Source organism: Tamandua tetradactyla, chromosome 23 (assembly GCF_023851605.1).
Source record: "Tamandua tetradactyla isolate mTamTet1 chromosome 23, mTamTet1.pri, whole genome shotgun sequence".
Classification (NCBI taxonomy): Eukaryota; Metazoa; Chordata; class Mammalia; order Pilosa; family Myrmecophagidae; genus Tamandua; species Tamandua tetradactyla.
This window is the reverse complement of record NC_135349.1, coordinates 5,091,616-5,163,704: the sequence shown is the minus strand read 5'-3', so window position 1 is coordinate 5,163,704 and position 72,089 is coordinate 5,091,616. Positions and strand designations below refer to the sequence as shown.

At 39.8% G+C, this 72,089-nt stretch overlaps 2 protein-coding genes and 1 pseudogene across 7 annotated transcripts in view; 2 read left to right on the top strand and 1 right to left on the bottom strand.

Annotated features, from left to right (window-relative positions):
• Window positions 1-6,043, top strand: part of LOC143666940 (speedy protein E4-like) — a 16,189-nt gene extending 10,146 nt beyond the window's left edge. For all 3 annotated transcript variants that reach the window (XM_077140564.1, XM_077140566.1, XM_077140565.1), the window contains 3 exons: window positions 2,521-2,689; window positions 2,859-2,963; window positions 5,522-6,043. In XM_077140564.1, coding sequence (XP_076996679.1) covers window positions 2,521-2,689; window positions 2,859-2,918 — 229 coding nt within the window. In that variant the 3' untranslated portion in view covers window positions 2,919-2,963; window positions 5,522-6,043. The remainder of the gene's footprint in view (window positions 1-2,520; window positions 2,690-2,858; window positions 2,964-5,521) is intronic.
• Window positions 6,044-24,771: 18,728 nt separating this feature from the next.
• On the top strand, window positions 24,772-46,433 carry RBAK (RB associated KRAB zinc finger). Of its 4 annotated transcripts, XM_077140523.1 has the most exons (6): window positions 24,773-25,185; window positions 26,098-26,154; window positions 29,644-29,740; window positions 32,615-32,741; window positions 33,016-33,114; window positions 38,864-46,432. In XM_077140523.1, the coding sequence occupies exons 4-6, from the start codon at window positions 32,708-32,710 to the stop codon at window positions 40,780-40,782; spliced, it is 2,052 nt and encodes a 683-aa protein (XP_076996638.1). In that variant the 5' UTR covers window positions 24,773-25,185; window positions 26,098-26,154; window positions 29,644-29,740; window positions 32,615-32,707; the 3' UTR covers window positions 40,783-46,432. The 4 variants fall into 4 exon arrangements, with proteins under 4 accessions (XP_076996637.1, XP_076996638.1, XP_076996636.1 ...); XM_077140522.1 differs by lacking the exon at window positions 29,644-29,740 and having other exon boundaries at window positions 24,772-25,185; window positions 33,019-33,114; window positions 38,864-46,433; XM_077140521.1 differs by lacking the exon at window positions 29,644-29,740 and having other exon boundaries at window positions 24,773-25,102.
• A 12,788-nt stretch (window positions 46,434-59,221) lies between these two features.
• On the bottom strand, window positions 59,222-65,993 carry LOC143666651 (zinc finger MYM-type protein 6-like; annotated as a pseudogene).
• Window positions 65,994-72,089: the final 6,096 nt, after the last annotated feature.

Genomic DNA, 72,089 nt, shown 5'->3' with positions numbered 1-72,089 from the left:
TACAAAAATCAACCAGTCAGTTCCTGCCCTGAAGGCACTTAAAATATAGTGGGGCTGGGGGGACAGGTGAATGTATGTATAACAAGTTGAAGGAAAGGGAGGAGAGTATGAGGATGGGGAAAATGAGATGTAAATTGCATTGTTTAAGGACGGCAGTTTTGTCTCCATTGTCAAGGTGTGAGAGGGGCCCTCTGTTCAGCACCAGCTTCTTTTTCTTTTTCTTTTTCTTTTTCTTACATTTTTTCTTTTTTTTTTTTCGCATGGGCAGGCACCGGGAATCAAACCTGGGTCTCTGACATGGCAGGCGAGAACTCTGCCTGCTGAGCCCCCATGGCCCGCCCATTTAAAAAATATTTTTATTGACACATCTTTGCATGCAAAGAATCCATACATAGTGTACAATCAGTGGCTGACAATATCATCACATAGTTGTGTATTCATCACCATGATCATTTTTTAGAACATTTGCATCACTCCAGAAAAACACATACATCCCATACCCCATACCCCTGTCATTAACCACTAGTATTTCCATCTACCCAATTTATTTACCCCTTATCCCCCCTTTATTTATTTATTTTCATCCATTTTTTTTTTTACTCATCTGTCCATACCCTGGATAAAAGGAGCATCAGACACAAGGTTTTCACAATGACACAGTCACATTGTAAAAGTTATATGTTTATACAATTATCTTCAAGAATCAAGGCTACTGCTTTCACAATGTTACTCTGTGATTGTGAAAACCTTCTGTCTGATGCTCCTTTTATCTACCATATCAACAGAAGAGTAGAACATATGGAATAAAAATAAATAATAGGGGGAACAAATGTTAAAATAAATTTAGTTTGAAATGCTAGTGATAAATGAAAGCGAGGGGTAAGGGGTATGGTATGTATAATCTTTTTTTCTCTGTTATCGTTTTATTTCTTTTTCTGTTGTCTTTTTATTTCTTTTTCTAAATCGATGCAAATGTTCTAAGAAATGATGAATATGCGACTATGTGATGATATTAAGAATTACTGATTATATATGTAGAATGGAATGATATCTTAATGTTTTGTTTGTTGTTAATTTTTTTTAATTATTAAAGAAAAAAAAAGGTGGATTAAGAGTAAACTTTTGATCATCATATTGATATTTATTTTAGTCTCCAGTGTCTTGGAGCAGCTAGAAGGAAAAACCTGAAATTGTGGAACTGTAACCCATACCGAACTCTGAAATCTGTTCTATAACCACTTGGTATACTACACTTTGACATATTTGATTTTTGTATATATGTTATATTTTATAATAAAAAGTGTTAAAAAAAAAAAGAATCAAGGCTACTGGAACACAGCTCAACAGTTTCAAGGACTTCCCTCCAATACAGCATAAACTAAAAAGAGATGTCTATAAATGCATAATGATAACCTCCAGGGTAACCTCTCAACTCTGTTTGAAATTTCTCAGCTACTAAAATTTTATTTTGTCTCATTTCTCTCTTCCCCCTATTAATCAAGAAATTTTTCTCAATCCCATGATGCCAAGTCCCGGCACATCCTGGGAGTTTTGTCCCACGTTGCCAGGGAGGTTTACACCCCTGGGAGTCATGTCTCATGTAAGGGGAAGGGCAGTGAGTTCACCTGCCGAATTGGCTTAGAGAGAGGAGCCAAATCTGAGCAACAAAAGAGGTTTTCTGGGGGTGACTCTTAAGCATAATTTTAAGTAGGCTTAGCCTAGCCTTTGCACGGATAAGTTTCATAGGGGCAAACCCCAAGATTGAGGACTTAGCCTATTGATTTGGTTGTCTCCTCTGCTTGTGAGAATATCAGAAATTCTCCAAAAGGGGAGATTAAATATTTCCTCCTTTCTCCCCATTCCTTCAAGGGGACTTTGCAAATACTTTATTCACTGCCCAAATTATTCTGGGGTATATTGGGGCATCACTCTAACCTGGACAAACCAACAATTTCTCACACCCTGTTCAAAATACCATGTACCTATGGTGTTCAACTAAACTGACCATACAAGTTAAATTAGGAAATGCAGTACCCAAAATATAAATTTTGCACCAAATAACATGTCTTCCCTTGGTCTCACACAGAAGTTGAAGTTTTAAAATATGGATGATATCATCCTTTACCCTGTATTCTGCTCTATTTTAGCCCTATCTAGATCAGCTTCCTTCATATCTCTACTTGAAGTCTGGTCCCTTTTTCAACTTTTTAAACAGTTCCTGTATGGGTACTGCTGACTTTCATAGCTTCAGAGCTCTAACTCTGAGTCTCTCATAAATACCTAAAGTTTCTTGGAACAACCAGGTTATATACAAAAAGCTCAGTATCCCAGAATTTAGAAATAACAGTTACAATGCCTGCACTATCTTCCTGATGGAGGGCTGGTGCTCTGTGATATTGGCCAGGCCTGATGGAAGGTCCTGCCCTGAGGACAGTCAGCCTGTCATCCTTTCTGGAAAGCTAACCTTAGGCAAAGGTCCTTTCTGATTCTGCTCCTTACAAACCTGACTTTTCCCCCTAGATACCTGGCCAATGACATGGAGGAGGACAACCAGGCTCCTAAGCAAGCCATCTTTTCGTTTCTCTATGGGAAGAACCGCTCCCAGCGCCCCTTGTTTCACAAACTACGATTTCAATTCATCCGTTCCATGGGCTGGAAGACAAGAGTTACCCTGGAAGAGTGTGAGGAGGTAGGGCTGTGGGGATTTGGGGGAAGAAGAGGGTGAGTTTGGGAAGACAGGGGATTTGAGGGGCTGGAGCTGGGGTTTGGGGACTAGAAAGACTTGCAGGCTGGACTGCGGGAGAGAGGGGGCTCTCTTGACAATCAACATTCTTCCTGGGGGCTGTTTGTCTTTCCAGATCCAGGCCTATGACCCAGATCACTGGGTATGGGCACGAGATCGGTCCCTCATTCCCTAGAATCCCCGAAGTCCACAGTGGCCTGACGTCATCGGCCTGAGGAAGGTACGTCTGGGTCCACTGAGAGAATGATCTGTTGTTCCTTTAGGGAATCTGAGAAATCCAATTTTTTGACCCACTCTTCTAGACATCCCACCCTACGTTAATGTTATACATAGTGTGAAGCAGACCAGCCAGGCAGAGAGTCACACGCTCCCTGTCAGCTTTACGGCCACAAATTGATAACCAGGTAGGCACAGCCTCAGCAGGACAAGCCGAGGGAGAGGAAGACAAGTCAGCCAGACTGCAAGAAAACCAGTTTGTCACAGACACGGACTGGGTTGAAACCAATGAACCCAAAACAACTGCTTCCAAATGATAGCTTTCATGAATTGTTGATTTTTGTCAAAAATGAATATCCCTTAGCCATAGGTATTGGTTTTTTTTCTCCATATACTATGGTTCACTTTTGGCCTCTCATCCCTTCAGGATACCAACTATAGGGATTTAGCTATAACAAAGTAAATTTTTACCTACAGGATATTAGATGGAATAATCTACAAGTAGAAGATTAATTATACCTCACTGTTCTAGTTTGCTAGCTACCAGAGTGCAACACACCAGAGATGAACTGGCTTTTAATAAAAGGGGATTTATTTTGTTAGTTCTTCAGAGGAAAGGCAGCTAGCTTTCAACTGAGGTTCTTTCTTACACGAGAAGGCACAGCACGAAATCTGCTGGTCTTCTCTCCAGGCCTCTGGGTTCCAACAACTTTCCCCAGATAATTCCTTTCTGCATCTCTAAAGGCCCAGGCTGAGTTGCCAGTGCTGAGATGAGGTATGCTGAACTGCTTGGACTGTGCTACATTGAACTCACTCATTTAAGCACCAGCCAATTAAGTAAATATCATTTATTGCAGCAGGCATGCCTCCTAGCCGACTGCAGATGTAATGAGCAACAAATGAGGTTCACATGCCATTGGCTCATGTCCACAGCAACAGAACTAGGCACCTTTACCTGGCCAAGTTGACAACCGACTCTAACTACCACACTCACTATATGTTCATCCAACTTTGCTTTAAAAAAAATTGCTTATGGGCAGATCACTGGTGCCAGGTCAGGTGGAAAGACAGTTGGATGTAAACATCCATAGATAATAAACATGCAAAGTCAGACAATCACATAAGCAGAATCCAGCATTCATATAAACACATACATCTTGACTCAATCAATGATTTGAAACAAGACACAAAGAGAAAGTTAGGCCTACCTTTAGTTTTAAAAGATAAGTGTTGGGGTTCAAGTTAGGCTTAGAATGCATGGTTATGAGATGTCTGATATATAGATTAAAATGACAGATTTATATTTCAAGGTGACTATCAAAAGTGAGGATTAACAGTTAAGGAAAATAACTAAGCACTAGGCTTTAGAGGAAGGTGTAAGAGATAAAAGTTGGGATTAGAATGTGAGGCAGGAGTTGTTTACTTGAGCGTGAAATTTGGAGATATAATTTATGAATTAGGTTTAAAGCTTAGTTGGGGATTTGGCTAGGGGTTGGGGCATGTGGTGAAGACTTGGGATAAGTTTACTCAACTCCTTTCATTTTGTGATGAGCCTCTATATAAATTTCTCCCAACTGTGTGTGTGTGTGTGTTTATGTGTGTGCACATTCACACACTTGGGTATACCGCTTCCCATTGCTTGAAAGGGTGTTGTGTGCAGAAATACGGTGGCTGGAAGTCTTTAAATAAATATAAGAGAGTTGTGAAGTGAGAGAAAATAAGGAAAAGGTGTGAAATAGAAGAAGAGCTGAGAGACTAGAAGAGCAAAAAGTTCACAGAGAAACAATATATAGGAAGAGAAGAAAAGGACAGGGACAATTAGGAGAACAGAAAGTAGAAGAGGAAGAAAGAAAGGACTGGTGTGAGTTCTTGTTTCCCCCTGAGTCGCTGCTCCTGCACCAGTCCCTCCTCTTATACAATTATGCCTTTTACCCTCCACTCTATGTTAAGGAAGTTTGTCAGGATCATCAAAGGTTGAGAAATACTAGCCTCAGAGTGGGCTTGTGATGACTGACACGTTGGAGTTATAGACTTAGGTGGAGGATTAAACACAGATTTACTTTAAATATTGTACATTAGCCAAGTTTAGGAATAAGTATTGTGGTTAAACATTAGGATCCAGGATTAGCACGAGGGATTAGGCATTTGATGTCACAGTCATCGACACTGCATGGAGTGAGTGGGGTTTGTAGCGTGGTTCGAAGCATGGTCAGATTTAAAGTAACACCAGAGGACCAAAATGGGAATTACATTTAAAGCATCCATCTCCAAATATGCTCTCCCCCCTAAGCAGAATCACCTAGGGTCCTCACTATAAATTAGATCACTGGGCCTGACCTTCGGAGCATGATGCAATTTCTAGACTCAAGGTCACTAAAATCTGAGAATCACAATTCAAAACGATGTCTCAGGATTGAAGTTTAGAATGAAGGATTATAGATAAAACTGGATTTCTCAATTATTCGAAACTCTGGTTAGCATTGACCTTGAATGTTCATAGTCTTTATGTCCAGAGACTTGCCTCCAAAAGTTTGACATTGTCTCTCTTTCTCTTACTTCCAGATCATCGGACCCAGGGGAGATGTACTTTTCACCAGGAAGACAATTCAGATCTTAATTACAAGTTTTGAGGAAGGAGGAAAGAAGCATATGAACTAGAAGAACCCAGGCTTTCTTTGAAGGAGTTAGATAGAGTTATTATGCCAGATTTCTAGGAGAGGGGCACTTCTAGGAAACCATGGAGGGACAAAGAGAAACTAGGGTTTCTTTGGGTTCCATCCCTTCCTAAGGCACCACCTAAATTTTCTGAATCTCCCCTGAGGAGGAAGCTGGGGGTGCCATTTTTTCATGCACTTTGTTACCACAGTCATAGGACCATTTGACCAGTGGTTCAGACTGGAACAGAATTACTTTTTAAAAATATAATTTTTAATAATTTATAATTGTGATAAGGAGCTTAATATATCATATATTTTAGCTGTTTATTTTCAAAAGGTTGGCCATAGATTATATTTATTTTAAAGCATTTTTGTAATTTTAAAAATATGCTATTCCTATAAAGTTTTTGATAGATGTTATAACTGTTATATGTTCATAAATAAAGTTTTGCTCATATTTGCAAGAAAGGATTTTGTCTTTTATCTACTAAACTTATACATAGTGAGGTAGATAATTCCCCAAGTTCTTGTTAACATAAATCTTTTTATTTATGATTAGTTTTCATTACTGAATTGTGAGAATTCAATTGTAATTTTTAAACTTAACTTGACATGACTGTATGTCATTTTAGACTGTTAAAGATTAAAAAGGACAATGCTGATAGATCTATTGGGGAAAAACAATAAAGATGAAAAGTATTTTCACCTTGAAGATTGTTCTAGTTTGCTAGCTGCTGGAATGCAATATACCAGAAACGGAATGGCTTTTAAAAAGGGGAATTTAATGAGTTGCTAGTTTACAGTTCTAAGGCCGAGAAAATGTCCCAATTAAAACAAGCCTAAAGAAATGTCCAATCAAAGGCATCTAGGGAAAGATACCTTGGTTCAAGAAGGCCGATGAAGTTCAGGGTTTCTCTCTGAAGTGAGAAGGCACATGGCAAATACAGTCAGGGCTTCTCTCTCAGCTGGAAGGGCACATGGTGAACACAGCATCATCTGCTAGCTTTCTCTCCTGGCTTCCTATTTCATGAAGCTCCCCGGAAGGTGTCTTCCTTCTTTATCTCCAAAGGTCACTGGCTGGAGGACTCTCTGCTTTGTAGTGTTGCTCTCTCTGAATCTCGCTGAATCTCTCATTCTCCTCTTTTATAGGACTTCAATAAACCAATCAAGACCCACTCAAATGGGTGGAGACATGTCATTCCCTAATCCAGTTTAACAACCATTCTTAACTAAATCACATCAACCAGGGAGATGATCTCATTACAGTTTCAAACATACAGTATTGAATAGAGATTATTCTACCTTTATGAACTGGGATTTATATTAAAACATGGCTTTTCTTAGGGGGCATACTTCCTTTCAAACCAGCACAAAGATGTACGTGACAGTATCAGCATCGATGGCTTGTGTGCTCTCAGATGATATTGTTTAATGTGGTTGTGGTTATTTGATGAAGGTAGAAAAGAAAAAAAGAACAAAAGATCAGGCCTATCCTAGGCTAGACCCTCGAAGCAGGAAATGGGAAGATATTGAGGTAGAAAAGCAGGAAGAGGCAAGATAAGGAAGCAGCTCTATGGGTACCTGGATGACAATTCAAAATTCTACATTAAGAAAAGATGCTTTTCTGGAAATGATTCAAGGAAATGGAACACACAGGCAAGGGTAGTGCTCACTATTTTAAGCATAGTGAGAATTCTTCTCACAATCTCTGATTACAGTTTTATGTGGGAGAAGAAAACCCGGGAGCATGTGATGAAATAGGAACAATCAAAAAGAAATGAGGCTGTTGGAACAATTTCTGAGGAAAAAATGAATATAAGATAAGAAGAGCTACAAGATGTTAAATAAGGCAGGTATGGAGCAGAGAGACCTGATAACATGAATATTGAATTTATTGCAGAAAAGTAGCTTAGGACTTGGGAAGCAGGTAAGGAAATGAGCAGTTGGGTTATTTAAGTATCATTTAAAAACAAAACAAGATTGATTTCATTGGTCTCACTGCAAACAAAAGGGAAACAAACCTCTGAGGACAAAGAGTCAGTGGGGGAAATATGAAAAGGGTCAGAGAAATAAGCGGAAGCAATTTCAACAGCCTGTGATGGACTGAAGTCTAGAACGACCCCAAAGTTTGAAGGATGTAGAAGAGAAAGAGATCAGAGTTCCTGCGGAGGTGGAAAGAGCTAAAAGTAAGTACTGATGGAGGACAGGTTGCTCTGTAGAATTCAGGTAGTGCGGGACAGTAAACAGGTGTGGCTGCGGGAACATTTTAGGACAGGGGAAAAAGGAAAAGCTGAAGAAATGGGAAAGACCCACATCATGGGATGCATGTAAGCAATTGTAATAGCTTAGGAGGTATGAGAAATTTAGGAGATGGAAGCAGCAGCTCTATACATAGGAGCAGCTGGGGTGCAGTGTTGGTAAATGAGATCAGCTGAGAAGCATGGAGCAACTGCAGACGGAAACCACCACAGCCAGAAGAGCTGCAGGGGCAGCATCTGATAAAAATAATCCTAGAAAGTGCAAACATTTTCCACCATCATCCATAGCAGTGTTATTCACAATCGCCAAAAGGTGGAAACAGCCCAGGTGTCCATTAAAGGACGAATGGAGAAAGAAAACGTGGTCTATCTACATGATGGAATATGATTTCATTCAGAAGCAAGAGGTGGTTAATGGACTAAAGGCAGCAGAGAGACTAGATTCAGTAGACATAGAAGCAGAAAACAAAGTGGAAAATCAAGTCTTGTGTCAGCATCTTGGAAACGTATAGCTTTGAAACACCTTGGAATTCAGAAGAATTTAAGAAGCTCTAGGTCTCCACAGGATGGCAGGTGAGGGCAGATAAGGAGATAAGAGCAGCTAAAGTGAGGAGAAAGCTGAGTGGGAAAGAGCTGCACAGGAAACAGAGCAATGGATCCATAAAGGAAACAGGACTACAGAGGAAATAAGCAACAGACATAAATCAAGTAAGAGCAGATGGCCAGACCACAGAAGACAGGGGCACAGCTAAGGTGAGAAAGGAGGCAGAATAGTTGGGAGCATCTGGGAACACTAGAGCAGCAAGCTGTAGGATCAGCCCAGACACCAAAATAACCTTTTTGTGGCTATTTGGGATTAGGATTAGCCCAATTGAAGCGGGGGGGGAGTTGAGGTTGCTGAGAAGACAGTGATGTTCAAGAGACACTAAAGGAAAAAGAGGATGGATCAGCTGAGAAAGCGAGGGAGGCTGGAGGCCACTGCAGGCTGAGAAGAAAAATAGGCCAAGGCAGCTGCTTCAGAGATGTGAGCTGATGGCAAAAAGATATATGACTCCCATCTTGGGAGAAAAGTCAAGAACAACCAGGAAAATAGGAACATGGAAGAGTTGGTGCAGTCAGGTTTCTGGGACCCAAAGAACATAAAGGACTGTGAGTGAAGGCTGAACAGAGTGAAGGAGGCAGGAGCCACAGAGGCTGAAGCCACTGCACAGAGGAGAAGCCGGCTTCCCTGGAGAAACAGAAGCGATGGGAGAATTTAAAACTATGTCAAGAATTATTAAAATCTTGAAGATGGCGGCTTAGCAATGTGCGTGTTTTAGTTCGCCCTCCAAAACAACTAGTAAATAACCAGAAACAATACAGAACAGCTCCTGAGCCATGTCAGTGACCAAACACACAGCATACCCTAGTCTGGACCAGCTGGACTGGCTGTGAGCCCCCCCAGAACCATGAGTTCCCCAAGCAGTGGAGGCCTGTGCCCATCCCCCACAGGCTGCTCCCCAGAGGGGAAAAGAAAGAGACTTTACCAGCAGCAGGGGCTGAGCCCAGCCAAATGCCAATTGTGGAATTAATTAACAAATTCTGACTACTAAAAATAGGCCCCCAGCTCAGGTGAACCTGGTCAAAGCGGAGGTTGCTCATTTTTGCCCCAGAGCCAAGGGGGCAGGGCTGACGGAAAAGAAAAAAAAAAAGAAAGCAGAGGTTTTTGTGGCTGTGTTTCTACAAAGACTTGACTGCCTTTGGATATAGCGGCAGGGGTCCTCAGGCTGCAGCTGCCCCAGGCATAGGCAGAAACAAGGTGGTTTGAGGGCTTGACTGGAGCCTGTGCCTTCCCCAGGGGAGGGGTGAAGCCCAACTCAGGTGGAATCCTTCCCTCGAGGAATTCAGACCCCAGGGTTCGGAAATTTGAAGCCATTAAAACCAGCCTACAACCTCTCCTCTGTCTCCAACATGCCCCCAGCAGGGAGAAGCTGCCAAAGTTAAAGATACTGCATCATATTATAGTGGTGGGACCTGCAGGCAGACAAGTGCCACATTCTGGGCAGGAGAAGAAAAACAGAGCCCAGAGACTTCACAGGAAAGTCTGTCAACCTGCTGGGTCTCACCCTCAGGGAAAACCGACACAGGTGACTCTTTCCTCCTGATAGGAGGCCAGTTTGGTCTGGGGAAATCCAGACGGGGTCTATAATACCTAAGTAGACCCTCCTCAGGGTGGCGGGGAAAGGCACCATACAAGCAGGGCAAGAAACAAGAAAACAAGAACTGAAAAATTCTCCTCTGTTAAATAAAACCTAAGCTAGAGGTCCAGAAAAAGCGGAACTGAATGTCAAAGAACAGAGAGACAACAAATTCATCCAGCAAGAAAACTCGAGGTAAAAGAAGTGAAAGCAATCTCCAGAATAAACTAATTAAGGTAATTAAATGCCTAGACGCCAGCAAAAAATAACAAATCACACTAGGAAAATTGAAGATATGGCACAGTCAAAGGGACAAACCAACAATTCAAATGACATACAGGAGCTGAAACAATTAATTTAGAATATACGAACAGACATGGAAAAACCCTTCAAAAACCAAATGAATGAACTGAGGGAGGATATAAAGAAGGAAAGGAATGAACAAAAAGAAGAAATTGAAAGTCTGAAAAAACAAATCACAGAACTTATGGGAATGAAAGGCATGGTAGAAGAGATGAAAAAAAAACAATGGAAACCTACAATGGTAGATTTTTAAAGGCAGAATATAGGATTAGTGAACTGGAGGATGGAACATCTGAAATCCAACAAGAAAAAGAAAATATAGGGAAAAAATGGAAAAATATGAGCAGGGACTCAGGGAAATGAATGACAATATGAAGCGCATGAATATATATGTTGTGGGTGTCCCAGAAGGAGAAGAGAAGGGAAAAGGAGGAGAAAAACTAATGGAGGAAATTATCACTGAAAATTTCCCCACTCTTATGAAAGACTTAAAATTACAGATCCAAGAAGTGCAGCATACCCCAAAGAGAATAGATCCAAATAGATGTACTCCAAGACATTTACTAATCAGAATGTCGGAGGTCAATGAGAGAGAATCTTGAAAGCAGCAAGAGAAAAGCAATCCATCACATACAAGGGAAGCCCAATAAGACTATGTGTAGACTTAGCATCAGAAACCATGGAGGCAAGAAGACAGTGGGATGATATATTTAAATTATTAAAAGAGAAAAACTGCCAACCAAGAATTCTATATCCAGCAAAATTGTCTTTCAAACATGAGGGAGAAATTAAAACATTTTCAGACAAAAAATCACTGAGAGAATTTGTGACCAAGAGACCAGCTCTGCAAGAAATACTAAAGGAAGCACTAGAGACAGATACGAAGGCAGAAGAGAGAGGTGTGAAGAAGAGTGTAGAAAGGAAGACTATGAGTAAAGGTAAAAAGAAGGAAAATTAGAAGGACATATAAAAGCCAAAAGGCAAAATGGTTGAGGGGGGTACTGCCTGAGCAGTAATAACACTGAATGTTGATGGATTAAGCTTCCCAATCGGGGGACACGGACTGGCAGAATGGATTAGGGAACGGGACCCATCTAGATGCTGTCTCTACTCAAAGGACATGAGGGCAAGGACACAAACGGATATTTGCACACCAAAATTTATAGCAGCATTATTTACAATTACCAAGAGATGGAAACAGCCAAAATGTCCATCAAGAGAAGAGTGGCTAAACAAACTGTGGTATATACATATGATGGAATATTATGCAGCTGTAAGGCAGAATAAAGTTACGAAGTATGTAACAACATGGATGGACCGTAAGGACATTATGCTGAGTGAGGTTAACCAGAAACAAAAGGACAAATACTGTATGGTGTCACTGATATGAACCGACAATTAGTGAATAAACTTGGAATATTTCGCTGGTAACAGAGACCATCAGGAGATAGAAATAGGGTAAGATATTGGGTAATTGGAGCTGAAGGGATCCAGATTGTGCAACAGGACTGAATGTAAAAACTCAGAAATGGACAGCACAATACTACCTAACTGTAATACAATTATGTTAAAACATTGAATGAAGCTGAATGTGAGAATGATAGAGGAAGGAGGGCTGGGGGCACAAATAAAATAAGAAAGAAAAATAGATGATAAAGATTGAGATGGTATAATCTAGGATTGCCCAGAGTGTGTAATGACAGTGACTAAATGTACAAATTTTAAAAATGGTTTTGCATGAGGAAGAACAAAGGAATGTCATTACGGCAGGGTGCTGAAAATAGACAGTGATTAATATTTTAAAATCTCAACTTAGGTGTGAGACTAAAGCAAAAAATGTTTATTTGGTACAAAATTTAGATTTTGACTAGAGCATTTCCTAATATAACTCATGTAGATAGTTTGATTGAATGTCATAAGTACTTGGAATCTCAGGTAGCACATGAGATTTTGTTGGTTTGTCCAGAGTGATCTCCCGATGAATCCCAGAATGATTTGATCAGTGACTGGAAAAGTATTTGCAAGCCCCCTTTGGGGAATGGTGAGAGTGGGAGAAATTCAACTTCCCCAAGTTGAATTCTTGATATTCTCACAAGCAGTGTGGACAACCAAAGCTATAGGCTGAGCCCCCAGTCTTGGGGTTTGTTCACATGAAACTTAACCCCACAAAGGATAGGTCAAGTCTACTTAAAATTTAGGCCTAAGAGTCACCCCCAAGAGAGACTCTTTTGTTGCTCAGATGTGGCCTCTCTCTCCAGCCAATATCATGAGCAGTCTCAACACCCTCCCCCTCTCTGCATGGGACATGACTCCCAGGGATGTGGACCTTCCTGGCAATGTGGGACAAAGATCCTGGAATGAGCTGAGACTCAGCATCAAAGGACTGAGAAAACCCTAGAATGAGCTGAGAATTAACATCAAGGGATTGAGAGAAACTTCTCGACCAAAAGGGGGAAGAGTAAAATGAGACAGTGTCAATGGCTGAGAGATTCCAAACAGAGTCATCATTTTATTTTTTTCTGTTGTCTTTATTTCTTTTTCTAAATTGATGCAAATGTACTAAGAAATGATGAATATGCAACTATGTGATGATATTAAGAATTACTGATTGTATATGTAGAATGGAATGATATTTAAATGTTTTGTTTGTTAATTTTTTTTAATTAATAACCTGGAGGTTATTCTTATGCATTAAGTAGATATCACCTTGTTGTTCAAGATGTAGTGGAGAGGCTGGAGGGAACTGCCTGAAAATGTAGTGCTGTGTTCCAGTAGCCATGTTTCCTGATGATGATTCAACAATGATATAGCTTTCACAATGAGACTCTGTGAATGTGAAAACCTTATGTCTGATGCTCCTTTTAGCTACTATATCAACAGAAGAGTAGAACATATGGAATAAAAATAAATAATAGGGGGAACAAATGTTAAAATAAATTCAGTTTGAAATAGTGGTAAATGAAAGCAAGGGGTATGGGTTATGGTACATTTAGTTTTCTTTTTCTCTATTATCATTTTATTTCTTTTTCTGTTGTCTTTATTTCTTTTTCTAAATCGATGCAAATGTACTAAGAAATGATGAATATGCAACTATGTGATGATATTAAGAATTACTGATTGTATATGTAGAATGGAATGATATTTAAATGTTTTGTTTGTTAATTTTTTTTAATTAATAAAAAAAGTTTAAAAAAATAAACTTTTGTTTTGGTTGTATATAAAAAATATTTTTAAAAATTTTAAAAAAAGAATTATTAAAATCTTGAAAAGTAGGAGAGTAACAGGAATCAAGGGTTAGATGTGATAAGCTATAGAGGGTGGACTGAATGAAGAAACGGAAATAGCAGCACAGTATTGGGCATCCACAATAAAAAAGATGTGACAGGACTGTCACTGACAAGAGGGATGCTGGAGAGGATATAACTGGAGCAGGATTCTGGGAAGATTTAAGTGAGAGGAACAGCAAGGGGACGCAGCTTTACAGAAATGAAAGGAAAAACTAGAAAAAGTGATAGGAGCAACACAAGAGACTTCAAAAGGCAACTCAAGAGCATCCGTCTCTTCAGCTACTCCCATCCTCTCAGCTTCTCCCACAGTATGTTGCTGCACCCCTCCTGGGCAGTGCGCTTCTTCCTTGTGATCCAAGTTCCCCCATTCCTGAGTTTCTCTGGTTTCTCAGCTATCCTGACCTGAACTAATTTCATCTCTTGTTTATTTTCTTATTAAGTCTACCGCTCTGTGGCTATCTTGCCCAGAAGGCAATTTATTGCTATTCCTTGACTGTTATCTTTGGGGGGAGTGACTGCTCTCTCCTGCTCCATCATTTTGATTTCTTAACAATTCAAATCCTTTCCACCTCCTCTCATTTCTGTCTCTTCTCTTGTCACTTCTAATTCTTCTCTTGTTTGCTCCATATTTCCATCTCCTTTGCTAGTCCCATTTGATGACCTGTACCAGGCTCTGTCAATCCCCAGATCACAACCTCTTTCTCCTAATACGCTCCCTTCTCTTCAGTTGCTCCCCATGGCCTCAGATAATTCCGTATTTTCTGTTGCTTCATAGTTTCCTTTTGATACTCACCAGTTCTTTATTTTTTAATTTATCAAGATGAAATTTACATAACGTAAATGAACCATTTTAAAGTAAACAGTTTGGTGAGATTTAGTACATTTGTGATTTTGTGCAACCATAACCTCTATCTAGTTTCAGAACTTTGTCATCACTCCAAAGCAAAACCCCATACCCATTAAGCAGTTTCTTCCCGTCCCCCCCGTCCCCTGCCCCTGGAAACCATGGATATTCTTTCTATCGCTATAGGTTTATCTATTCTGAATAATTCATATAAATGGAATCAAACAATACGTAGACTTTTGTGTCTGGCTTCTCTCACTCAACAGGATATCTTCAAGGTTCAGCCACATTGTAGCATGGATCAGATTTTTTCCCCTTTTTATGGGCGAGTAATATTCCATTGTGAGTACAGACCACATTTTGTTGATACATTCATCTGTTTGGACTCTAGGCTGTTTCCATCCCTAGGCACTTGTAAACGATGCAGCTGTGAACATGCAGGCAGATGTACTTGTCTGAGTCCGTATTTCAATTCCTTGGAGATGCATACCTACCAGTCCCTCTTTATGACCCTCATCAGCACTCACTTTGTATTTGTGGATATATATTGAGCTAAACCTGTTTGTTGAATCAATCAAAGGTAAAAGCCTTAATTTACCTAAAGAAAAAGATATTCAGATCATCAAGCACAGCAAAATAAACCTCTCAGCAATTATACGAAACACTCATAATTAAATGATTGGAAAAGTTTGAAAACACACGGATGGGCACAAGATATGAGAACATCTAAATAGAAAGAGAGCAGAGATTGTTATTGTATACCAAGAAAAAAATAGAATTAAAACTGAAAACGCTCTTTACAAGGCTAAAGACTCCAATTCCAACAAATTATACAGGGGCTTTCAAATGCAGAAGCTACAAATGTTGCAAGAAGTATTCAGAAACTGTTAATAGGAAACTAATACATCACTCCCAATCTTAAGCAGTCAAACAGGATAAAATACAGGTAAGAACACAAAAAGACCTAAAGAACAGACTCAATTATCAATAATATAACCTACAGATCAAAATCTTACCCTGATTTTGAATGAATAAAGCTGCATTTCAAGCAAAAAGGACATTTGAACATATTAAGATGAAACACTAAACCATTTAAAAAATAAATATATTAGATACAGCATTCTCTGGCCACAATAAAATATAATTAGAAATTGTTAATAACAAAGTTCCCTTTACTTTAAACAATTTTGGCTCCAAGGAGAAATATGAAGTTAAATTGGGGTATTTATAGAAAATGACCCTAAAGACACATCAGAACCTATGGGACATGGCAAAAGAAGTGCTCCAAGGAAAATTCATAGCTTTAAATATGAATATCAATAAAAATAAAAGTAAATTAATTATCTGTCCAACTCAAACACAAGATAGAACATACCAAAACAAACTGTTAGAAAGCATAAGGAAGAAACTAAAGACAAAAGCTAAAATGACTTCAAACAGAGAAAACAACAGAAGTAACTAAAAGATTGGTTGTTTGAAAATGATCAACAAAATAGCCAAACCACTAACCAACCTCATTTAAGTAAATAATAATAAAAAAATTAATAGAAAAGGTAAAGTAACTATTGAGACAGGAACTTTAAAAAGATTAGCAGAATACTTTGCATAAACTCTGGGAAATAAGGTTGAAAACCTAGATGGAACAGATAAAATTTTAGGAATTATAATTGGCCCAAAATGACCATAGCAAAACAGATCTTTTTTTCCTCCAAGTAATAAAGAATGTAATTAAAGAGTTTTTTCCCAGAAAAACACCAGGTCCCAATTTGTTTCCAGGGAAACTACAAAAAGTTAATGATCAGATTAAATGTTGTTTAAACTATTTCTGAGCATAGGAAAAAGAAAAACTTTTTGTAAAATGAATATAGCATTGATAAGTGAACATACTGGCCAGAAGTTAGTCACATAGCCTCATCTAGACGCAAAGGACACCAGAAAACATAGTTCCTATACTGGGCAGCCAAGTGCCCAGCTTAAAAAAAAAAAAAAATCAAATCAGAGATTGCATAATGAGGGAAAGAAAAAATGAACAGAAAAACAAGGAAAATGACTGCCACACACACTGACGAACTGGCTGTAACCTGGCAGGTATGAGTTCAGGCTACTGGACTCTAACCTTTCTAAACTCAGTATCTGAGTAGCTCTGCTAGGTGAGTCTGCAGGGGTCCTACTATGGAAAATGGAGGAGAATTGCAATTCACTCAAGGGCAAGACATGACTTGCTAGGGACATAAAGTCTCTATTGGAGTAGCTCTTCCACCCCAGTTCAACTAGAATGAGCATCCAGGGAAACCTGCAAATGCTTCATTCTTCAAATCTGCTTTAGTTTCCTGGCTGCCAGAGCAGATGCATGCATTGGATTGACTTACACTGTGGGAATTTGTTGGCTCACCGTTTTGAGTCAAGAAGTCCAAATCGGGCCTCCTCAAGGCAATGCCTTCTTCTAGGTGCTCTGGGACTGGCTGCAGGTGATCCTTGGCCCTGGACACCTCTGTCACATGGCAAAGCACATGGCGTCCTCTCCCAGCCTCTCCATTCTCTTCTGGGTTCTGCTGACCCTCAGCTTCTGGCTGCTTCCTCTGTGGCCTTCTCTCTATCAGACCAAATTTTATTCTACTTAAAGACTCCAAGAATACAATTAAGACCCATCCTGATTGAGTTGGGCCACACTTTAACTGATGTAACCTCATCAAAACGCCCAAATTACAATGGGCTCACACCCACAGGAATGGATTAAATTTAAGAACATAAACTGGGGTACCCAGTTCCAAACCACCACACCATCTCATCTGGTTCCTAGTTCTTGTACAAAGGAGACTATCTCCTTAGGAGATATCAGGACTATCTGGCTTGCCTCCCTTTGCTGGAGTCGTTGTATTGGGATAAAGTGGGGAAATTATAGGGGCTGGGTTCAGAGTCATCTGATTTTGGCCCAAGTTCTGTTCCTTGTCGTGTAGCCTTGGTGAGTGCAGCGAACTGAATAATGTCCCCCAAAGTACATGTCCACCTGGAACCTCAGCACATGACCTTATTTATAAAGAAGGTCTTTGAAGATGTAATTAATTAAAGATCTTGGCATGAAATCATCCTGGATTTGGGGTGCAACCTAAATGAAATGAGTGGGGTCTTCTATAAGAGAAAGGAGAGTCATCTTTGGACACTGAGAGAGAGAAAGACACATGCAAAGAGAAGGTGGCCATATGAAGATGGAGGCAGAGATTTGCGTGACACCATCTACAAAGAATGCCAAGGATTGCCAAGACCCACCAGAAGTTGGAAGAGGCAGGAAGGATCCTCCCCTGGAGACTTCGAGGGGACCCTGGCCCTGGCGACACCTTAATTTTGGACTTCTATCCTCCAGAACAGGGAGAGAATGGATTTCTGCTGTTTTCCACTGCCCAGTTTGTGGTATTTGCTACAGCAGACATAGAAAACTGATACAGAGAGTTACTTCTTCTCCATAGGCCTCTATCTCCTGGTTAATGAGTAGGAAGATAACTACATCTTCCCAAGTCTGCTTCGTCGTCCAATGAGGGGACTTGTGTTAACGTGCTTTCCATAATGAGGACTTCCACCTGTTTAAGTGTCGGCATCCCAGGTAAGACCAGGTACTCGATGCAAATGGCCTGTACCCTATGCCGGAATGCCTAGGCCCCAGCCACAGAGATTATGCCCTGAAGTGCCTGCAGTGACAAAGAACAGATGCCATTTCTCATTCTTGAAATAAACACTTTTGTTTTTTGGCTTGGGTTAAAAAGACGTTATCCAGCTACAGTGTAAAGAGCCTTGAAAACATCAGGCAAAGTGAAATAAGCCAGACACAAATGGGACAAATATTGTAAGATTCCACTTATATGAAATATCTAGAATAAGAAAATTCATAGAGACAGAAAGTAGATCAGAGGTTCCCAGGGGCTGGGGGGAGAGAAAAGTGGAGAGTCCATGCTTAATGGGGCAGAGTTTCTGTTCGGGGTAATGAAAACTTTTGGTAAAGGATGATGGTGATGGCGGCATGACATCGAGAATGTTTTTAAGACCACTGAATGGTACACTTAAGGTGGACAATTTTATGTTATAAAAACGTTTCCACAGTAGTTTCTTTAAAAGAGCATGTATAGAAAAAATCTCAACCGTAAACTGGGTCTACTCTTGAGCAGAGAGCTTGTGGAAACTCAAAAAGCTTCTCTGGAGGGTGAAAACGGTTGACTTGAAATTTCTTCTGCACAATATTTCTATATTGTTTGAATTTCTCTTCAAGGTACATGTATTATTGATACAATCACAAAACCAGTGGGGAAAAGCTCTGTACATTAAGGAAAAATACAGTATCCAAATGCCCAAACAGTTAGGGGGAAGCGCCAGGGAATACAAGATCATTAGAACAGGTTTTTCTTTTTTTTTTTTTATTAATTAAAAAAATTAACTAACACAACATTAGAAATCAACCTAGAACAGGTTTTTCTTGGCGTAGTTTTTGGAAACGGTATCAGGATACATTTGACAACAACAGAAAAGCTGACTTCACGGAGACTTAGAGAAAAAAAAATTTTTTTTTCCTTATATAACGAGAAATCTAGATGGTTAATGACTGTGAGGCTAACTCAGAGGCTGAGGCAGAGTCCCCAAGAACCAGGCTCTTTCCGTCCTTCTGATCTGTCACCCCTGGTGTGTTGACTTTATTCCTTAGACATCTCACCTCATGGTGTCTCAGGCAGCACTGCCACCCTCACCAGGAGGCAAGTCAGAGCCCAGGGAGCATTTTATCAGGGTTCATTAAGCTTTTCCAGAAGGCCCCAGCAGGACTTACCCTTAGCCTCAAATGCCCACTCCTGATCAGGACCAGCTCATCTTCCTGGAGGCGAGTGGCTCTCTAGATTCAGCTGGCCAGGAAGCCGAAAGTGGAGGCACATGTGGTTTATTTGTAGGGAAGCCATCTTCGTCATCGCGCCGGTGTGAATCTGTGGTGGATGCGAGAAAACCCATGTCCTTTAATCCTCCTTCAATATCGCTGGCTGGGAGCTTTTTGATTGTTTTCACGGAGATGTGACCCACCCAATTGGGGGTGGTAATTTTTCATTAGATGGCTTCCATGGAGTTGTGACTCCCCCTGTTCCAGGTAGGCCTTGATTAGTTTTCTGGAATACTTTAAAAGAGGAAATATTTTGGAGAGAGTTCCTTTTAGAGCCATGAGAACCATGAAGAGCCCACGCAGCCAGAGACCTTTGGAAGATGTTCCCAGGGGAGCGTCATGAACCAAGAAGCCTGGAGAGGGAGCTAGCAGACGTCACCATGTTTGCCAAGTGCCCTTCCTGTTGAGAGAGAAACCCTGAACTTCATCGGCCTTCCTTGAGTAAAGGTAACCTTTTGTTGATGCCTTAATTTGGACATTTTTACAGATTTCCTTTAATTGGGACATTTTCACGGCCTTAGAACTGTAAACTTGCAACTGAATAAATTCCCCCTTTTAAAAGCAGTCTCATTTCTAGTATATTGCATTCTGGCAGCTAGCAAACTAGAACAATCACCATCAGTCCCTGCCAGGTTGGCACAATGATACAACAGAGAAGTGGTGGTGATTCCCATTCAAGAGGCACCTGGAGTTTCCTCTCAACCTCTATTATGCATCTGACTCTCTGTTACAACGACTTCAACTTTACTACTAGGTACAAAAGTAGCTATAGACAATGCCAAAACAAGAGCATGGCTGTGCTCCAATGACACATACTTATGAACACTGACATTTGAATTGCATTCAATTCCACGCATTATAAATTCTTTCTTTCTTTAAATGGTTCCCAACCATTTAAAAATGTCAAAATTATTCTGTGGAGTAAAGCATAAAATTAATACTTAAGTGCTGCCTTGACGTCTGTAAAGTCAGGAGGCCTCGAGTGAGCTGGCCGCAAGCCCCCTACCCACTCTGTTTCCGTGAACAAGGTCCCCTTGCCCAACAACTCTCTGTACCATAGGGAACGGGCACAGTGCCTGTTTATCCCTAGGTCGCAGGCTTCAGCTCCCTGCCAGCCCACAGAATTATTCAAATAAGCTAATCACATCCTCCTTCCAGAGCAAGGGGGCATGGGATCCTTGTGATATTACAAAGCCTGCCCCCTGCAACCCATGCTTGTTTGCTCTCCCCCGAGTGCAAATCCCACGTCGCTCTGTGTGGCAGGCAGTGTGCTCCTCTCCCAGGAGTACATGTGACTAATAAACTGCTGCCCAGTGTCAGAATTTGTGCGTTCGGCCTTCCCCAAAACCCCAGGGCAGGAACCCCCCCCTCACCAGTGGAGTGAAGAGGAGGCAAATATAAAACTTTCATAGGGGGTGCTAGGGTAGCTCAGTGGTAGAATTCTCACCTTCCATGCATGAGACCTGAGTTCAATTCCCAGCCCATGCACTTCCCAAGACAAACAAACCAACAAAAAAAATTCAACAAACGGTGCTGCAATAACAGGATACTCACATGGAAAAGGAATGAATGTGACCCCATAATACAGCATACAAAAAAACATACGCAAACTTTTGTAGCCTATAGGCCTTACGAAAGTCAGCAGTGAATTGAATTGACCCAGGGGTCATAGTTTGCCAACCCTTGCACTAGAGCCAGACGCTATTTCCTCTATTCCCATATGGTTGCCATGACTACTTGCCATGGAAGGGGCCCATCAGAGCACAGCCTGCCATCTTTCCCTGGGACCCACAAATCAACCCTGCACTTGAGACCAGATGTATTGGCCTGGCACATTGGATGGATGATGAGAGTGATCTGAGTCCCTCCTTGGGGTGCCTTGTCACAAAAACACTTCCCCTGGCAGACAGTGGTCTGTGGGCACATCCCTTTGCCTTTTGTCTGAGCATATGTATGCGTTCACAGGGACTGCTTGGCTAAGTGCGTGTTTTAAGGCACCTGTCCAACTCTGCTACTGTATCTGCTCCCAGTGGGGAGGAAGCAGGGTCTTTCACTTGTGGCACGATAGGGGTATACACACACTGTGTCCCTGCATTGGCTGCTGTGGATTGAGACCCACTGGTCAGGGGGATCAATGACCTATGAACTCACCTTGCTCTGGCTCTTCTCTATGTGAGTAAAGTGTTGGTCCATCCGCTACCTGTGTGAGCTGTGCTTTTGTTGGTGACCCTGACACCTGTAAACCATGGAGAGGGCCGATATCCTAAGACTCCTCCCTGGGAGGTAATAACAGTTCTAGAGGTATTGGCTAATGCAATTAAGATACAACAATTAGAAGAATCTCCCTAAACTACCCTTTTATAGCCATAACCACTCTCCTTCCCTCCTCTCAACCCTAACTCCTGTCAACCACTAATCTATTCTCCTCTATAGTTATGGCAACTCAAGGATCCTGAACCCCTCCCTTAGGGGAAGAGAAAAAAAAAAAAAAAAGACAGAGCTTTAAGCTCACAATAGCCTGCATGGTCGGAGCATAGGAGAGAAAGAAAACCACCTCTCTGGAGGGGGAAACAATGGTCAAGTTTCTTAAATAGACCTTCTGAAACTTTGAATGATGATCTACCCTGTTTTCCCTATAATGTATCAATGCTGAATTTATATCCTGTATATTACAGGGAAACTTTGAAATGTTACTTTTATATAAGTAAATAGTTAACTCCGTTAGCAACACATGCATGCATTCTCTTGGCCTTGTGTCTCCTTTATGCCTACTATAGAACCTTGCCTTCCCCTCTGATGAGCATGGAGCACTGACTTCCATTTGAAACAGTGCTGACTTCCAATTCTCAACCAGTCACCATTAGGAAGAAACTTTTCCTGTTATTAAGTCCCTAATTAAAACTCATGGGTAACTCTCTGCCTAGCATGTTGTTAGATCTTGGGGCTACACTGGGTTGTAACATTTCACAGAGCCAGCCAAAAGAACAAAGAGCTGTCAGTTGTAGAAAGCATGAGTACTTGGGAGGGAGACTCCCCAGGGAGAATCCCAGGATGGCCTGCAACATTGATGTGGGGAGGGGTGGCTACCCTTCTAGATGAAAGGGGACCACTGAGCAAGTACGGAGATAGATGCTTATAACTCCATGACTGAACTAAAAGCCCCACTGTAGCAGACTGCAGGATACTTAAGATTGGCGGGGCTAATCCTAGAGTGGCCTGCTTCCTTGATGTGAGGAAGGGTTGCCCACTTGCTTGACTGCACTGCAGTCAGTTGGCTATTGTTCTGTGCCAGCTACAGTAAACTGTCTCAGAAAAGACAGAGAAATCCTCAGGTTGAAGGGAGAAGAAAATTTGAGACAGAACCTGAATATAGAAAGTTGCAGAAGGTTCACCAAAAAAGGAAACTTATTTCTTGTGGCCAAAGTTGGGTAGGATTTACTGCATCTATCAATAAAATTGAAAAAAAAACACGAACTTTAGGATTAAATAATACACTAATACAGGGATAAAATTTTATTTTCTCTCTATTAGAGTAACAAAGTTTTCTTGGATTGTTGATCTATCCTTTTTCTTTCTTTTCTTTTTTTAACATGGGCAGACACCAGGAATCAAACCCAGGTCTCTAGCATGGGAGGCGAGAACTCTGCCACTGAGCCACTGTGGCCCACCTTGGTCTGTTTTTTTAGTAAGAGGTTATAAAAGATGCTATAAAAAAGGAAAACTCCCTAATGAACATAGATACAAAAATTCTGAACAAAAGATTAGCAAATCAAATCCAACAACACATTAAAATAATTATACACCATGACAAAGTGGGTTTTATACCAGGAATGCAAAGATGGTTCAACACAAGACACTCAATTAACGTAATAAAAAACATTAACAAATCAAAAGGGAAAAATCACGTGATCATCTCAATCGATGCTGGAAAAGCATTCAACATCCTTTACTGATAAAAACATTTCAAAAGATGGGACTCAAATGTAAGTACCTCAATATGATAAAGAGAATATATGAAAAAGTAATAGCCAGCATCATATTCAATGGAGAGAGATTGAAAGCTTTCCCCCCTAAAAGCTTTCCCCCTGAGATCAGGAATGAGACAAGGATGCCCTCTGTTACCACTATTATTCAACATTGTGCTAGAAGTTCTAGCTAGAGCAATCAGGCAGGACAATGAAATAAAAGGCATCCAAATTAGAAAGGAAGAAATAAAACTTTCACTATTTACAGATGACATGATAGTATATTTGGAAGATCCTGAGAATCTACAGCAAATTACTTGAGCAATTATTTGAGTTACTTGAGCAATTACAAAGTTACTTAAACAAATTCAGCAAAGTGGTGGGATATAAAATTAATGTGCAAAAATCCGTAATTTTCCTGTACACAATAATGACCTAACTATGGAGTCAAATCTCTAGAAATTAATCCCTTTTCAGAGATCACTCAAAGGTTAGATTATAAACCCAACTTCCTAGTCATTGCTGCTACCAATGGGGGAATATCTTAGCTCTACAAAAGCACCAAAAACAAACAAGCCAAAATTAGTAGAAGAGGAAAGTAGTGAAGAAACAAAGTCAAGTTATATTTCCTCTTAGATTAACTACTTGGCTAAGTGAATACATTTGGCATCTCTTTGAAGATGTCCAAAACTGTTAAAAAGATAAAATCATGACTCTCATATAGACATAATGGACATCTTTATGGCCTTAGAACTGTAAACTTGTAACTTTAAAAATTCCCTTTTTAAAAGCCATTCCATTTCTGGTAACGCATTCCAGGCAGCTCTAGCAAACCTAAGCACCAAAATACCCCTAAAGATTGGGAGAAAGATCAGAGGAGAAGGAAGAGTTATAATAGAGAAGACAGTATCTAACAAACGTATATAACTGCTGAATCCTCATACTGACATTACTTTTAGTGCCCAGTGTCTTGGAGCAGCTAGAAGGAAAAACCTAAAATTGTGGAACTGTAACCCATACCAAAGTCTGAAATCTATTCTTTAACTACTTGTTACACTGTACTTTAAAATTTATTGCTGTTTTGTATATATGTTATATTTCACAATATAATTTTCTTTTCTTTTTTTATAAAGAATCTATTTGGAAATTCAAAGCCAAGGGGGAAAAAAGAAAAAGGACGAGGGCGTCAAGACAAATCACACGACACGCTACCGGAAGCAGAAAGTTAGAGACATTACTTTAAAGGGAGTGAAGAAATTAAGTCCTGGTTTCTGGGCAGCCAACCATCATAACACAGAGACTGTTAATCGCTAGGCAGAGAGTTTTGAGCCGATCCCTAAACCTGGTGGCGCGTTGACTGATGGGAAACAGTCAAGACATTCGTCCTATTACGGTTGACAGCCCCTTGGGAGGCGGGCTTCCGACGTCTTCCAGCGCAGGCGCGCTTTGCCCCAATGCGCGTTTGCGCATGTGCAGTGCAGCCCAGCCGCCTTGGCTTTCTGTCCCTCTGCAGGTCACCGACCCTCCGGTTGCCCAGCTTTGGCCTCCGGTGGCAAGAATTCCGCAGGCTGCGGGGCTGTGCGTGCACGGGATCGCGTGGAAGCCTGAGTCGGGACCCCGGAGCTGTGGCCCTGAGCCTGCGGCATTGCAGCCGGAGGGACCGCACCGAGAAGGCAGGCGGCCCTCCCTCGGCCCCGGCCGAGCCCGGGGCTTCGCGGACGCTCCTGGGCAGGCCGTTTTGAGGTGAAAAGGAGGAGCCCTCGGGAGCGCGCACCGCGCCTGAGAGGACACCCTCGACCCCGACCTCTCCCGCGGGCCCCTAGGGGGTAGGTCGTGGATTTGCGGGCTCGAGGCAGTTCTCTTGGGTGAAGCCACCCCAAGCCGAGGACATTGCAGAGTCGTGGCAGCAGAGGGCTGGGACCGCTCCCAGAGGAGACTAGTAGTGATCTGGGTTGAGGCCTGGGGTAGGCTGCTCCGGAAAGGGTCCTCCGTTGGTAGATGTGTGGGGACAGGGTTGGCTGTCCCCTCCTCCCCACCCCGAGGGCATCTGTCTCCGCGCCCCCCAGCACCCCTTCTCCATCTTTTCTAGATCCAAAAGCGTCTCTAAACGTCCATCAGCACCTCAGTTCTCTGGTTCCTTCTGATTCCCTCGCAGTTCTGGTCTGGTGCAATCACACCGTAGTGGTGCAGGAAAAGGCTGCAAAGTTTATCTGTTGCTGCCTCCTTTGCCTTGTCCAATGTCACAGGGTTTGTAGATGGGATTGCTAATAGTAAAATTTAGATCTTTCCTCACTTGTCCGCTTTATCTCAGCTTTCTTTATAACAGATTCTTATGTTCAGTGGCAACCAAGTTGAGTCTGATAATTTAAGAACAAAACCGTTCCTTTATGCATTTTTGAAAGCTCAAATTCTTTTTCCTGAGAATCCTCTGATTTTAAACAGTTCAAGGGGTAAGAAAAACGTGAACAGTACAGCAGGAGAGCTTTTATTGCACCTTTTATTTAACGATGCCGGCTATTTTATATATAGGAGTCAGTGTTTATATTCACCATGGAGAATCTAACCCATCTAATTACAACATGGTCATGTTGGAGTTACAGATGTACAGGTTGTTTCCTTCCAATCATCCTTTTAGCTCCTTCTTAGTGTTCACAAAGAGCCTTCTGCCCAGTTTTTATACAGGAGGTTCTTGCCTAGGCAGGCCACGTTACTCATGACTTTAATTACTTTACTTCTAGATCTACAAGAACAGTTGTCTACACTTTTCCAAGCGCAACAAAATGGACAAATCCAAGGTGAGTTTTCTTGTTCATCTACATATTTTAAAAATTGTTTTATCAATGCATTTTACGAGGTTTATAAAGTTCCATACTTTAAATTGGAAAAGTTGGAAAATGACGTGATTTTATAAAATACGACTAGAGAGCTGGACCAGCACAAAGAATTTTTATCAATTGCATATGTGTAGGTAGTATGGTACTTTAGAGCTGATGAGTTTGAGCTGCATATATGACTGATGTTCTTCATAGTAATAGAAAAGAAGAATACCATTCCAGCAAGATTTGCACTGGTTGTGAGAAAAAAACATTTTTGTTCCTTATAGGTTTTAAAAATTTCCTAGGACTTGGAAAATGTTGTTAAAGTTGATATAATTTTGACTAGCCTACCTAATAACAACTGTTAATTAAATCTTTGCAATACGTGGCTTATTCTTATTCGTTATGTAAGCAGAGGGCTTGCTGTCCAAGAAGAACTCAATGCATATAATTTTTCCAGGGACCAAGTAGTCATATTTCTGTTTTTACTGTTTAATCCAAGGATAAAAGTTAGGGGAATGGCCTGCTCATCTTTCAAACGTTTCTACATCACTGTTCCTGTTGGTCTATTTATTTGGGTTGCAAAGCAGACAGCACAAAATATATTCTATAAAGAATTCCTCACTTTTCACCCACATTTCAGCTCTCAATATCTGAGTGCTGGCCTTACCACTTCCCTGAATCTACTGGTAAAGATGACCAGGGATCTAATTATGGTCAAATCCTGTAGACATTTTCCAGTCTTTACCACACATGACAATTCTTCTGCCGTGGGTATCAGTTACATTTTTGTGACACCACACATTTGGTCTACCTCCAAACTGTTACTCATCATGAAGTCTTTTCTTGGCTTTTTAAAAAATTAACCCATAAATATTTCTGCATGTAACTCTAAATAATAAGAAATTTTTTAAATTGGTGGGAATAACCCACAATACCATTCTCTCTTAAACAGAACTATTCAGTCTTCAAAGTCGCCTAATTTCCTAAATTTTTGTGTTGTTGTTCTTTGTGATTGGGATACATAGAGTACATACGTTGCAGTTGCTTCCTAATCCTGTGAGGTCTTTCAATATTAGTTTTCCCTCCGTATCTCTTGTATTTTTGCTTTGCAATTTATTTACTTACTTGTTCGTTGCAGTCCCCCGCCGTCTGGATTATGTTGATTGCATTGCCGTTGTTTTACCTTTAACTCATTTCTTTATTCCCTATACACCTTGTAAAATTGGCAGTTAGATCTGCTAGCTTAGTCAGATTTACCCTGGTTTCTTCTGGCAAGACTCTGTTGTTCATGGCATTTGTATAATTTCTCCCTGAGGTATATATCATCTTCCCGTCTCTGTTTTGGTGATTTGAGCATCTATTGATGTTCATTGCCTTGATCCATCAGTTCATTAGTGGAGGTGAAAATGGTGCTATTCTAATTCTACCATTTCTTCTTCATTTACTAGCCAGAATTATTTTCTAAATATAAATGTCTCCTCTTGTCCTCTCTTCAGTGATACAGTTCATGCAGGAAAGATAATTTTCAAAATATTTAGTAGACCCTGAGCAGCATGTTTTCTTTTTCCATTTTTTTTTGTCTTTATGAATTCATGAATTTAAATGTATTTCAGATGATGTTCTTTTTTAAAAACCTTTTTAAAAATTGTGGGTATATATATATAACATAAAAGTTGTCATTTAACCATTGCGAAGTACACAGTTCAGTAGCATTAATACACCCACAATGTGCAGTCATCACCACTATTTATATCCATATTTTTTCATCATCCCAAACTCTCCATTCTCCCCTCCACCCAGCCCCTGGTAGCCTCTCATCTGCTGAAGCTGCACCAGTTCCCGCTTCTCTCTGAAGCTCATTCTCATCTATCACTCTCAGCCTTTCCAGGCCCACAAACCTAGTCTGCAGAGACATCCTGACCTTAGGCCTCTGGGACTAGCATGACAGTCAGTTAATAAGCCCAGGAACAGAGATGGCACCCATACCTTTAATTGTTTCCCATGTGTATTTATACAGTTTTCCTCTTACCAACAGGAAATTGTCATTATCTTTAATTGCACCTGAAAATGAAAAGATGTTTTGCTTGGATTTCCTTTCACCATTCTCCATACCACACTCCTACATCCGAATTTTATTGAAATAATCTGAACTCTTGTTTTATTAACAATACAGATGTAATCCTTTCTTAACAATTACATAAAGTTTCACAGCTATATTATCAGTACAAACAAATATTAAGTTTCCTGGTTATTTTGCTGTCCAAATTTGTAAGGCAATTAAAGTGACACAATATATAGTGTTTGGTCAATAGTAACAATAGATGTTATAGCCCAGTATATATTATGTCCCAGTAAGTGCTTTACATAGATTTGCTCATTTAACAAACACTATTATGAGATACATCGTACATATTTTAGAAGTACTATGAGCATTTGTGAATGAACATGTTAGTTATCTATTGCCATGTAATAAATTATCCCAAAACTTAGCAGTTTAAAACCACAAACATTTATTATTTCACATGTTGGGGAGGGTAAGGAACGTGGAACCAGTTTAGTTGAGTCATCTGGCTTAGGGCCTCTCACGAGGCTGCAGTCATCAGCACGGGCTGGAGCCCCTGCTTCTGGCTCTCTCATGGAGTCATGACAGGAGGAAACAGCTCCTCGCCTCGTGACCTCTCCATAGGGCTCTTCAGGCCATAGGCCCACAGGCTTCCCCCAGAGCCCATACTGACAGCAAGTAAGAATTGGAAGCTGCTATCCCTTTGAGAACTGAATCTCAAAAGTGACTTACCATCACTCTGTGCTCTGTGGGTGACAGAGACCAGCCCTGCTACCACGTGGAAGGGGCTGTGTGACTGTGAGTCCTTGGGGACCGTCCTGAAGACTGGCTGCCACAGAACAGTTGGCCAGGGAATGTATGTTTAAAAGGATGGGGAATTTCAGACAGCTCTGTGCTGCTGCAAGTTCTTTTCTCCTTTTCAGACTGTCTCTATTCATTGTGCCTTGCCCACATGCCATGCTATCCTAGAATATGTGAACTGTTTCGTAGAAAGAGAATTTAGGGTTCCTTCAACTGGAATTTAGGACACACTAACCTAGCTGTTACAGATACTACATGTGGTAGGCTGTGGCCAGGCTCTGAGCTTTTGTAAGAAATGGGACACAAATATATATACCTCAAGTGCAGCAAAGAGTTTCTTTATAGCAGTGTGTAAACCCTTAAGTGTTAATGCAGCTTCTTCAGCCTAAGTGGCTTAAAATGCAGTAATCTTGAAACTCTCTCCTTACACAACAGGGGCAATATTGATTTACAGTATTTTTGTGAGTACATATTTAAAGGAAGTACGTAGTAGGTATCACAATGTATCACTCACTTACATCTTCATCTTGGTTTTGTTTTATGCTTCGTAATATAGAAAATTGGCTCTAACCCCCTTTATTATGTGCCTTTCTCTACTGCAGAGGCTGGAGAGCTAAACACCATACTTCATAGACACTCTTGCAACTAGGGGTCCAGATGTGATTGAAGTTCCTCGTACCTTAAAGGAGATTTGATGCAGTGAGTCAGGGATTGTGCTTCTGTTTCTGTTGTAAGATTGTCAAGGGCGTTGGTTTCTTTCTTTTTTCCAGCTATCGTGCTATGTTTTAAACTCTAGCTCTATGAGGTATCAGGAGTCAAGGCTTAGAACATCTTTTGCTGGTGTTGATGATAGTGTTTGCACAGTACTTAGTGTGACCTGTCCATCAGTGTGGTCACTGGGAGCTTCCTGAATCCACAGGTACTGCCGAATGGTTTGTCCGAGAGTTTGCAGTTAGAATGGTGGCTTTTTCATTCTCCAGGTTTCTTTCCTTTTTTTTTTTTAATAACCAAATGGCTTATCAATCTCTCTTTCCTCCATACTCTAGCTGTGTTAGTCAGGGTTCTCTAGAGAAACAGAATCAGCAGGAAATATCCGTAGATACAAAATTTATGTAAGTGTCTCATGTAACTGTGGGAACATAACGTCCAAAATCCGTAGAGCTTCCTCCATTGGAAGCTGACGACTCCAATGGAGGGTCTGAACTCTACAGGAGAGGCTTGCTGGCTGAAGCAGGAAGAGAGCCTATTTCTTCTAAATCCTCCTGAAAAGGCTTCCAGTGATTAGATTAGCATCACTCATTTCAGAAGGCACTCCCCTTGGCTGATTACAAATGGAATCAGCTATGGATGCAGCTCACGTGATCATGATTTAATTCTATCAAATGTCCTCATAGCAACAGACAGGCCAGCACTTGCCCAACCAGACAAGCATGTACCACCACCTGGCCAAGTTGACACATGAACCTGACCATGACAACATCTTTTGTCATAATATAGTAAACGAGAATATTACTACTTATCAAAGCACATGCTTAATGAAAAATGAATAGCAATATAATATGACATAATGGTCCAAGATGCTGTAATCTGGCTAGGATAAGATATTTATGTATTTCTCCCAACTGGTCATTATCTTTTGTTTCAAATACCCAGGAGGAGGGCATATTTAGAAAATGAGATCCTCAGGTTTCTTGATAGGCCAGTTCTGTGGTGGTATTCTGGAAAGTATACCTGGACTTTCTGCTTAGACCCTGTTCTTCCTGTCTTTAGAAACATGAAATTTCCTCTATTGAATTCTTGTCGCCTTAAACTAACTAGACAATCTATCTATCCCAATACAGTGTTAAAATAAAGTGAAAATAACTGAAGCCAAGCACTCTTCATTGTTGTCAATCTTCTAAACCTCAACATCTCTGCCTTCTGGACTAACTTAACCCAGAATATTAATTTCTGTACTTGACTTGATTAACTCATTTGGCTTGCCTGTGGATAAATGTGGATGTCCTGCTTTTAATTTCTCATCCAATCTAGGTAGCAGCTCTACTTCTAGATCTCAGGGAATCTTAGCTTTGGGACCTATACTGTTGTAGCTGTATCAGTGAATATAAACCCTTTGTGGATCTGTCCTTTATAAATCATAGGATAATATAACATGTCTACTGAGCACATCTCTTTTCTGAATGATAAGTTAAAGGTTTGTGATCCCCAGAGCAGCTCCTTATAACAGCACCAAAGGCTTTTTTTCTGCTGGCCTTTCACTGAAATTTTTTAATATTCACATGTACCTCCTCTTGAATTCTCTTGGGTTTCAATGGAGTGTATGAATGGATGTTTTAAAGAAATGATTTTCTTAGTAAATATACTTGCTTTTGTGAAAACAGCTTTATAGTTACCTTACGCTTAACAGTTTGGCTTGGCATACAATTCTAGGTTCAGTTATTTTCTATCAAATGAGGAGTAGAATGTTGGTTATCAGAGTAACTGCTATATGTTTTTTTTCTTGTCAATTTTAGATATTTTATCAAGAATTTTCTAGATCTCTGATTTTTTTCCCAATATTGTTGTTTACAAATTAGATGGGGCCTTTTGATGTGAAAGCATACTGATTTTTTTTAGACCAGGGATCATTTTCAAGTCGACTATTGATGTATTTTTTTTCATCCTCCATGTTATCTTTTTCTGAAAATGTTGACTCTTGTTGGATCTGGCTTTCATATAAAATTTTCTTTCATTGTTTCCATTTCATATTTTCAGAGAGATTTCCTAAATTTTATTTTCTATATGCCAATTTACTTTTAAGGATATAAGAGTAACAATCTGTAGACTCTAACCCGATAATACAATAATGTAATATTGAAAGAATTTGATTCTGTTTTGTTAAATTACTCCCCACCTTGTATATGCTAATAATATCTTAGGGCATTCATTTAATCAACAAATATTTATTGCTGCATGAGATATTTGAAGATATTTGAGATAATGTATTGTCTCAAGTATATTTTATTTGAGATAAAATTTGAAGAAAGTAAAAATATTATATATACAGATAGCTAGAGATAGTTGACTATCGGAATAAAAGAATAAAAGGATCAAAGACCTGAAATTGGATCAGAACACCAAAGCAGAATGTGGGAAGGGAAGAAAAAAGACCAGGGACTGAGTCCTGGGGTCCTTGAATATTAGGATGGCTACGAGAAGAGGAGGAACCATCCAGCAAAGGTGACTGGGCCGAAAGTAACAAGGAATAAAATGCATGTGTATATTTATGTTTGTATCTTTCTACTAGGCTATAAGCTTTTTGAAGGGGTGGTGTTTTACTTATATCCCCTCAAAACTCAGTTCAGGGAGTAGGAATTCAGTTATTTTGTTTGTTTGTTTGTTTGTTTGGGTACATTTAAAGAACCCAAAGCCAATGTGCTTCAAGTAGTGTTTATTTTCCTCCCATAATCTGTGGTATAAAATAAGGTATTCATTGTTCATCATAACTTTACTGGTAAGATCTTCTCCACATTTATCTTTTCCACATCACCCATCTCTGATCATGATTTCTCTGATCACGGTTTCATTACACAGGGATCAGTATCCTTCACAGATGTGGCTGTGGACTTCACCCAGGAGGAGTGGCAGCAATTGGACCCTGATGAAAAGATAACATACAAGGATGTGATGCTGGAGAACTATAGCAACTTAATTTCAGTGGGTGAGGATAGCTTCCTTTCTGAGTTGATGCTATGTGATGGCTTCCAATTTAATGATTTTATCCTTGAATTGAAGAAATAAAGTGGTAAGACCATTTAATCCCTTTTGGGCATTCAGTAGGGTATTTATTTTTATCTTTTCTTTCCCATTTAAGGTTCTAATTTGATAAGGTAAAAACGGGGGTACTTTTATCATGTAGCCTGTGAGGCAGCGTCTTTTACTTCAGAGAGCCTAAGCCAAGCATCTGGTCTAAGTCCTTCTCTATTTCTCATCAGCAGGGTGTGATATCATCAAACCAGATGTGATCATCAAGTTGGAGCAAGGAGAAGAGCCATGGAGAGTGGAACATGAATTCCCATGTCAGAGTTGTCCAGGTAAGTTAGTAAAGTGTCAGAGTTTTAAAATTCGTCATCTCAGACCTTTGGAGTGACTAAAAATAATTAGTTATGTATATATATGCCTCAGAGATCCTAAATCACACCACTTTTTTTTTTGAACCTTAAAAGAGTTCATCTAGTCTCAGAATTTTGAGGCTTTTATTTGTTTGTATACTGCAAGCATCCAAAATGATAGCTCTAACACATTTATCCAGTATTGTAACTGGTTATTTTACCTGAAAAATGACATCACCAGAGGGAAAGCCTACTTCGTTTTTCTCAGAATATCAGATGATAAACTTTGATCTTTCCCACATCATGAATTCTATGCATCTTCCCCCTCACTTTATTTATCAGATTAGAATATTCTTTCTCCATGGTTTTCTGGTTTTAGTCTCCTGTGATATGCCTTAAAATTTCTCTGCATATTCTCAGTTTCTTCTGACATTAAAGTGAACAGTATTTCTTCGTGCTTGAATTACAGTGACTCCTATTTGAAAATTTCAAAATCTATTCATATGAAGTATCCAGTTGATCTTCTTACTAGGCAGATAAGATAAACCTATAGCGATTCTTCTCTTCTTAAACTGAATTTAAATTCTTTTCCCCTTAAGTCTCACATAGTATGGTCCTATATTGGCCATCAAAAGTAATTTCCTTCTGTTTCTTCAAACTCTTGTTAAACTCCAATTTGTATAAGTTTTTAAATGGCTTCTATCCGAATGATGATTCATTTCTTCCATGTGTACTTTTCTTTCCCAGTAATGTACATTTTAAGTCTAAGCTTAAAAGTTCCAACTCCTCCATGAAGTTTCTTTCATTACTTTTTCATCAATCCAATCATCTTTCCCTTTTCTTAATATCCATTCCACTTAATGCTGTTATTACGAAAGATTATACACTGTAATATGTAGTAGCACATATCTTTTGTTTAAGCTTCTTTCCCTACCTGAATTATAATCCTGCAAAGAAGAAGGACCTTATATTCTTTGCTTTGAGCTATAATACATAGTAGGTATTTAGTAAATTTTTCATTGACTAACAGGAGTGAGGTAAATGAAAGACCTTTATTATTTATACATTGAGAGTTTATTCTGAACCATAGATTCTTACAAAACAGACAGGAGTCAGAAGGGAACATGAAAGCACCCATTTGATTCAGATTAGGAACTATTATTTTAATTTCTGTTTGGAGAGATTCAGAGAAAATAAGAACTATAGTCATGCTTTCCAGAAGCATAGGTTTTGGTTAGGAAAGGAAACAGCTTCATCAAGTGGTTTAAAAACTCACCTTTTATGTGGAACATTCTGTTCCAGTGCATGTTTTACAACTGTGTTAGAGCTATCTTAGAGCTTTGGTGAATATTTTAAAGTTTCACCTAAAATATAGATAGGTTTTGAAGATAGCCATGGCTAGAAGTCAGACAAATTCAGTAAAAGAATATGAGCACAGACTTGTGAGTGGGAATGAGCAAGGCACTTATAAGCTATCGTAGCTGAGGTTTCCTGGAGCAAAAGATAGATTTTTGGAAGATTAGTGTAATGCTAGTCTGAACACATGTTGTGAATTTGGGTGATGAAAAACACTATTAGTGAATGATGGCTTTTCTCTTTTTTCTGTTGGTATCTGGACTTGGGGATGTTACAGATTTTTGAGTGCAGGGCTATCAGTGTTGCACTGAATATGGGTGAGAGCAGGTAATAATGATTAGGAGCATCCAAAAAGTAGTATGATACATCAAAATATATGTCTTTTAGATCTGATTCATTTATCAAGTTATTTAACTTCTCTATTTCCTTGTCAGTCTTTTCTCTGGTTCTTTCTATGGAGGAGAGTGGTGCATTGAAATCTCCAAATATCTGTCGCTCCCTTCTGTTTTGCCAATGGCCATCTCATGTACTTTGGAGTTCCTTGATTGGGAGCATAAACATTTATAATTGTTATAGCTTCTTGGTGAATTGACCCTTTAATTAGTATATAGTGTCCTTCTTTGTCTCTTATGATGTCTTTACATTTAAAGTCTATTTTGTTCAATATTAGTATTGCTACTCCTGCTTTCTTTTGGTTACAACTTGTATGGAAGATCTTTTTCCCTCCTTTCACTTTCAATCTATTTGTATTCTTGTGTCTAAAATGAGTCTCTTGCAAGCAGCATATAGCTAGATTATGTTTCTTAATCCATTCTGCTAATCTATATCTTTTAATTGGTAAATTTAGTCCATTAACATTCAAAGTTATTTCTGAAAAGGTGTTTCTTAAATCCACCATCTTATCTTTTTTATTTTATTTGTCAGATCTATATATTCTTCTCCCTCTTTCTTGTTGTATTCTTTAAATTACCCTTAGTGGTACTCTTCAATTCTGTGCCCTCCTCCAGACTTCCCTCTCCTGTCTTTTTGTTTCAGCCGGCAGAACTCCTTTTAGTATTTCTTGTAGGGCCAGTCTCTTGTTGACAGATTCTTTCAGGACTACTTTGTCTGTGAAAACTTTAATCTCTCCCTCCATTTTAAAGGACAGTTTGGCTGGGTACAGAATTCTTGGCTGGAAGTCTTATTCTTTCAGTATCTTGAATATATCATACCATTGCCTTCTTGCCTCCAGGGTGCTAGTTGAATAGTCTGAACTCAGTCTTATTTGATTTCCTTTGTATGTAATAGAGTGTTTTTCTCTTGCCACTTTCAGGATTTTCTGCTTCTCTTCAACATTTGACAGACTGATTAGTATGTGCCTTGGGGAAGGCCTGTTTGGATTTATTCTGTTTAGAGTTCTTTGGGCTTTTTTGACATGTATGTTTATGTCCTTTATGAGGGTTGGGAAGTTTTCCCCCATTATATCCTCAGCTACTCTTCCTAGCCCTTTACTCCTCTCTTCTTCTTCTGGGACGCCAATGATTCTTATGTTTGTGCGCTTTGTTTTGTCTGTCATTTCCCTGAGTTCCCATTCAATTTTGTCCATCCTTTTTGCCATTTGCTGTTTTGAGTCTTTGAAGTCAAATATTGTGTCCTCTATATCACTTACTGTTTCTTCTGTCTCTTTAAATCTGGTGTTGTGTGCCTCTAGTATGTTTTTTATTTGGTCAACAGAGTCTTTAATCTGTGATTTCTGCTATTTTTCTATTTATTCTTTTAAACTCCTCTTTGTGCTCTTCTGTCTTCTTGATCTCCTTTATGTCGTTTGCTATCCCATTTATTTTATTAAGTAGAGTTGTATGAACATCTTTGATTAGTTGTTCCAACATCTGTGTCTCCTCTGGTGTTTAATTTGGTCATTAGGCAGGGTTATATCTGTCTGCATGGTGATATGCTTAGTGATCTGCTGTCTTTGTGGCATGTAAATATCTTGATTGATTTACTTTGGAGTTAATTTCTTTCAGTAGTCTAAGGCCTTGTGTTTGCGAGTTGGTTGTACAGCAAGGAGCATGGCACGGGGTGGAACACTCAGTACAGTGATTAGTTTCAGGGCAGGTATGGGTGCAGGTTGGGGATGTTATACTGATGTTTGTGAAAGTGGGTGCCCAGTGGCCAGGGAGGATGTAGCTGTGTGGGTGCACCAGTCTGGGAAGCATAACCCTGGTGTGCGCTGGTCTAAGGCACGGGGCCCTTTGTGTGCATGCATAGAGCTGTGGCAGCAGGTCAGCGTTATGCCTTCGTGGATTGGGCGCAGATGTGACCCAGCTGCACAGGTCAGCACTTTCAGAGCTGGGAAGTGAGGCTGAGGGCTGTGTGCATGCACGGTTCTAGGACTACTGTAAAGTGCGGTTTCCAGAGCTGAATGACATGATTGGGGGCCTGTGCTCATGTGTGGGCCTGGGAGTGCTGTAAATGGATGTGCTGAGCTCAGAGAGGGCAGGGTGAGGCTGTGCGACACTATGGGTGGGGGGCGGGGGTAGCCTAGGTATGGAAGTTAGTGCCCACAGCCTTTATGTGCTGGCAACAGCCTGTAGGGAACAGGAGGGGGAGGTAGTGCTCGGAAGGGGTGCAGGAAATGTGGGTTGGGCTGCACTTGGGGTGGGGGTGGGGGGTAGGTACGTGCACTAGGGGTGGGGTGAGGGCGCCTGGAGCACAGGGAATGGGAGCAGGTGACAGGGTTCACACGCATGGATTGTGGGTTGAGTCCGGTCATCGGGCTGCACTGGTGAGGGTACTTCCTAGTCCTGCGCTGCCATCTGTGCAGTCCCACGGGCTCTGTGCCTCCATGCCAGGCTCCAGCTTTCTGCCTTTCAATTCCTTAGCCTCTGCAACTAGGTCTGCCGCATGTCTGCAGAAGGCTCTCCCACATCAGCTGCACTCCTGAATTGCCACCTCAGTCACCCTCCTATCCCTTTTCTAATTTTTCTGTGGAGCAGGGCTAATCTTGAGCTATTCTAGTCAGCCATCTTCCTGAAAGTCTCGATACATCAAAATAGAAGTTAATATTCTAGGAGCAGGTTTAGGAATCTGATATTTAAGGTTTATACCAAATGAAACCCAGAAATATGGGAACATCCGTTTGTATTCAGAATTAATTTACAGTATTATGACAGGGACATGACCTCTTAGATAACTTAAATTAGCAAACTGAAAGAAAATTAACAGCTAAAGTTTATGAGCATGTGGTTTGTGTCACAAACTCTTCTAAGCAGTTTACATATATTGACCTAATTTAATCTTTTCATAATCCTATTATGGATTATGAAAGCACTATGATAAGCACTATTATCATAGTGCTTATCATAATAGTGCATAAGCACTATTATCATTTCCATTTCAGGTGAGTGAAATACATCACAGTTAATAACTTACAAACTTCAATAATGTCCACCAGCTAGTAAAGTCTTGGAATTGGGTTTCGAATTGAGGTAGCCTTGCTCCAGCATTAAACTATACTATTACTGTGTAAGTAGGAAAAGGAAACTTTGATAATTACACATTCAGATAGTATTAAATGAGAAGAAAGCTAGAACACTTCAAAGATCTAATCTTTTTGTAATGCTGCCTTCCCCTCTGCTCTGTCTTGTATTTCCTTTGATTTATGTACCTGGATCTCTCTTTCCAGATGGATGTGAATCCAGGCTAGAGCTTTGGACCCTGGTTATATGACTGTTTCTCTAAACATGAGGAAATTGGAACTTTCAGAACTTGGCATTATTTGGATTTAAGTGCAGAATGGAAAAGGGACAATGATTTTGGAAGGGTCTAGACTTGTGAGGATGTTACCATTGTAATCTCAGCTTGAGGTGATATTTAATATAAATTATAATTTATACTAAGTTTCTCCCAAACTTAATCTATAGTTGCATATTTACTTTGAACATCCATCTAATAATTTTTTGTTCTCCCACTGGGACCATTTTGCTTTGAATCCTCCTATTTCTGCCTGGGTCTAGTACTCTGAATGACTGTACTATGCCCCTCATTTCTTAGTCTACCTTTTCTAACATAATGTTTATAATAGTGAAAGAGGTATTTGTGTTCAAAGTGAATTCTCCTTTTCCACAACTGCTGAGTCCTCTTCCACCCTCATCCTTTCCCACTTCCCTGTGTGTGTATGTGTGTGTGTGTATGTGTGTGTGTGTGTGTGTGTGTGTATGTATGTATTGTATTACAAATCAAGGGAAAAAGAAGTATACACTTGGGATTATTTTTATTTATGGATATTGGTCCTAATGCCAGAGTCATCCCACAAACAGGATACCTGTGTAGTACTTCCGTTCCATAGCTTGTATGTTCACATTTACAAGGTGTGTTTCATTTTATTCTTTTTTAGAAGAAGTCTGGAAAGTTGATGACTTGATAGAGAGATCCCAAGAAAATGAAGACAAACATTCAGGGCAAGCCCTGTGTATCAACAACAAAACCCCGACAGAAGAGAAAGAGAATACGTTTGACAAAACTTATAATGTGGAACCAGACCTTGTTAATTCAAACATAATAGCTCATAATTGTGTCTCATGTGGAAAGAGTGTAGAATCTATTTCAGAATTAATTATTAGTGATGGAAGCTATGCAAGAAAACAACCTGGTGAATGTAGTGAATGTGAGAAAACACATCATGGAGAGAAACTCTATGAATTTAAGCAAAATGGGGAAGGCTATTCACAAAATGATGAAAGTATTCTTCAGAAAATTAATATTTTAGAAAAATCCTTTGAATATAATAAATGCATAGAAGCCTTTCAAAATGAAGCCGTTTTCATTAATCATAAGAGAGCTTATATGGGGGAAAAGCACTATGAGTGGAATGATTCTGGACCAGAATTCATCCAGATGTCAAATTTCAGTGTATATCAGAGATCACAAATGGACACGAAGCCCTATGAATGCAGTGAATGTGGAAAATCCTTCTGTAAAAAGTCAAAATTCATTATACATCAGAGGGCTCACACAGGTGAGAAACCTTATGAATGTAATGTATGTGGGAAATCCTTCAGCCAAAAGGGAACCCTCACTGTACATCGGAGATCACACTTAGAAGAGAAGCCTTATAAATGTAATGAATGTGGGAAAACCTTCTGTCAGAAGTTACACCTCACTCAACATCAGAGAACTCATTCAGGAGAGAAACCCTATGAATGTAGTGAATGTGGAAAAACCTTCTGCCAAAAGACACATCTCACCCTACACCAGAGAAATCATTCAGGAGAAAGACCTTATCCATGTAATGAATGTGGGAAATCCTTCTCCCGGAAATCAGCCCTCAATGACCATCAGAGAACACATACAGGAGAGAAACTTTATAAATGTAATGATTGTGGGAAATCCTACTACAGAAAGTCTACCCTTATTACACATCAGAGAACGCATACAGGAGAGAAACCTTATCAATGTAGCGAATGTGGAAAATTCTTTTCTCGGGTATCATACCTCACTATACATTATAGAAGTCATTTAGAAGAGAAACCCTATGAATGTAATGAATGTGGTAAAACCTTCAATTTAAATTCAGCCTTCATTAGACATCGGAAATTACACACAGAAGAGAAAGCTCATGAATGCAGTGAATGTGGAAAGTTCTCTCAGTTTTCATATCTCACTAATCATCAAGCAACTGATTTGGGGGAGAAACCCTATGAATGTAATGAATGTGGGAAAATCTTCATTGAAAATTCAGGCTTTGGTGGACATCAGTCACTTCCAAAAGGAGAGAAATCCTATGAATGTAATATATGTGGAAAATTATTCTCCGAGTTGTCATACTACACTGTGCATTACAGAAGTCATTCAGAAGAGAAACCATATGAATGTAATGAATGTGGGAAAACCTTCTCCCACAACTCATCCCTGTTTAGACATCAGAGAGTACACACAGGAGAGAAACCCTATGAATGTTATGAATGTGGAAAGTTCTTCTCTCAGAAGTCATATCTCACTATACATCATCGAATTCATTCAGGAGAGAAACCTTATGAATGTAGTAAATGTGGAAAAGTCTTCTCTCGGATGTCAAACCTCACTGTACACTACAGAAGCCATTCAGGAGAGAAGCCCTATGAATGTAATGAGTGTGGAAAAGTCTTTTCTCAGAAGTCATATCTCACTGTACATTATAGAACTCATTCAGGAGAGAAACCCTATGAATGTAATGAATGTGGGAAAAAATTCCACCACAGGTCAGCCTTCAATAGCCACCAGAGAATTCACAGAAGAGGGAATATGAATGTACTAGATGTGGGAAGTCTCCTCTAATGTAAAATCTCAAATCAGAAAAGCCTCTGAATATAATGAATATGGGAAATCCAGTGGGGAATCGGATATCATTGTTTATCTGAGAGTTCACACAGGCAAGAATCTTACCTGTCTCCTGAAAGGGGAAAAGCACTTAGGCATTAGAGTTATTTCAATCTGAGTTTTCAGAGAAGGATCTCTTTAAGAATGCAACAGGAAGCAAAGCCTTGAGTAAGACCATATAACTCATTGGACAGTAGATCCTAATTTATACAGCAGTGAAACTTTATAAATGCTTAGAATTTATTTTGGATTCAAATTGTATTACATATCAGGGAATCATACTGAGATGGAATATGTCATTATGATGAATGTGAAAAAATATATTTTCGTGAAAATCATTATACCAAAAGCCATATTTCAAATGTAAAATCAATCTTTATAGGAAAGTTAGAAAATACCAGCTCTGAATAAGTACTCATTACGTAAAAAAGAACTTTTAAAGTCAGGAGTTGATATTGCTGACAATAGCATTAAATACCTTTATGGCATGTTTTTATATTTTTAAAATGCAATCTAACAGTAATTCTATGCAAGTTTGGATTGAGTAATTAGTGAAAATATCCTTATTTGAGTATTAAGAGCAAAATGTACTAAATACAGGATATATTGTTGGTGATATAATATTTGATAGGTATAAAATAGAAAAATATGTAATTTTCTACTCTTCAGAGGCATTTACAAATGGGCTTTTAATAAATGCCTCATAAATAGAAAAGTCAGTGAGTTTTGTAAAGTTTTCAACTGCACCTGAGCAAAAAGTTTTTAATACTATTTTTCTTAAACTATGCATAGACAATAGGAATTAAGTCTGTTTGAATGGAAGAGGAACAACTCAGAACTATATGATAAAACGACTCCCTATATATAGTTTCCCTAGCTCTTATTACTCATATTTTTTAATCCATAAATATGAGTGTGCAGAGTGCCAATATTATGTAATTCCGATTTTTATCTATTACTATTTTATATGAGTAGGGTGACATTTTATTCCTCACTGTCCCTTTATTTCCAGCATTTTGGAACAAGTTTTTAGTTACCTGTCTTTTCTCACTTCATTCCTTGGTGGAAGAGTTTGGGTGTCTACTGATTCCTCACATGACACAGTGGGTAATCCTAATTAGTCTAAATCAATAATGATAATTCTATTCTGTTTGCCAGTGACCTGTTTATAGTGGTCATGTGACCCAATCCTTGGCAAAGAAAAAAGATGGCTTTGTTCTGGAGGTAGGATAAATAGTGATCAAATTGGTCTTGCTGCAAGAATGCAGAGGTGGCTTAATACTCAAGAGTCACTTACTGTATTTCACTATCTGGAGAAGGATAATCTAGTTATGTGATAAAATCAGTACCCATTTATAACCTTAGGGAGCTATGGTGAGAAAGGATTCCTTAATTGGATAAAGAATAGCTTAAACAACAACAAACAGTATTCTTCCTAATAATGAAATGTTAAAACTTTCTCTCAAAACCAAAAAAAAGGCAAGGATATTCACTATCACCAATATTTTAATTCAGCATTGTAAAGAAGGACCTAACCAGATTAGTAAGGAAAGGAAAAGAAATAGAAGGCATGTGTGTGTGAAAATAAGTAAAACTTCTATTTGTAGATAACATGATTTTGTTTTGGAAAGTTCTGAGGAATATACAGACAATTAGAATTAATGATAAACTTAACAAGATCCCTGCATTCATGTAAAAAATGCCTTAATATATATTGAAAATGAAGTTTTAAACACCAATATCTTTTACAATGGCAAAACAAAACAAAAAACACTCAAGTACCTAGGGAAAAAAATCTAACATTTTCAAGAACTCTGTACAAAAAAAAAATGTTACAAAGTAATAAGGGATGTCTTGTTCATGGATTCCAAGACTCAATCTCAAAAAGAGGCCAGTTTTGCCCAACTTTAATTTATAGATTCAGTGTAGTCATAATCCAAGCAAATTTGTCAATGGAAATTAAGCTAATTATAAGATGTATGTGAACATTCAAAAGGCCAAAAACAGTAAAGGCTATCATGCAAAAGAACAGACAGGAGAATAATTGCCAGATATCAAGAATGCAATAAATCCATAGAAATTATGATAGTGGTATTGGCATAAGGTAGACAAGCTGACGAATGGAATCAAATAAATATTCCACAAAGACCCATACATATACAGTCACTTGATTTTTGACAAAGGTAATAATGCAGTGAGATGGGAAAAGGATGATCTTTCCAATAATTTATTTGTCATGTAAATTTCATATGGCGAAGGGTCTTGACCCCTAGCTTACACAAAATATCAAAATCTAATTGGAGTGAATTGCAGACTTCAATATGAAATGTAAAAGCTTTAAGAAGAAAACTAAAAAGACTGCAACCTCAGAGTAAACAAAGGTTGTTTTTAAATACAACTCAAAAAGCAGTAGATCATAAAATAAACCTTGTTAATTTGAATACCCTAAATATAAGAACTTCTGTTTATCAAAGCCACCATTAAGAAAGGGAATGGGCAAATCACAGAGGGTTATAAGATATTTGTAATACATATGACAACAGACTTGAGTCTAGGAGAAAGGCTGGTAAACTTTTCCAGTAAAGGGCCAAAAAGTGAGTATTTGGGGCTTTGTGGGCCAGCTGGTCGGTCTCTGTCATAACTACTCAACTCTGCTATGGTGTGAGAGCAACCACGTACCATACGTTAACAATCTGATGTGGCTGTGTCCCAGTAAAACTCCATTTATATAAACAACACAGGCTGGGTTTAGGGTGCTGACCATAGTTTACCAATCCCTAATCTAGGATATATCAAGAATAACTAGAAATTAACAACAAAAATAGGCAAAAAGACTCGAGCCTATTTCACAAAAGAGGATAACTGGACTGCTGAAAATTGAAAAGGTATAGTAACTTGTAATCAGGGAAGTGCAAGTGGTACCATATGACTCCCCACCCGCTATAATGGTTAAAATTAAAAAGATGAAAAAGTACCAAGGTTTGGCAAGGATGCAAGTAAGAGAAACTCTTGTATGCTGCTGGCAGAATTGCCAGTTGGTATAAACACTTTGGAAACCTGGCACTTAAGGCTGAACATGTATATACCATTTTATCCAAGTTTAGCAGAAGTGGATGTATTATGTCCACCAAAGACATGTACTAGATTATCCATTGCAATTTAAATAAACTGCAAATAAGACTGAGAATTACCTTAAGGCATATATACACTTGAAAGAACAAACTTACATGGTATGTTTCCACTACAGACTACCTTAAAGCAATGAGAATAAACGGACTATAAATTCAAACAACAATATAACTGAATTTCATACACAATGCTGAGTGAAAGAATCCAGACACAACATACTGTGATTCTATATATATATATATGCAAAACTTATCTATTCACTTAGAAATCAGCATAGTGGTTAGACTTGCCTGGGTGGAAAGAAGTATAAGGGGGATTTATCTGGTGCTGGTAATCTTAAATTTCTTAATCTGGGTGCTGAATATCTGAGTATATTCTGTCTGAGCTCTGCACCTAAGATTTGTGTATTTTTTTTGCATGTAATACTTTCATAAACAGGTTTTTAAAATTACAAATGGCGACCATATTTGTTGCTCAGCACTCTTGCTGTATTTTTCTAGTTGTAAATGAATATGCTGCATAGCAGGGATTAAATGGTAGGTTTTACATAATCATATGCAGGAAATAGTATTCTTTATAGTAGTTAAATGGCAACTAAGATTTCATGCACTGAGTCCTTAAAGTTTAATGATAACAAAATATGTTTTAAGTGAAATATTTGAAAAGCTTAAAGGGCCACGGGTCTGGCACATATAAATGGATCGGAATTGCCTCTTCAATAAAGAAGCTGATGTGTGACATTTCATGTTTTCTTAGACAACTTGTTTTTCACATTTCTGAATTTGGGATGTCTTTAACCATTCACCTATCATAAAAATGACCCTTCTCTGAGGTACTTACATAATGGTGAGTTTGGTTTCATGAAAAGTTACACTTAAAGTTTTCAGTTAATCCTTTCAGCAAAGATGTAAGATGCACGTTTTTTAGCACAAATATGAATGAAAGCAAATGGGTAACTAAGTCTGCACTATAAAAATTCAGAACACTTTGGGGCTCAGCTTATTGCACTGCAAAGGCTGTGATATTAAACGGAGTCAAATATGTGCACCTGCTTAATGTCTTGCTTATTGAAGGAAGGTTAGTTAAGGTATTTGGAGCTGTGATTCCCCCACATTGGCTACTTTGTTCTTTCCGTCCAGTGAGATTAACCCTGAGCAAATTATCAAGCAAGAATGTGGCTCTCCTTTTAATAACACTGAGGTCCTGCTCTTTTCATGATCTGAATTCCCATATTTATTACATAAGTTGGGGTCAGTTAACTTTTCAGTTTTGCCTCAAATGTCTTTTAAATGTCACAAAAGACATAAGCACAAGTCCACTTATGATTAAGGCCAAAAATCCACCCACTGTTTATTTTATCCCAGATTATGCCCAGGTGTTGTCCAACTAAACCCTCGAAAGGGTGGAAGCATATGACATGTAGCACTTTAATATGGCAGTCTACAGAATTACCCAAATTAAATATGAAAGCCATAAAAAAATAGAAAAAGGTGATTGTTTTCCCTAATTGATATAGAGGTAAATCATATCAAAAAGTAACTTCTCATTCATGTTATAGAAATAAATTCCTGTGGTGTCTGCCAAATTGTGAGCTGCTATTGGATCTCTGAAATGTGAACAAAGGGCATGGATTGAAAATAAGGTAAAAGAAACCCCTGGGGGGAGATAGTACAGCTGTGGATTTTCAGTGGAAGATGGAGCTGGGGACAGTGAAGAAACTGGTGCAACTACGGATTCTCCTGAGCCGAACTTCCAAAATACATCATTTTCTTCACATTGCTCCAGCTGAGTCATTGCCTCAGCAGGTTACAGGCTGGGCCAGGAAAACAAGCACTCGCTCAGTACCGCCAGAACAACCCCTCAGCCTGGCTGAGGTGAGGGGCAGATAAAACAACAGGTAGGATATTTACCCAACAACACTTCTACCCAACATCAGAAGCTACGCTTTTACAGGAACCCAAGAAATTTGACATAGTGATTGATTTTAAAAGGGCTGGGGTTTCCGCTTGTGGCTTGGCTACTGGCAGAAGAGTCAGAAGGCTTTGGTAATGCTAGATTATGGTGCCATCTTTCTATTCTAGAGCATAAAATATGAAAACCCATACTCAGAAGCAGAAATGTGACTCACTCTTCTTTCTACCTTTATTCCTGCCAACGTTGCTAGAAACCCCAGAATAAAACAAGCTCTGAAAAAAAAATCAGAAATCTCAGAAATGTAATCAATGTAAGAGAGAGAACAAACTATGCTAAATAAAAATTCTTAAAGAAATGAGTGTGTCAGTAAGTGAAGTCCAAATAAGCACTTTAAAAAGAAGGGAATATTGAGTAAAACAATATAGTAGTTGAAAGAAAAATTCAATAGATGAGACCAGTCAGTGGTTAATTAATGAAGTGGAAGATACTGTGGCAAAGAGTCCCAGCAGAAAGCTCCAGAGAGAATAAAGAAAATGATATGAAAAGGGTAGAAGTAGAGATTTCAACTAGATAACAGAAGTATCCACGGGGGTGGGGGTGGGGGAACTCCACAAATGAAGGGAAGGAGGAAAAAAGGGACAATTTCCTATATTAAAAAAAAAATTTTAAAACCCACAAACTAAAAGGGGAGTGGGTAGTCCAGTCAGGAAAGATACAGAAAAATCTAAACCTAGCCATAAATTAAAATTTAAGAATACAGATTTCCAGCTTATGGCTGCTCCTGTGACTTCCTCTGTGTTTGAATCTCATTCTACTTATAAAGGTCTTCATTAATCTGGATTAAAGTTCAGCTGATGTGATTGGGCCACACCTTAACAAGAGATGCTACGTACAATGGATCCAAACCTACCAGAATACAGATTAAGACAAAAATGTCCAAACTAGGGTAAAAAATTCAATCCACACAGACATGTCATTCAAAGGTAAAAATCACTTGCACTTACAGTCATTATGAAGTAAACAAGATGTCTAGATTTGGACATTTTCATGACCCCAGAACTAAAGCTTGTAAACTAAGAAATCCCCGTTGTAAACGCCAATCCATTTTATGGTATCTGCATTTCAGCCTCCTTAGCAAAAGAAAACAAACTAGAAAACCTAGATGAAATGGAACAAATCCCTAGAAACACAAACTACCTTCTCTCAAGGAGAGAGAGAAGATCTCAGTTGACTAATAACAAGTACAGAGAATGAATCAATAATCAAAACCTCCAAACAAAGAAAAGGCCAGGACCAGGTGGCTTCACTGGTGAATTTTACCAAACATTTCAAGAAGAATTAATACAAATCTTGCTCAAATTCTTCAAAAAAAAGCAGGAGGGAAGATTTCCTAACTCATTCTGTGAGGCCAACGTCACTCTAATACCAAAGAGAGATAAAGATATCGCCAGAAAAGGATGCAAAAATCCTCTACCAAATACTGGCCAACTGCATACTACAGCACATCCAAAGAGTTATACACCATGATCAAATGGGATTTATCCCAGATACACGGGGTAGTTCGATATAAGAAAATTAATGTAATATACCACGTTAATAGAACAAAGGGGGGAAAAACATGATCACCACAATTGATACAGAAAAGGCATTTGACAAAATCCAGCACAACTTCCTGATAAAAGACTACTCAGAAAACAAAGGATGGAAGGAAACTCCCCTGATATGATAAAGAACATACATGAAAAACTCGCAGCTAACATCATACTCAACAGTGAAAACCTGAAAGCTTTCCTTTTAACATCAAGAACACGACAAGAATGCCCACTGTCACTGCTGTTATTCAACATTGTACTGGAAGTTCTAGCCAGAGCAATTAGGCAAGAAAACAAAATAAAAGGCAACCAAATTGGAAATGAAGAAATAAAACCCTCTCTATTTACAGATGATATGATCCTATATATAAGAAAATCCTATGAATAGAAAAATATATAGAAAAATCCTACATATAGAAAATCCTGAAAAATCCACAACAGAGTTCTAAGTAGAGCCAACAAAGCAAAGAGGTGGGATACAAGATCAATACACAAAATCAGTAGTGCTTCACACACTAGTAATGAACAATATGAAGAAGAAGTCGAGAAAAAATTCTATAAACAATAGCAACTAAAACAATCAGATATCTAGGAATTAATTTAATCAAGCATGTAAAGGACTTATATGCAGAAAACTATAAAATATTGCTAAAAGAAATCAAAGACCACCTAAGTAAATGGAAGGATACCCCATGTTAATGGGCTGGAAGACTAAATATTGTTAAGATGTCAATTCTACCCAAAACAATGCAATCCTAATAAAAAAAACTCCAGACTTCTTTGCAGAAATGGAAAAGCCAATAAGCAAATTTATAGGGAAGGGCAGGGGGTCCTGTGTCAGTTTGAAACTTGTGTACTCCAGAAGAGTCACATTCTTTGATCCTTATTTAATATTTTAGGATGGAATCTTTTTTATTAAGTTGTTTACATGGAGATATGACCCACCCAATGTGGATGGGACATTTTGTTTAGGTGGTTTCCATGGAGATGTGTCTCCACTCATTCAAGGTGGGTCTTAATCCACTTACTGGAGCCCTTTAAGAGGGAATTATTTTGGAGAAAGCTCAGAGCTGACACAGACAAAGATGTCTGGAGATGCAGAAAGAAAACACCCCCAAAGAAGTGTTTGAAACCAGAAGCCAAAGGACCAGGAGACACCAGCCCGGTGCCTTTCCAGATCAGCCTTTCCTGAGTCAAGGTATCTTTCTCTGGATGGCTTAATTTAACATTTTATGGCCTTAGAACTATACACTTATAACTTAATAAATTCCCTTTATAAGCCAAACCATTTCTGGTATATTGCATTTCCAGCAGCATTAACAAACTAAAACAGACTCCAGAGAACCAAACCATATTGAAAAAGAAGGTGGAAGACTCACACTCCCTGATTTTAAAAGTCATTACAAAGCTACAATAATCAAAACAGCATGGCACTGGCACAAGGACAGGTGTATTGACCATTAAAAGAAAACTGATAGTTCAGAAGTAAACTCTCACATTGGGGGTCAATTGAATTTTTACAGGAATTCCAAGTCCACTCAATGAAGAAACAATAGCCTCTTCAACAAATGGTGCTGGAAAACTGGGTATCTACATGCAAAAGAATGAAGGTAGACCCCTAACACACCATATTAAAAAGTTAACTCAAAATGGACCAAAGACCTAAATGTAGGAACCCAAACTATAAAACTTTACACTAAGAGCATGAGTAACAAAAAAGAAACATAGAAAAAAAATGGAACTCTGTCAAAGTTAAAAACTTTTGTGCCTCAAAGAACTTCATCTGAAAGTAAATAAAATAAAATAAAAATAACCTACAGAGTGGAAGAAAAACTGGAAACCACTTATCTGATGAGGATTTAATATCTAGAATGTATAAAGAAACGCTTCAGCTCAATATCAAAGAGACAAACAACACAATTTTAAAATGGGCAAAAGTCTTGGACATCTCTCCACAGAAGATTTATCAGTGGCCAATAAGTACATGAAAAGATGCACAATATCAATAGCCATTAGGGAAATGTGAATCAAAACCACAATGAGATAACCATTTCATACCCACTAGAATGGCACAGGTGGTTCAGTGGTAGAATACTTGCTTGCCATGTGGAAGACCCAGATTCAATTCCTGGCCCATGCACAAAAAAAGAAAAGAAAAGAAAAGAAAATAGTAAGTGTTGGAGAGATGTGGAGAAATAGTAAGACTTGTTAATTGTTGGTAGAAATGTAAAACCTTACAGCCACTGTGGAAAACATTTTGGCAATTCCTCCATAAGTTAAGTACAGAATTACTACGTGACCTGATGATCCTACTTCTATCTATATACCTAAGACATTGAAAGCAGGGATTTGAACAGATATTTGCACACTGATGTTCACAACAGCATTATCCAAAATTGTCAAAAGATGGAAGCAACTCAAGTTCCCATCAACAGATGAATGGATAAACAAAAATGTGGTACATACTACAATGGAATATTATTCAGCTGTAAAAAAGAATGAAGTTCTGATATATGAGACAAAATGGATGGACCTTGGAGACATCATGTTCAGTGAAATAAGCCAGACACAAAAGGATAAATATAGGATACCACTGATAAGAAAAAATTAGAATAAGCAAATTCATCGAGTCAGAAACTAGAATGGTTATCAGAGGCCTGGATTGGGGTAGGAATGGGAAGTAATGCTTAATTAGTATAGTTTATTATTATTATTTGGGGGGCACATGGTCTGGGAATCAAACCCAGGTCTTCCACATGGAAGGTGAACATTCTACCACAGAACCCCCAAGCACCCAGCATAGTTTATTTTTGAGCTATGGAAAAATTTTGATTGTGGATGGTAGTTATGATGGCACAACATTAACTACCACCACTGAATTAAATATGTAAATATGGTTAAAAGCTGAAATTTCAGGTTATATATATGTTACTTGAATAAAAATTTTGAAAAAAAAAAGTCATAGGATTGTACCACACAGTGGATGGACCCTAATGTAAACTATATACTATAGTCAATAGTATAATTATAATAGTATTGTTTCATCAATTGTAACAAAGCTACAACACTAATGCAAAGTATTAATAGGGAAATCTGGTGGTGGGTGCAAGGGTAGTTCAGTGGTAGAATTCTCGCCTGCCATGCAGGAGACCTGGGTTCAATTCCTGGCCCATGCACTTCCCCAAAACAAACAAACAAGCAAAGAAAGAAAGAAAACAAACAAACAAAAATTCAACAAATGATGCTACAATAAAGGGATATTCACATGGAGAAAGAAGGAAATGTGACCCCAGGCATATAGCATAAAGAAAAAAAAGGGAAATCTGTGGGGATGAGGGGAAGGTTGTTTTAGTTTGCTAGCTGCCAGAATGCAGTATACCAGAAATGGAATGGCTTTTAAAAAGGGGAATTTAATAAGTTGCTAGTTTAGAGTTCTAAGGCCAAAAAAATGTCCCAATTAAAACAAGTCTATAGAAATATCTAATCAAAGGCATCCAGGGAAAGATACCTTGGTTCAAGAAGGCCAATGAAGTTCAGGGTTTCTCTCTCAAGTGAGAAGGCACATGGCGAACATAGTCACAGTTTCTCTCTCATCTGGAAGGGCACATGGTGAGCATGTCATCATCTGCTAGCTTTCTCTCCTGGCTTCCTGTTTCATGAAGCTCCCCAGGAGGCATTTTCCTTCTTCATCTCCAAATTGCTGGCTAGTGGACTCTCTGCTTTGTTTTGCTGTAGCATTCTCTGCTCTCTCTGAATCTCCCATTCTCCAAAATGTTTCCTCTTTCATAGGACTCCAGAAAACCAATCAAGACCCACTCAAATGGGTGGAGACACATCTCACCTAATCCAGCTCTACAACCACTCTTGATTGGGTTACATCTCCAGGGAGATGATCTAATTACAGATTCAAACATACAGTATTGAATAGGGATTATTTTGCCTTTATGAAATGGGATTTTGATTACAACATTGCTTTTCTAGGGTCCATACATCCTTTCAAACTGGCACAGAGGTGTATATGGGAACTGTATTTTCTGCGTGATTGTTCTGTGTAAACCTACAACTTCTCTACAAAAAGAACAAAAACAAAGCCCAAACCCAATCCCATACCAATTAAATCAGAATTGTTGTGAGTGGGGCCAGGTCATGAGTATTTTTTAAATCACCCAGGTGATTCAAATGTGTAGCATTAGAGACTCACAATGGCCTTGTAAGACAGGTATTGTCATTATCCCCATTGTACAGATGGTGAAATTGAGACTTAAAGAGGTGAAGTAGCTGGGCCAGAAGTAAAGACACTTGGCCAAGGCAAAGAGAAGGGATGGGGCTGGAATCCCATATGGAAACCAAGCAGGTAGCCCATACTTTGTCGACATGGGTACAGGCTTCCAACAGGATCATGAGGCCTGTGATACCCTCTTCAGTTAACTGGGAAGATATTTTTCCACCTTTATTCTCAAATGGCTGGACTATGACTCCTTCATGCCCCAGCACTTGGGTGGGTCACCACCATCCATCCAGCCATGAGTACCTCTCTTTGGAAAAATCTACCTTTGGTGAAGAGGAGGAAGCATTTTTGAGGTGAAATGCTATAAACAGCCAGAAAGAAAAAAAAAATACTAATAAGCCCATTGTCACCAACAAGGTTCACGCCAGGGCCAGAAAGTTCAGAAAAAATGAGAAACACCCCCTGTGGTGGAGGTCCCCAGGGTGTGGTGGGAGCCTGCTAGGGAGACGCTCATGCCCTGATCTCAGTCGATCTCCATTTTTAAAGTTAGAGAAAGCTTCTCCTGGGCCAGGCAAAGTCCATGAGGTGGTGTTCTAGTTTGCAAGCTGCCAAAAAGTGATATACCAGAAACAGAACAGCTTTTAAAAACAGGGAATGTATTAAGGTGCAAGTTGACAGTTCTAAAGCCATGAAAATGTCCAAATTAAGGCAAGGCTATGAAAATGTCCAAATTAAGGCACCAACCAGAGGTTACATTTACTCAAGAAAGGCCAGTGAAGTTTGAGGTTTCTCCCTTCAGCTGGACAGGCACATGGTGACGTCTGCTAGCTTTCTCTCCAGGCTTCTTGTTTCATGAAGCTCCCCCGGGGGTGTTCTCCTTCTTCAACTCCAAAGGTCTCTGGCTGTGTGGGCTCTCATGGTTGTAAGGCTTTTTCCAAAATGGTTCCCTCTTAAAGGGCTCCAGTAAGCAACCCCACCTTGAATGGGTAGAGACACATCTCCATGGAAACCATCTAATCAAAAGTTACCAAACAACTGGGTGGATCACATCTCCATGGATAATCAGAGAGCACCCACCCAGCAATACTGAATGAGGATTAAAGGACATAGCTTTCCTGGGGTTCACAAATTCAAATCGGCACAGGTGGTGACCCCAAGACAGTGCTGCCAGACAGCCTGTATATACAGGACCTGTCCTTTATTTTATGATTTTGTCCTACCTATTTTGATTTTGTTAAAATATTCAGTTTTCAATAAATTACAAAATTTTAGCATTAAAAAATGAAGTTGGATCTCTACTTCAAGCCATATACAACAAATAACACAACCTGGATCAAAGACCTAAATATAAAAAGTAAAACTATGATTCAGAGAGAGCAGAGCAGAATGAGAAGCCACAAGAAGCAGAGAGTCCACCAGCCAGTGACCTTTGGGGATGAAGAAGGAAAATGTCTCTCAGAGAGCTTCATGAAACAGGAAGCCAGGAGAAGAAGCTAGCAGATGATGCCTTGCTCGCCATGTGCCCTTCAGCTGAGAGAGAAACCATGACTGTGTTCACCATGTGCCTTCCCGGATGAGAGAGAGAGACCCTGAACTTCATCGGCCTTCTTGAACCAAGGTATCATTCCCTGGATGCTTAGATTGGACATTTCTATAGACTTGTTTTGATCGGGACATTTTCTTACCCTTAGAACTGTAAACCAGAAACTTATTAAATTCCCCTTGTTAAAAGCCGTTCCATTTCTGGTATATAGCATTCCGGCAGCTAGCAAACTAGAATACCCCAGATAGAGATGCTTGGAGAACAGTTGCTTCAAAGCTGACAGAGACACAGATATTTGGAGATGCTTGGAGTGCCAACAGAGAGAGCAGATGCCTAGACATGGGCAGAGCCCAGCAGACTTTGCCATGTTCCTTCCCAAGCCAGAACCTACAGTTGGGTCCCAGAGATGCTGAGTAAAGGCGCACAGAAGCCAAATGAGGAACCCCCACAGGAAACAGAAGCTGAAAGCAACAAAGTCCAGGAGCAAGGGACCAACAGATGCCAGCCACGTGCCTTCCTAACTTACAGAAGTGTTCTGGACGGCCTCAGCCTTTTTCGACTGAAGACAGCCTCTTGTTGGTGCCTTAATTTGGACATTTTCACAGCCTTAAAACTGTAAACTGTAACATAATAAATTCCCTTTTAAAAGCCAAAAAAAAAAAAAAAAAAAGTAAAACTATGAAACTCTTTAAAGGGAACATAAGTGGATTGGTTTACGCAGGGGTCTCTAGGCCTGACATCAAAAGCACAAGGAATGAAAGAAAAATAAATCTGACTTCATCAAAATTAAATACTTTTGTGCTTTGAAGGGTACTATGATGACAGTGAAAATTCCATTCATGGAATGGGTAAAAATATTTGCAGATCATATCTTCTAAGGAACTTGTATCCAAACTAAATAAAGAACTTAACCCAATTTTAAAATGAGCCAATGCTCTGAATATTCATTTCTCCAAAGAAGATACACAAATAGCTGGTAAGCACATGAAAAGACACTCAGCGTCATTAACCCTCTGAGAAATTCAAATAAATATAATGAGATACTGCTTCACAGCTACCAGGATGGCTATAATCAGAAAAACATAATACTAATTGTTGATGAGGATGTAAAGAAATTAGGACCCTCACACACTGCTGGTGTGAGTGTAAATGGTGCAGCTGCTTTGAAAACCAGCCTGGGAGTCCCTCAAAAGGTTAGTCAAAGAGTTACCATGTGACTCAGCAATTGCGTTCCTATTCATATACCCAAGAAAAATGAAAACATATGTCCACACAAAACCCTGTGCACAAATGCTCATAGCTAAAGAATTAATAGCCAAAAAGTAAAAACAATCCAAATGTCCATCAACTGATGAACGGAGAAGCAAACGCGGTATATCCATATGTTGGCAATTCATTCACAAGAAGGAATGAAATGCTGATACATGGTACAATGTGGATGAATCTTGAAAACATTATGCTAACTGAAAGAAGCCAGTTGCAAAGATATGGTTCCATTTATATGAAATGCTCAGAATAGGCAAATCCAAAGAAAAAGAAAATTGGTTAGTGGCTGCCAGGGGCTGGGGTGAGGGAGCAGTGACTGCTAATGGGGATGGGGTTTGCTTGGGGGTAATGAAAATGTTCTGGAATATGCTAGTGGTGTCACCACACAATTTTGTGAAAAAACTAAAAACACTGAATTGTACACTTTTAAAAAGGTGAGCCAGGTGTGTGAATTATTTCTCAATAAAAACACTGTATGAGGTAAAAAAAAAAAAATTTGCAAATCACGACTCTTATTTTAATCTACCAAAGAGTTGAGGAGACAGGGCAACAAACCAGAAATCGAAGGGAAAACAGACACCTCAAAGGAGAGAGAGAACCTGCAGATGTTGGGTATCAGAAATGCTGGTAGGAAGCATTTACCTTGGTGTTAAACATCTTGCTAAAAGCCAAGTAGATTTATTTCCTTAGGCTGCCGTAACAAATTACCACCAACCTGCCCTAAAACAACAGAAACATATTCTCTCCCAGTTCTGAAGGCCTGAAGTCCCAGGTGTCTCAGGGCTGAGCCCCCTCCAAAGGCCCCTGCCCAGCCTCTTCTGTATGGTGGCCCCCAGGTGTCCCCTGGCTTGTGGCCGCATCCCTCAGCCTCTGCCTCCACCTCCTTCTTCACATGGCCTCTTCCTCCAAGTCTTCACTTCTTCTTTGGGTTTGGGGCCCACCCAGAGAGCCCAGGATGCCCACACTTAGAGATCCTTAACTTAACTGCATTGCAGGCCCCCCTTTTCCAAATAAGGTCACATTCACAGGTTCCAGGATGTTCACATATCTTTCGAGTCCCCACCGTTCAACCCAGCACACTGAGGTTGGTCTAGTATATGAGTATGGAAGCTTCGGGAGACGCGGACACAAGGAGAATTGGAACCTGCTCACATTTTCTTCTCCATTGACCTTCCTGGGTGCCCAGGAGAAAGATGGGGGCAAGGCAGGCCAGTGAAAGCGTCTCCGGATGCAGCCCTAGGGGGAAAGGCGTGAAACCCACCCTGGCAGATCTTTTCATCTATGGAACAAAATTTAAGGCCTGGAGGGAGCACTGTGCCGTCGCCCTCAGAGAAGAGGGCACCGCGGCTGGGGGAAGTTGAGAAGAAAACTCACTCTGCTCCTGGAGGGGCGGCAGGATAGCCTGCTGGGCTCTGTCCATTAGACACCCCCCACCACGGGGAGGGGCCAGCATCCCTGAGAAGGCCCTATTCCCAACCCCTTCAGGACGCAGAGCTGGCCTAAGACCCCAATAACAATGCCAAACCACGTGGCCCACCATACCAGGAACACACAGAGACAGAGCTCCTCTGAGGCACAGGTTACAGCTGAGAGTACAGAGGACTCTGAGAAAAACCCTCAGGTAAGCCAGCCCCTCCCCAAACGCAATATGATGCTGGAGGAAAGGGGCTCCTGCCATGCACCGAGGACCTCGGCTGCAACAAAACCCATACCCAGCTTGATCCTAACTGCAGTGAGGCCGGCCACACACCTGGGGGCCTCGCCACGTCAGGCGCATGTCCCTCTTTACCGCGTCGTGACCGTCTGCACGAGATGCCTGGTGTTCAATAAAACCGCGTGCGGCACGGAAAGAAGCAAGAAAACACCACCACACTGTCCGGGCCAGCACTGAGCCGACCCAAACTCAGATACTGGACAGACAACTCAAAATAACTGTGGTTCTATGTATCAGGTGCTGCAGGACGAGGCGGACACCATGCATGCTTACGTAGGGAACTCCTGCCAAGAGGCGCAGGCTGCCTGCCCACGGACCTCACCGACCATGCAGGAAATCCTACGGAATCAACCACGAAATGACCAGGCCTGCTGAGTGAGTTTAGCAAAGGGGAAGGATACGAGGCCAACAGGCAAACGTCAGTTGTGTTTCTGCAACTTAGCTACAGACTCTCAGAAACTGAAATTAAAATATCACTTACAATGGCACAAAACTATGAAACATTTAGGGATAAATCTGACAAAAGGCATGCAAGACTTGTACACTGAAAAATAGAAAATACTGTGAAAAATTTAAAAGGCCTAAATAATGGAGAACTATATGGTGTTTATGGATCAGAATACTAAATATTCAACACTTAAAAAAAATAAAACTCTCAACAAGCCAGGAAAATAAGGCAATGTCCTTGAGATGTGAACAAAAAAAAAACATCTATGAAGAACCTGAAAGGTTTAGGAGGCGAAAGGGTGAGAAGGAAGGACAGTAGACCGGGAAATTTAAAGTTAAAGCGAGCGGGTTTGTTTCGGCGCTCCCGGACTGAGCTCACCAAACCCAAGATGGACAGCGGCGAGTCAACGCCTGGGTGATGGCCTGGGCGGTTTTTAAGCAAGGGGGTCAGGTGACATCCGGAAGGGGAGGTCCTCCAGAAGTCAGGTATCCGGAAGGGGCGGTTCATCAGTTCCGGAAGGGGTGGTTCTCCAGAAGTCAGGTGTCCAGAAGGGGCGGTCCTCCAGAAGTCAGGTGTCCGGAAGGGGCGGTTCCAGAAGCCATGTTGGGAGGGGCGACATAGCCTCCACAGCTGCAGTTGCAGTGCCCTTCCCCATACCCCCAACTTAACAGAACCCACAATGATCATTGCCCATAATGGCAAAAACTTAAAAAGCAACCCCAATTTGGTCAGGAACAAGAAAAAGATATCCACAATTAATGCTACTCACATCAGTCATGAAATCTTTATAATACAGCAAGACAAGGAAGCTATAGGAAATACATGGATTATATAAGAAGAGACAGAACTGTGATTATTTTCTTATACTTATTACTTATTGCCCTAATATACTTATGAGATAAAATCAGAGATAATGTATAAACTAGTAGAACTAATGAGCAGGCTCACCAGGACCCAGATACAAAGTCAACGTTCAAACCATGAGAAGGTCGCCAAAGGCCATGAGGAAATCTAGCAGAAAGGTGAATCCATTCAAAACAGTGACAAAGGCGACCTAAGCTGGCAGCAAGGTACCTGAGGAGCTGGTTTATAATCGTCGTGGACCCCAGAAAAGTCATGTTCTTTTTTTTTTTTTGCTTTATATGAATACTGTATTGAAAGCCCATTCAGTTTACACACAGAAATTATACAATTATATACTGCTTCACAAAGGCAGTGAACACATTACATTCTACAAAATCTACTTTACAGAAATGTAAAAATTCTAAATATCAAAAGGTACAGCTGAAGAAACAGGTAGAAATTTGGCAGCCAGTAATTTTGACAGGGAAGCTGCAGCTTGCATGACTTTAAATATGTGAATTTGAAAATACTGAGTTTAGAGTAATCATTGCACTTTGTGTTGATCTGGAAAATATAACACTGGCTGTCGAAGAAGCAGGTTCAAAAATATTTAATTCACTTCAAAATGTCATACAAATTATATTGGTTTCTATGCACCCCTAAAGCTTCAATCATTTTAGCTCAGGTACATTACTAAAGTAATATATTAATTCTTCCAGTACAGTGATGTTCCATACCATTGACATTTGCATACTCTAGAATAATTTAGAAAGAAATGTGTACTATTCACAATGTTCAGAAAAGCAAGCAAAAGATCTAGGAACCTACCTGGTGCTTCTGAGATGGTCTCATGTCAGCTTCATAAGCATTCATTCTACAAAATAGTAAGCTAATGTTTTGAACACAATTTCCAAGATAAAGCACATTTTCTCATAAATAATGAAGTATTTTTCTCAGGCACCTCAGAAGTATACAAAAGAATTTTAGTTTGAACACATCTCTTGGAATGTGTTTAACCTGGTATCTTAATAGACTTAAGATTTCCAGGGGTTCACAAGGGCCAGATTTTATTTCAGTTACTCAGAAGAGAAAGTAACTGTCTTCTGAAAGAGGTGAACTCAATCATTACCAATAAAAAAAGTATCCACCGTATTCATCTCTTATAGAAACAGAAAAATATAACATTTCCCCCCTTAGAATAATATATATAAATATGTATATATGACTTAAAGTTTCATTGTATATAGCCAAACAATAAAATCTGGAAACCAGCATGGAACCCTATAATTCCCATGTTAAAATGTTGAAACTACGACCAAAATATGAAAACTGCTAGAGTTGTCAGAAAGAGACAGGAAAAAAGCTTTCTTGCATATGTATAAACTAAATGTGATAATCTCCAAAAGGTTTTCAAAATTATAATTATTACCTCCCAGTTTAAAAATTTTAATTCTAAATTAAAAAAAAAAAAAAAACATCTACACATAAACCACTGATTTGACCAGACCAAAAAAAGTCAGTGGTAAGCAGGACTCAGAGGAACTGATAGTCACAGTTCTTACATGTACAACTCTTTCAGGATTTATTCCATAAAGTACTTTATTTTACAACCTGCTTCTCCTGTAAAACTTTATAAAGGTCTACTTTATTACATAAAAGTTTTATACAGTGTAAAACCAGAACTGTGTGTAAAATATGGCATCTAAATGTTTCTACATCGTTAGTCTTGTTCCATAGGTTCATCTGTGACTTGTGTGGTTTCGTCATCATTTTCCATGAAGGATTCTGAAAGAACCTCTCCTGTTTTACTGGAATTGGATCCTACTAATTCTTCTCCTTCATGGCAGTCAGAACCACTGCTTCCAGGGCCTGTGTTTTCACTGGGTGTTCCAGGCCCATTTATATTAGACCTCTCAGTGTAACTTGGTGAATTTCCAGGGAACCTCACACCGTTCATTCGATTCAAGCTACTGGAATTGTTTTTCTCTGAGAAAGGATAAACACAGCTTACAACCATCACATTCTTTTCTACTCCTCTGAGAAATTTGTCTGTTCCTTATATAGTCTCTCCTTGGATCTGTTAGCAATTCACGTAGTCGCTGAAGAGTAAAAGGTCTGCTGCCACAGGAGAGGCCCGGGTTCGATTCCCAGTCTATGCACTCCCCATTGTTTCTCCAGTCTTGGCTACATGACAGAGAAACTAATCCAGGACGGGACAGACTTCCTTTTTCCCCCTCTTCTCAAAATCTTTCAGCGCCTCCTGCAGCCTCTCGACGTCCATGGCTTCCCGGAGTCCCTCGCAGCCTCCGCCTCCCCCCACCCCACCCCCGACGCCCTTCCCCTCCCTCGCACACACTCCCCACCAGCCCTCCGACCTGGCGCCCAGGTCATGCTCTTTAACCCTCACTCAATATTGCTGGGTGAGATCTTTTTTATTAAGCTGTTTCCACGGAGACGTGTCTCCACCCATTCAAGGTAGGGTTGCTTACTGGAGACCCCCAAGAAGAAATCATTATGGAAAAAGCTCAGAGCCAACACAGCCAGAGACCTCTGGAGATGCAGAAGGAAAATGTCCCCAGGGAAGATGTTTGAACTGAAAAGCAGGAGAGAAAGCTAGCAGGTGTCACCATGTGCCTTCCCCAGCTGACAGAGATATCCTGAACATCATCGGCCCTTTCCCGAGTCAAGGTCTCTTTTTCTGGAGGCCTTAGTTTGGACATTTTTTAAAAAGTCTAAACAGTTTTTTTTTAATATCCTAGGGGTGCTACATTATTTATCATTATACTTTTATATACTAAACTGAACATATTAATCAAAGCTACTCTGTAACACAGTTAAATGGGGAATTACAGTAAGTACCTTGCATAGGGAAAACATATATAGGGCAGTCACATTTATAAGGGACATGTTCCTGAAAATCATAAATAACTCAAAATTTGGATAATTCAAGACTAATTGTCCCACACATATAAAGGTTCAGTAGATGGGAGGATGTATTGTCAGAGTACATAAATCTATAATCAATATAGAATATTTTTATAATACATATCAATAACATTAATCTATAACAATGCATTGACACTTTCATAAATTAGACAACTGTGTGGTTAATAGAATTATTATGCAGTACAGTGATTTATCATATTTTTAAATATAATTTGAAGGTACAATATGTAATATACAACAAATAAATACAATTTAAGGATGTTTAATTAGTTATTGTAGTATATCGCCTGAAAATAATTAAATAGAAATTATCATTACCATTATCATCTTCCAACAAAATAAAGTATGAGAGTGCTAAGAGGTACCAAATTACAAGCTTTTTCTCCACATTGTAGTGAAGGCTGGGCTGAAGCCTTGGAAGAATTTGCTAAAGAATGGCTCTGACATGGTCTGAGATTTTTTTCCTCTCAGTTTTTTTGCCCGAGAATTTCTTGATGCGCGCGCAGCTTTCCGCCTGTGCCGCCACAGGGCTGTGAGCCGCTTTTGGATCAGCTTCTTCAAAAATAGCAACTGCTGCTGGAAAATATGATCAAAAGCCTTTGCCAGAAAACAGACACTTTGCTATTAGCTGATGTAATGAAGGCCCATTTGTTTTCCTAATTGTAGGCAAATCTTCCTTTAATAATCCAGGGAAATCCAATCCAAGCAAATTTTCAACAGTCTCATTATCAAGGTTGCACAAATCTACGTCTGCGTCACTTCACAGTTTTCTTATTAGCAAGTGCTAGATTGTCTTTAGTGGAAGCCTCTTTAAATTATGGTACAGCTGGAATGTTTTGATAGCTTCAGATTTAGAAGATCAAGTTAGGCTGTTCATTTTTATAGTCTTAAAAGTCTGTCTTCCTATAATCTCCTTTCGAATTATCCACAGATACTTGTTGCACAGAAAACAGTTTGGCCTTGGGGCACACTATGGCGACAGGGATTTAGCAACCCTGTGGCCACGGATTTGTCCATTTATTCTATTTTCCTTGCCTGGTTATAACTTTTATGAACTAAAGGGTGCATCTACTTTAATGCTGTTTTTTGTGTGTGTGGTTTTAAAATTTTTTTGAGCATTGTCTCTAATATTTTGTTTTCTTTTGTGTGTGTGTTTTATTTTTTTTAAATACAAAAAAACCCCACCAAATTAACGCAAACATTCCTTTTTTATCATTCCATTCTACATATATAATCAACAATTCACAATATCATCACATAGTTGCATATTCATCATCATGATAATTTCTTAGAACATTTGCATCAATTCAGAAAAAGAAATAAAAAGACAACAGAAAAAAATATATATATACACATACCATACCCCTTACCCCTCCCTTTCATTGATCACTAGCATTTCAAACTAAATTTATTTTAACATTTGTTCCCCCTATTATTTATTTTTATTCCATATGTTTTACTTGTCTGTTGACAAGGTAGATAAAAGGAGCATCAGACACAAGGTTTTCACAATCACACAGTCACATTGTGAAAGCTATATCATTATACAGTCATCATCAAACAACATGGCTATTGGAACACAGCTCTGCATTTTCAGGCAGTTCCCTCCAGCCTCTCCATCACATCTTGACTAACAAGGTGATATCTATTTAATGCGTAAGAATAACCTCCAGGATAACCTCTGGACTCTGTTTGGAATCTCTCAGCCATTGACACTTTGTCTCATTTCACTCTTCCCCCTTTTGGTCAAGAGGGTTTTCTCAATCCCTTGATGCTGAGTCTCAGCTCATTCTTGGATTTCTGTCCCACATTGCCAGGAAGGTCCTTACCCCTGGGAGTCATGTCCCACGTAGAAAGGGGAAGGGTGGTGAGTTTGCTTGTTGTGTTGGCTGGAGAGAGAGGCCGCATCTGTGTCTAATATTTTGCAGAGCCCTCTCCTGTCTCCACGGGACATCACAGCAGTGGTTTGGCCATCTTCATAGCATTCTGTCACCTCTAACTTCTCTTTCAAAGTTACTTATCTCAGGTACATATTTAAGCACTCCCACCACCACTTAATGAACACCTGGATAACTGTTACATATTATAGAAAATATTTTTAATTATATGAGTTACAAATGATAAGATAGCAGCACTGGCAGTCAGCAAAAGCATTAACCCAATGAGGCTGCTGTGATAGTAGTAAAGGATGATGGAAATTTTGTTTCTTTGCTAAAATGATGCTGACACAGAGCAACAAAAACAAAAGTTTATCACCCCTTCAGCCTGCCAGCTATGAAATTATGCATTTCTTGAAAAAAAGAATTTTCATTTTGGGAAGTTTCACAATATTTCAAATTTGAGACCTAAAGTGGGAAATTTAAATACATTTTTACTTTGCACATTTTCAGCTTCACATAATCCAAACATGTGTAATGACAGTACACTGAACTTCCAAAAGACTTTTTAGCCTATAAGGAAAATACATGAATGGAATAGAAGAGGAAAATAAGCACCCAGATGGAATTTACAAGCATTTAAACAAACTAAGAAAGTAGAAAACAAATTTAAAATAAGTCAGAAAATATATTCTCATTAATGATCTAAGGTCACACTTTACATTCAAAAATAAAAGTTAGTGCATAACATCCACTTTTTTTGAGGACTGAGCTGCAAACACAAATGTACTCAGATCTATATTAGAAGGCTATATACAAAACCAAAATAAATTAAAAAATGGCAATATAAAAAAATATATTCACAATAAAATTTACATCTTCAGTGATCTTTGCTGCCCCTTTAGTAACTGTACCTTCTCAAACACTGCTAATGCTCCCTGCGGGCTGGGCAGCAGGTGTTTTTGCCCAGACACCACACTAGTTATAACTGGTGTGTATCCATCTTTGGAGAAGGGGGCTCCATTGAAGCAATTTTTGCCTTGGAAATATTTACGTTCTTTTGTGAAAGAGATTCGTTCATCATTTGCTGACTGCAAAACTCCAAGACACAAAATATGTGACAGAAATGTTTGATATTGCCTCGCCGTTTTATGGATTTACTCAGCTTACCCTGTTGTTTACAGCCATCACACTTGGCTATAAAACAGAACTGTAAATTTGGTCATGTAATCTTCACAATAAAACTCTTCTAACTTGCCCACCAGTCAATTTTCCCCCAAATGAGGGGATGTCTGTGAATGAACGATAACTACACGTTCGGCAGTAGTTTCCCCACCATTCTCCAAAGTTACAGGCAGAGAGGGTTTTGCAAACTTCACTACAAAACGGCTTGTCAGCCTCTGAGAATGGCGCAGTCTCTTTTATCATTTTCTGATGTTTGCAGTGTTCACACATCACCACAACTTTATCTTTCTTTTTATATTCATCAGAGCAAGACTTGCCACAAAACAGAGACATTTTACTCTTGTAGAAGAGAAGTTCTGGTTTTGTGATAAACAGATGGTTACACTGCTGACCCCGGAGTTTAGCAATTCTATGGGTTAAAGCAACTTGCTGGGATCCTTCAGCAAGAGGCTGGAGACTGTAGGCAGCAGGGCTGATGGAGCTGGGGGGAGTGGCAGAGGTGTTGCCTCCTCCTCTGACACTGCTGAGCTGGAGGGAGGGCTTGCAGACCTCCTGGCCATGAGTTAGGGGCACCACTGAAGCACTGAAGAGTCTGTTCCTTTTGGCTTGTTAAATACATTCTGGAAAGCAACCACACAACTGGAGCTGCAGAAGCTATATATATGTATATATATAGTTCCATTTGACATAGGTGATACTGAGCGATAGCTGAAGTTTTACAACTATGGCATAAAACTTGGACACCTGAAGAAGTAACTGTCTTAATCTGTAAGCAGAGAAGCAATCAATGGAGCAGAAAAGCTCTGCTTTTCCTGGGTCATTTGTAGTCTCAATCATTTCAGCCGAGGGCCTCAGTGATCTCCCTAGGTGCATATGGAGGCATGTGGCCTGAATTCTGCTTGTACACCGTGACACCTACTGAACTAAAAACCTTCTGAGACTGGCAAGAACCAGAGTTACTCTAGCAATGGCTCCCACAGTCTTCAGAACAGTTCATGCGAAGGTTATTGGCAGAGTGCAATCTTGAAAAGCAGGCATCACTACAAAAACCATGTACCACATTTTGATATTTAACTTCAAATTGAGTATGAGCAATCTTCTGACACATACTGTCCTTAGTCGAAATGCTACTGGCATTTATGGTACATATTTTCTTCAGCTCATAAGAACACAGGCATGACTGGCTGCAGAAATCTTTGAAAGGAGAGGAATTTTCAAATCGGGTTGTGATCACATCCTTTGGATTTCAAATGTCTTTTAAGCAGTGTGTGCCGGTTTTCTTGGGAGGAGGTGGTAGGGAGACAGATGAAAAATATCTGGTGATGCATGGTGTGGAGCCAGTGAGCTGAGTAGAGCCTGTCTTATGATACGCTGTTTGTCCTTTATAAAGTATTTTTTTTACAACCAGAACAAAAAAAACCTGAATAGCTACTGCTGGAAATAAAGGAAGCAATATATTTGGGCCAGATGAGGCAGAAGAAAACTGAAAGCCTGGGGTCAATTGTTGGGCAAGAGGATTGACTGAAAACACAGCACTAATTTCCACTTCACTTTCTTGAGATTTTGGCTGTTGGGCACATCCACACTCTTAAGCATCGTCAGGTTTTTCTTTAATCGTGTCCAGAAGCTCTCTCTGTGGTGCCACTGCTTTGTCACATTCACCATCTAAAGTTTCTTTCACTCTAATTGTTTTATGTAAAGGGATTGCTTTAAAGGGATTGATCTAAAATTAATAGATCGGACTCTTAAAGTGGGCCACCTGCACTTTTCAGGGTCTCCATGGGGCCATGCCCAGCCCTGCCCAAGCACTGTTACACAATCATCTTCTAGAATTATTCCGCATGAACCATTGCAACGCAATACCCAGCCAGCCGCGCATGCGCAGCCCTCAGTTTGGACATTTATATATATAACTGTTAACTTGTAACCTAATAAATTCTCTTTCAAGAGCCACCCCATTTCTGGTATACTGCATTCCAGCAGTATTTAACAAGTGAAAACCTAAGAATAACTACCAAAAGATGTGTACAAAGTGTTTGGATAAGTTTCAAAAACATTAACCTTTATAACAGAATGCCTGAATCAAGGGAAAGGACATATCAAGTAAATTCTGCACATATTAATCCATGTATGAAATCAATGCAATTGCAATCAAAATCCCAATATAATTTGTATGTCCCTTAAACTGATTTTAAAATTCAGAAGGAAAATAAAAAGATTAAGAGCCTCTGAACATTTTCGAAAGAAAAAGAGAGAGGCTTATTTTAAGCTTTGATAATCACAGCACTGAAGGTGCAGGAATAAAAATACAACTAGGAAAGGAAATATATACCTATGAGGCAGCACCATTGCTTTTGATATAAAAATTGCTTGGAAAATAACTGAAAAGAACGGCCTTTCTATGAAGAAAAAAATTATTATCCTTACTTCAAATCATGGACAAAAATAAATCACTACCGGATTAACTTCCTTGTCAAAAGCCATACTTTAAAACCATTAAAAGAAAATATGGAGAATGTATTTATGTCAATGGAATAGGGAAGGATTTTTTAGAACATTATTCTAAAAACTACAAACCATAAGAGGAAAAAACCTGGTATCTTTATATAGAATTGAAAATTCAGCTGTGAAAAATGACACCATAAACAGACATTTCAAATGACAAAATATTTGCAACATATTTGAAACAGAGGATTTATATTCAGAATAAATAAAAACTCATACAGGGCGATGTGACAGTGGCTCAGTGGCAGAATTCTCGCCTGCCATGCCGGAGACTCAGTTCGATTCCCAGGGCCTGCCCATGCATTTAAAAAACAAACAAAACAAAAAACCTCATACAAGTCATTAAGAAAAACCACATAGAACAGTGAGGAAAGGATATGAATCTACACTCCACAGAAGGGGCTCCCTGGATAGCCAATTGACACATGAAAAATGAACTTCATCGCCAAGCAGGAAAACAAAATTTTAAATGAAAGCTTCACACCATCTTCCACCTGTATTATTGGCAGAAACTTAAAAGATGGTCATCCAAATGGGAAAATAAGTTGTTTTATGATTGAATGCTAAACGATGCACTTGAAATGAATGGGACCAACCTCAAAAATAATGTTGGATGTAAAAGGCAGATTTCATAACAATGGGTATAACAGGTGCCATATATGAAATTAAAAATCAAATCACAGGAACAGACCCCTGCTTCAATCAACAAGAATGACCTGCTATAGCAATTTCCCTTCCACCATAAACAACTAGAAATGTGGACAAGATACACGAAGCAATTTTCAAACTTCAGACAAATGACAGCTCAGGACCCTAAACCCTAAAAGAAGCAAGTGTGGGGAGGGAGACGAACAATACTGTTGACTCAAAATTGTTGAAAGGCAGTTTTCAGGATATAGCACTGGGCTGGGAACCCAAACAGAGCCAGCAGTCTCACTGGGCTGAAGAGTCAAAGACCAGCACTTAGAGGGCCAGGCACTGTGGAATACCTAACGGGAGGAGGGGCCACAGAGAAACTCCTCCAGAGATCTCTGCAGAGGGAACCCTTGAATCATTAGTTGACTTGCAGCTCTCTCCATAGGCAGTGAAGCTTCATGGGTTGGGAAATAAAAATAACAGAAAACAGCCTGCTGAACCTTTGCGAGAGCAAACCCAGGGCAGGACGAGTTTGCATCCCCACTATCCAGAGTAGGGAGGCTTCTCTATGAGCACACCAGGTAGCATCCTCAAAAGGATACTGCTCAGACTTCCGGAAAGATGGCGGCTTAGTAAGACGCGCGGGTCTTAGTTCCTCCTCCAGAAAAGCAACTAAAGAAACAGAAACAATACGAAACAGCTCCCGGAGTCACGACAGAGACCAAAAAGACAGCGTACTCCATTCTGGAACAGCTGAACGGGCAGGGAGAATCTGCTGCGGTGAGATACCCGAGGGGCGCGCGTTTTCCCGGCCGGGGCGGCTGGCGACTGGGGTCCCCTCCATGCACGTGGCTCCCCGGTCTGACTGGGAACGTTGGATAGCGGGGCCCTCCCTTCACGCTTGGCGTTTCGGGCCAGCTGGGCAATTAGGACCGGCACTCTCCCAAGCCGCAGCGGCCAGCGACCCCCGCCTCCACGCACGGTTTCCCGGGCGGACTGCCGTGCAGACAGACGAGCGCCACCTACTGGGCAGGAAAAGAAAAACAGAACCCAGAGATTTCACAGAAAAAGCTTTCAATCAGCCGGGTCCCACACCCAGGGAAATCTGATCAAATGCCCAGACACCAGCAGAAAATAATGGATGACGCTCGGAAAATTGAAGATATGGCCCAGTCAAAGAAACAAACCAATAGTTCAAATGAGATACAGGAGCTGAGACAACTAATGCTGAATATACGAACAGAAATGGAAAAACTCTTCAAAAACCAAATCAATAAATTGAGGGAGGACATGAAGAAGACATGGGCTGAACAAAAAGAAGAAATAGAAAATCTGAAAAAACAAATCACAGAACTTATGGGAGTGAAGGACAAAGAAGAAAAAATGGAAAAAACAATGGATACCTACAATGGTAGATCTAAAGAGACAGAAGCTACAATTAGTGAACTGGAGGATGGAACATCTGAATTCCAAAAAGAAACAGAAACTATAGGGAAAAGAATGGAAAAACTTGAGCAGGGGATCAGGGAACTGAATGACAATATGAAGCACACAAATATACGTGTTGTGGGTGTCCCAGAAGGAGAAGAGAAGGGAAAAGGAGGAGAAAAACTAATGGAAGAAATTATCACTGAAAATTTCCCAACTCTTATGAAAGACCTAAATTTGCAGATCCAAGAAGTGCAGCGCACCCCAAAGAGAATAGACCCAAATAGGCGTTCTCCAAGACACTTACTAGTTAGAATGTCAGAGGTCAAAGAGAAAGAGAGGATCTTGAAAGCAGCAAGAGAAAAACAATCTGTCACATACAAGGGAAACCCAATAAGACTAGGTGTAGATTTCTCAGCAGAAACCATGGAAGCTAGAAGACAGTGGGATGATATATTTAAATTACTAAAAGAGCAAAACTGCCAACCAAGACTCCTATATCCAGCAAAATTGTCCTTCAAAAATGAAGGAGAAATTAAAACATTTATAGACAAAAAGTCACTGAGAGAATTTGTGACCAAGAGACCAGCTCTGCAAGAAATACTAAAGGGAGCACTAGAGTCAGATACGAAAAGACAGAAGAGAGAGGTATGGAGTAAAGTGTAGAAAGAAGGAAAATCAGATATGATATATATAATACAAAAGCCAAAATGGTAGAGGAAAATATTATCCAAACAGTAATAATACTAAAAGTTAATGGACTGAATTTCCCAATCAAAAGACATAGAATGGCAGAATGGATTACGACCCAGCAATACCACTGCTAGGTATCTACTCAAAGGACTTAAGGGCAAAGACACAGACGGACATTTGCACACCAGTGTTTATAGCAGCATTATCTACAATTGCAAAGAGATGGAAACAGCCAAAATGTTCATCAACAGACGAGTGGCTAAACAAACTGTGGCGTATACCTACGATGGAATATTATGCAGCTTTAAGACAGACTAAACTTATGAAGCATGTAATAACATGGATGGACCTAGAGAACATTATGCTGAGTGAGTCTAGCCCAAAACTAAAGGACAAATACTGTAAGGTCCCACTGATGTGAACCGACATTCGAGAATCAGCTTGGAATATATCATTGGTAACAGAGACCAGCAGGAGTTAGAAACAGGGTAAGATAATGGGTAATTGGAGCTGAAGGGATACAGACTGTGCAACAGGACTAGATACAAAAACTCAAAAATGGACAGCACAATAATACCTAAGTGTATTGTAACTAGGTTGGAACACTGAATGAAGCTGCACCTGAAATATGGTTTTTTGTTTGTTTGTTTGTGTGTTTGTATCTTTTGTTTTTGTTTTTTTCTTTTTCCTTTTTATATATTTATATATTATTAGTATTATTATTTTAATTCTCTTCTCTATATTAACATTCTATATCTTTTTCTGCTGTTTTGCTAGTTCTTTTCCTAAATCGATACAAATGTACTAAGAAATGATGATCATACATCTATGTGATGGTACTAAGAATTACTGAGTGCATTTGTAGAATGGAATGATTTCTAAATGTTGTGTTAATTTCTTTTCTTTTTTTTGATTAATAAAAAAATTAAAAAAAAAAAGATTTATTAAGTTGCAAGTTTACAGTTCTAAGGCCATAAAAATGTCCAAACTAAGGCATCCATAGAAAGATACCTTGGCTCAAAAGAGCCAATGACATTTGGAGTTTCTCTCTCAGCTGGAAAGGCACATGGCGACCTCTGCCAGCTTTCTCCCCCGGCTCCTTCAATGGCTTCCCCAGGGGCATTATTTTTTCTGCATCTCCAAAGATCTCTGGCTGCATGGGCTCTAAAACCTTCTTCAAAATGGTTTCCCCTTAAAGGATTTCAGTAAGCAACCCTACCTTGAATGGGTGGAGACACATCTCCGTGGAAACCACCTCATGAAAAGGCCCTGCCCACAACTGGGCGGGTCACATCTCCAAGGAAACAATAAAAAAGGTCCCACCCAGCAATACTGAACGAGGATTAAAGAATATGGCTCTTCTGAGGGATACAATAGTTTCGAACTGACATACGTCTGTTATTAGAATGGCTAAAATTAAAAAGACCAACATACCCCAAATCGGCAAGGATATGTAGGAACTCGTGCACTGCTGGTGGGAATTTAAAATGGTACAAATGTGTTGGAAAATGCTATGGCAGCTTCTTAAAAATTTACCTACCATGTACCACCCTTAGTTAGGTACTCAAGACAAAAGGAAATATATGTCCATAAAAAGACTTGGACACAAACATTCCCAGAAACTTCATCTGGAATGAGCAACAACTGGAGACAACCGAAAGTTCGCCCACAGATGGATGAATCAACAAATTAGGGGATGTCCATCAATGGAATCTACTCAACAATAAGAAGGAATGAAATATTGCTAAATGACGGCCATGGATGAATCTCAAAATAATTATACCAAAAGATGCCACATACAAAAATTCCATTACTAGAACACTGTAGAACATGTAAACCAATCTGTAATGGCAAAACACAGATCGGTGGCTGTGTGTGGGGGGCTGGGGGCGAGAGGATTGGGGGACAAGAAATCCCTGGGGCTGAGATGTTCACTCGAGCGATTGTGGCAATGGTTTCACAGGTGGACACCCACGTCAGAACTCGTGAAATGGTATCCTCACATCTGTGCGGTCTATTGTCACCACTTACACCCACAATGAAGCTGTCACAAAATAGCCACAATATTTGAACAAGACCCTTCAAGTCTTGCCACAATCTAAAGTGACAGACAGCAGATCGGGCTACTTTAAATGATATTTTCAATTATACATAAATGACACCGCAAAAAAATGATTCAAAAAAGACATATGACAGACATTTTGTTAGCCAGCTCTCCAAAAAAAATAAGGGAACATTTTTATGAAGGCTTTTGTTTTTGTTTGTTTGTTTTTTGCTGCTAGTTAACTCTGGGCTTTTTTTTTTTTTTTTCCTCACATAGAGCAGAGGGGAGGTGGAAGCACTGTTGACCTCGGGCCAGCTGTGATGGGAGAGAGGTGGGCACTCGGGATGAGAGGGTGGGCCTTGCAGAGAGGACACATGCATGACGGGCAGGACCAGCTAAGCTGCCCACTGAGCATCTCTTCTCTCCAGAAATCCACCCACACTGAGAGACGTACCTGGTCTCAGTTGCCACAAAGACAGAGTTGAGTCCATTCCCGTCGACATCAGGTGGATATCAGTGACGGTGCAGTAAAAACAGAACTTGAAGTCCAGTTCGCACACACACATCCATTTGATTTTCACAACCCTCGGAAAGAACTGACAACACTTGCCATCATCTCTACTGCTACCATCTTTACATAAGCCTTCATCCTCTCCCCTGAAATACTGCAGGAGCTTCTGAAGGACCCCTGGTCACCCACTGCCCGACATCTCTTCCCTGCAGAGAAACCGCAGACCTTGTGAAACAGCCAGCGGTCACTCTGCTGCTCTAACCCTGACAGTGGCTGCCCACTTCCCCCAGGGAGCAGCCCCGAGGCCTCACTCGGCTGGGTGGACGCCCACCGCCTCTCAGCCCTCAGCTCCTGGGTGTTCCTCACTGTCCATGCCACCCGCCACCCCGTCCTCCTGCTGCCCTCGGGTCAAGCCCGGCAGTGGCCTCAGGGCCTTTGCACCAGGAACGCCTCCCCACAAAGTGCACCTGGCTGCCTCCCTCACTGCCTTCCTTCCTGTCCATGCTCCAGTGCCATTTTCTCCACGAGGCCCACTCTGAGCACCGCATTTAAATCTGCACCGAACCAGGACCTTTTCATCTCCTTTACTCTGCTCTCTCTTCTTCTCCTGCAGCAGTTACTTTCGCCGATGCTACAACTTACTTTTTTTTAAATTAGGTTTATTGATTACTGTCTGTCTCTCCTGGTGGACAGTAAACCCTACAAGGAAAGTTTTCCTTGTTTCTCTGGTTAGAACAGGGCCTGACAGCATGCGGCAAGCTCC

What these genes read in the sequence shown, in the direction of transcription:
- RBAK (XM_077140521.1), top strand. An exon ending in TAGCAACTTAATTTCAGTGG is followed by an intron (nt 32,742 to 33,015) that starts GTGAGGATAGCT and finishes ATTTCTCATCAG; the next exon opens with CAGGGTGTGATATCATCAAA. An exon ending in CCCATGTCAGAGTTGTCCAG is followed by an intron (nt 33,115 to 38,863) that starts GTAAGTTAGTAA and finishes ATTCTTTTTTAG; the next exon opens with AAGAAGTCTGGAAAGTTGAT.